The 72,089-nt window shown below is 32.5% G+C and overlaps 2 protein-coding genes and 2 long non-coding RNA genes across 4 annotated transcripts; 2 read left to right on the top strand and 2 right to left on the bottom strand.

Annotated features, from left to right (window-relative positions):
* The first annotated feature begins 2,056 nt into the window (after positions 1-2,056).
* On the top strand, positions 2,057-13,727 carry LOC105322067 (uncharacterized). Its single transcript, XM_034467382.2, has 8 exons — positions 2,057-2,292; positions 2,615-2,729; positions 3,320-3,433; positions 9,652-9,741; positions 10,023-10,565; positions 10,719-10,976; positions 11,987-12,098; positions 12,983-13,727. Exons 2-8 carry the CDS (start codon positions 2,624-2,626, stop codon positions 13,647-13,649), a joined length of 1,890 nt encoding a protein of 629 aa, XP_034323273.2. The 5' UTR covers positions 2,057-2,292; positions 2,615-2,623; the 3' UTR covers positions 13,650-13,727.
* Positions 13,728-23,732: 10,005 nt separating this feature from the next.
* Positions 23,733-67,941, top strand: LOC117688824 (uncharacterized). Its single transcript, XM_034467389.2, has 20 exons — positions 23,733-23,875; positions 30,344-30,492; positions 30,780-30,894; positions 31,277-31,390; positions 31,701-31,790; positions 32,303-32,848; positions 53,163-53,420; positions 53,509-53,620; positions 54,630-55,770; positions 55,886-57,047; positions 57,351-58,732; positions 58,826-59,501; positions 59,590-59,706; positions 59,785-60,104; positions 60,456-60,563; positions 62,181-62,334; positions 62,477-62,654; positions 63,274-66,077; positions 66,228-66,749; positions 66,855-67,941. Exons 1-20 carry the CDS (start codon positions 23,806-23,808, stop codon positions 67,124-67,126), a joined length of 10,290 nt encoding a protein of 3,429 aa, XP_034323280.2. The 5' UTR covers positions 23,733-23,805; the 3' UTR covers positions 67,127-67,941.
* On the bottom strand, positions 43,846-44,659 carry LOC105348181 (uncharacterized). The gene is made up of 3 exons (XR_010714477.1): positions 44,565-44,659; positions 44,293-44,367; positions 43,846-43,905 (listed from the first exon to the last, which is right to left on the bottom strand). It is a non-coding gene; the product is annotated as an uncharacterized lncRNA (long non-coding RNA).
* On the bottom strand, positions 48,961-50,995 carry LOC117688826 (uncharacterized). Its single transcript, XR_004601190.2, has 2 exons — positions 50,004-50,995; positions 48,961-49,689 (listed from the first exon to the last, which is right to left on the bottom strand). It is a non-coding gene; the product is annotated as an uncharacterized lncRNA (long non-coding RNA).
* Positions 67,942-72,089: the final 4,148 nt, after the last annotated feature.

Genomic DNA, 72,089 nt, shown 5'->3' with positions numbered 1-72,089 from the left:
TGAAACGTCGATAAATCAATTAAAATCATTTTCTTTAATTGATCGTGTTAGAATATTCCATTGGTTTCTTTTTGGTAAAGATCAAGATATCCGTTGCGCTAATAGGCAGATTTTTTTGTGAAAATCGAACAAATACCAACGATAATAAAGTGTTGTAAAAACATATTGAGTTTTTTTTTAAACATTACAAGAACAAGTTGAAGGTTGTTGTATCCGGTGGAGACATATACCCGAAAAGTAGAAAGGTTTGACTGGTAGTGACACAGTGTCGGTAAATTTAATTTGACTAACTGTTGTTACAAGTTTCAACTTGTTTTAAGTTGTAATGCGGTTATTGTAAAAGTATTTGTACCAGACCTAAGAAATCGGATTACGACGAAATGATGAATTTTAAGTTGTAGAAAAAAATGTAAAAATTGGTAAGGATCTTAGAAGAACAATTTTTAAGACTAAGCAACAATTTCAAATCACACTTTACGATTGTAAAGGGTCTAGAACTTCGTAAATAATTGCTTAACAAAGGAACCATATAACAAGAATTTATACACATTATCGGATATTAACGGTCCTAAAATATGTGCATAAAGGCTGTAAAAATCTTTTTAGTTTTTTCGTTTATGAGGAAACAATAATGACCAGTTTCTATAAAAAATAATTGGAGAGAACATGTAAATTCGTGCTTTCCAAACGTATACCAAAGACAATAATTGAAGACATTCATGTTTTCCGCTTGTTTTAAAGTAGGTGTTTATTATATAGGAGCGATGTGACGCATTAAGATGATGCCCTGTAAGTCGACAAGTGCGCCGGGTCAGTGAACGAATGCAAGTTTATCAAGTTAGAAGTAATAATCGAATGATGTTATTTTATGAATACTTATTTTTCTAATCAAGACCCTATTTATTTTTCTTGTCACTAGATTTTATCTTTAAGATACGTCATAGAAATAAATACAATGTATAAGTCTTTTTCTTATTATCGTTTAAATTGCCCAATCTTGAAATTGGGTGCATGCTCGTGATTTTCTTATCAGTTGCAATTGATTACATTGTGATTTATGTTACTGATTGAACAATCCGGGAAAGCTTTGCAGAAATTTTAATCCTGCCATAGTATACTTTAACAAAAGGCTGTATTTTGTTAGATTAACAGTAGGTGGTTAAATTAGTTACAACGTTTATCAGTTTTAAATATTTTGTAGAGTGTTCTGATATTTGACAAAGATGAAAACCAGAGGATGTTTGCTATTTCTTCAGTTGCTAATATTTTTGAATATGCACTTGTGTGTCAAAGGTAAGAATAGGGATATGATTTATATAAAAAAAATATGTTTGGTTTTCACGATGTTTTCATTAAACACTACACGATTGAAAAAGAAATAGATTGTATTTCATTATTTTCCTGAAGAGCATTGTAGATTCTTATTTAAATGCGAGAAACTATTATCATCCTCATTAAATCGCGCGAAACTATGATGAAATATCAACTTATGCGATTTAATATTCAAGCGATTGATACAAAACAGTTAAATCGCGAAGTTAAGTGCTGGTGTGTAAAAAGGAATCTACACTAAATGAACTCGAATATAAGGTTTTCTGTTTCCGTACAAAATATGCTAGTCATTTAGGAAGGGTCTATTCTATATAGCGCGCAAATGAATTATAGTACTTAAGCCGTTTATTTCTCTTGAAATTCCAATGATTTTGTCGGTCCTGTTTAATAACAATAAAAGATCAAAGTGTAGGGATTCAAATTTTCATGTTGATGAAATGTAAATTAATTCGTGAAAATATGTAAATTTTATACGTGACTGTTATAGGAGTTATTTAAAAAATTTCGAAAATAATGACACATTTTAAATCATTTTTCATTTTTTAAAAATGTTATTGAAGTATTCAAAAATAGGATAAAATGGAACAAAAGTTTTTGATTCTAACTATTAACATGTAAGTGATGTCATCAAACTATTTCTTTTTATTATTTCTTTTTTATAAAGTTATAAGAATAAATAACACTTTTATGATAAAAAAAATACTTTGGGGTTGAAGATCGGAGAACCTTAAGTAGATTTTTGTACAAACATCCATAAAGCTCTATTTCATAATCAGAAAGGGATTTATATCTAAACATTCCTTTCATTTAGCAGAAAATAATCTCTTTTTGCCGAAAGAAAAGGCAGAATCATTTCTACAAGATCGGTCAGGACGAGTCAAACGGGACATCGATGAAGAATGCAGGGAAACAGACGGTTGTTGGATCGAAGAAATTCTAGAGTACGGAGTCACTGACGTGGTAACTATCCTATTTAAATATGTTTTATTAAGAGTCCTTTCTAATTTCTTGGAGGATTGGATTTCTTGCGTGTGCGACTTGAAAGGTGACGGGAAAACCTAAGGTTTAATTAACGGGAAAATCAACTTTTAAAAATGTATTCAAACTCCAAACCTGAACGATCGAATCTATACCCATTTAGCTAAATAAATAGACATAGAAGTTTCTGGATATAAGTTTCCCATTGCGTTTTAATCGTGTCGTAAGAAATAAAAATTACGTGGATAAAGGACCTGTAACAGGTCAAAATTATTTATTGAGGAAATTTAATTTAATTTTGTAGTGCGGTTGGATGAAAAGAAGGTTGTGCTGGCAGCTTAACTGTGCGGCTGGGTTTGCATGCATCACTACAACTTTGAATTGTGTTAATTTGGACTTTTACAAAGTAGAATGTCAAGGTACAGCTATCTTTTTACATTACTTTTTTGTATTTGAAATGTAAGTTCAACGGATATGTAGGGTGCTGGGTTTTAAAATGACCGTTTTGAAGAAAAATGTCACCTTTTATTAGAAAATCAAATATATTACAACTTATTACTTTACATAAGATATATTATATTCTCATAACAATGTTAATTGAAAGTTAGGATTAAATGTGACCAGTGCAAAATAATACAATATATACTGTAAACGTACTATATTTAGCGTGAGCGATATTTGGCGGAAATAGATTTTTCAGCAAGTTGTGGATTTGATTTAGCGCATTTCTGAAAGTACCTATTTATCTACTTATGTATTTTAAATTTGGCAATGTACTTACATGTAATTTAGCTGACACCGTTTTCCGCAAAAAACGGCAAATAGAATTCACAGCCAAATGTTATACGTTTACATTTTGCATGATGATTTAGCAGTCTTAAAGTTTACATGTGACAATCCGAGTAAAATTGAGCTTGTTAATTTCAGACCGTTACTAATTTATACAGTACTAACTGACATTTATTCACACAGAACTGTTTTTGGCATATATCTATTACGAATCTTACAGATATTGACGAGTGCGCCAGCAATCCGTGTCAAAATGGCGGTACATGTTCGAACCTCGTCAACAGATTTTCCTGTTCCTGCCCTGAACACGTCCATGGAACGGTTTGTGAACTCGGTAACCATAAAAACAAAGATTTAGGACTGTCGTGGTGTCTTATTTTATTTCTTAATTAAGGTTTTCCGCTCTCAGCGGAAAACCTTACTATTATTCTGAAAATTTTTCAAAATTCTTATTATTTTTTTTTTCTTCTAGACGCCAACTTTGATCCTTAATATCTCGCTCGTTTGTTCACCGATTGTTTTGAAATTTTCAGGACTGATAACATGCCGCGTGATGTTGTCGTTGCATATTTTAGTTGAGGAAAATTTCTATCTGGTTTTGAGTTAATCCCCTTTTAGTAAAATTTAACGACTTCTTTTGTCCAGGGGGTTTAGCTTTAACGATGACTGGCAGAGTCTCAAAGATGGGCTGGTTTGGAAGCTAATACATTGAATTTGTGCGAGATATATTTTATTTATTATTTAAATGCAAATAAAAGGGGTGGTATAGATGTTCAAACAAAGGTAAGAAAATCGCGTATTTTCCGTGTTAGTTTTCTACCTGATAAAAATTTGTTATAGCATGTATTTTAAAAGTTCTTGGTCTTACCCAGACCTTTCATTCGGTATACCGAAAAAGGGGCTGGCCCTTATAATTAGGGAGTTAGAGGCGTCCAAAGTTTCTTGTCAATAACTTAAAAAGGAATAAACATTTCTAATGCATTATTGAAGCAAAGTTGTAAAGAAATTTATTTTGAATCTTTCTATAGTATTCAATTTAATGTTTTCGTAATTTATAGTCAGTATTTGCAGAAAGAATTGTTGTCAGTTCGGTCCATTTTTGTGGGGGTGCGCACGTTTATGAGGTTATGAAAGGGCTTCTTGTAATGCACGAACTGATACATGTAGCGCGCAAAAATAATTCCACATAAAATTCCCAAATGTTTTTATACATATGTACATTTTCATTTCATATAGATAAACCTCGTTGATCTTATTTTTGTTGTTTGTTTCATAACTGTGCCCCTGTCTATATTTAGATGCATTACGAGACTCAGGTAACCGATCGAAAGGAGAGTCGCTAGCTGTATTCAGGCCGTAGCCTAGACGACAGTGCATGTGCTTATAGAGCTGGACGTACACGATTAACGCCCCGCTGTGTTACTGTAACAGAGACATTTTGAATTGTTTCAGTACTGGGAGATGTTTTAATAAAATGGTTCCGATGCATGGTAATTAAACTCAACTTTTCTACAATACGTATACACGGCCATCATATAAAGCACAATGTGTATTACTGACATGACAAATGTACGCTGGCAATTTAAACGAACGCGGGATTGCTCCCGATAGAACAATTCTTTTAAAGCAAAAAAAAAATACTGATTTGCGATGGATATAATATAATTATCATCGTAGAGATGATTTTAAAAAGTGAACTTAATATTCGTATACGATAATACTCGAATCCAAAGCCGCTAGTTTTAAGTTACGGTTATTAGGGATATTAATTATGACTTGCCCCACGTTTCAGGTTTTTTTACTTGCAAAACATCTACAAACGAAAATACCAAACAACCTTCAGTAGCAACTTATAAATTATTTATTCCATACACAATTCTAAAGAGGTAATTAAATAAATTTTATAAATGCTTTATACTTGTATTCGCTATCTTCCATGGAAAAAAGTGGCTTGGAAAAAATGTTGTTCAATGTTCATCAAATCGAAAATAATTAACAAACTGTATATTGATAGATTGACATATCGACAAACATTCAGACCCGTAATGTGTTTTCTTACAAGTTCTATAAAACGTAGACTCAATGACTGAATTCTTTACCGTTTTCCGTCTGGGTTATTTTGAATCACGTGTGTACGTTATGTGTAGCCATATAGATGAACACTTTAAGTGTTTAATTTTTAACAGAAATTGTGTACATGCAGAGCAATGCAATGCTAGGACAATAAAATTCCAACAATGTATATGGTGATGCCGGTCAGACTGATACTGGTTCTGCTTGTTCTACAAATAGCGAATGTAAGACGAAGTATTTGGGTGTTATATTTTAAACAAATATAAGTATTGCTTTCTTAAAAGCTTGCATTACTCAACAAAGTATTTTATTGGAATCATTCTTAGTTACCTTAGCTGCATATATGTACCGCTCGGTCTGTATCCCGGAAAAATTGACTACCATCCGAAATTTTTCACACAAGGTCTACAGACTTGCAGCTAACATTACCTTTAAAAATACATTTTAGAATTTGCCGCTGTTTATAAATTCACTAAAAAGACGCGCAGATTCAAGTGGTAATATGTCGTTTGATATGGGATTTATGACGTCTATTTATATTGTTTTCATTAAAATTATTGCATTATTTCAAGCTTGTGGGTGGAATGAAATCAGTTTCACATGTTATATGACATTAAGATGTCCTCTCCCCACTTTTTCTCGAAGCAACTATTTTTATAAAATTTACATTAAAAAATTGAATTATCATGGAGTTGCCCCCCCCCCCCATTTTGGTAGCATGTAAAAAAAATGGTATGAAAATCATGAAATTATGAGTGAAATTTTGAAAATTTTAGAAAAATAAAAAAAAAAAAAATTTTTTTGCTTGTCAAGATTTGTTGGATGAGTTTGCCCCCCCCCCCCCACTTTCAAAAACGATGCTCCGTGCTTGGAAATTACTCATTTCTTTATACCCCTCTTTAATAAACAAAACAAACTAACAAACATAACCGATCCAGATAAATATAATTAAATGTATCAAAAATAAACTTAAAAAACAAACTACACATTCATCCTTCACCCACAATATTGCCTTTTCGATATTTGTCATCGTTGTAGACCCGTGTAACAATCGGTTAAGTAGGTGCTTGCACGACAAAGAACCCCTTGCTGATCTACATTTTCATTAACGCATACAAAGAAAAAATTTATTTTGATTTATTTTTGAATTTCTTTTGATGTAAAAAAAAAGAGAAGAAATTGGTTCTCAGTCTCTCTTTATGCCTGTTTGTTAGCGGTAAATCAAAGTTCATTTTGAATATCCTTTTGTAATTTAAAAAATACGATGTAAATTTTTTTCATGCAATATTTCGGATAAAGCAATGAAGAGTTGTTTTTTGAAATTTTATTAGACCATAAAATTGTAAAATTCTAACATTGAAAATTGTGCCCGATTTCTTTCTTTTTTTTAAGGTAAAACTTTTTTGATTTAAAAAATGATTCTTTGAGACAAACAAATTGACATAATCAATAAGAGTTTGACAATCTCTAACTGCAGGTCTGTAGCTTTTAGTCAGAAACAGAATCGGATGGACGACCTAGGACACAGATCGTCTATCCGAATTTCTTGAAAATTGCCTTTTTTTTTTGACGCGGACGCAATACTCACCGAGACTAAATGGTTCGTATCTTAAGTTTTAAGTTTTAACTGCTTTGAAAGGTAATATTGGTTTTCTGATAATTATGAACATGAATAATTAAATAAAAATGGTTAAAATTACCGGCATCGGTCTTCTCCGTGCGCGGATCTAGAAGGGGAAGTGTTCCAGACCCCCCCCCCCCCCAGCAAAATTTCTTTTAATTACGTGTACATTATAAACTTACCAAATATGCCTCGGACATCCCTTGGCAAACTCAAATAACTTTCTGACTTTTTAACCCCCACCCCGGAAAATTTTTCTGATTCGCGCATGTTCCCCCTCCTCGAAATACAAAATTATTCCTCAAAACCCCTTGTAAAATTTCCAGGATCTCCGCATATATACTAAGAGATTCATTGGCGCTTGCGTTCGATAAAAATGCGTGTAAAACGTTTGCCAATGGTCTTTTTACCTTCGTACCGGGCATAACCACAGTCCCTTTCTGTGAATAAAATGCGGCGAATCAAACTAGAGACAACGTGTTAAGATCCATATTTGCTTATAAACATGTAGTATCATCGTGCAAAATGCACTGTTCAATTATAATTTTTTTTTACTTTACTTGTAAAATTCAACATCTGTTTCGTAAAATTTTCTCAGTTTATTTCTTATATAGTTACTTTTTTTAATTAGTGATTGACACTTTTCAGACTTTATATGTGATTTCAAAGAGACAGAGTGTCATGTCTCAAGGACTGTTAATCTCTTAAAACAACATTGTGCAATTATCAGATTTTCATTTCTTGGACATCATAGACTCATTGAGTTTATTTAATTATTTTATATCTGTGAACCTTTCACTCAGCTAACTTATATCATTACCTTTCAATTGCAATTTATACTCATTGTTAAGATTCTTATAAATAGTTATGTACAATTGTCAATGCGCAGTCTGGAATACAGCGGCCAGCCCCGGCCACGTCCGACTATCCCAGAGTCTTGAGTCCGGAGGCCACTTCTGGCCATATCCGACTTGTTTGTAACATGTCTGTCTGTTAAATTGTTATAATGTTGCCATCGTTGAGTCTCGTCCAATAATGTGGAATCCTGCATCAATTGCCTGTTTATTTCTCTGGAACTGTATACTGGTGGACCTTCGGGAATACGGCAAACATACCCTTCGTTTTAGCTTACGGCCCACAGCGCGCCCCAACCTTTTACCTTATACACTTTACGCCAACATTCCCTCACCCGGTTCGTACTGCACACGACCGATGCAGATCCAGACGAATTCTCTATCACCGTAAAATCTACGCGGTCACAGAAATATAATACTTTGTTTCTCAGTGTTTACACATCTAATATTGTACTATGGCCAGCTATCAATTTTTTGTAATACGTCACAAGTATGACGCAGCTTCGACGGAAAACCTAATCGTTGCTTGCAACGAGCTCGTCTCTAGTTTTTCAAACCGCTATTGTTTTTATTTAATCACCTCTTAGAGTATTTGATCTCTTTATATTTACATTTACTTGCTTTTCTCCTATTGAATTACAGTAATTGATTTGAGTGATAGTCATGCATAACACAGAAGATCCAATAAAACCAGAGGTGTGTCAACATAGCAAGCCCTCGCGAGCGCCCGCCAAAATTCCCTATACCTGCAACACAAAGTTAGGCGAACGCTCGCGAGCGCTCTCTAGATCTTCTGCACACACCTCTGGAACGTCTGAATCGATTTCCTTCAGTATTTTTTCGATGAACTTGTCTCATCGCGACTTCAAACCGGATCATGACCTGATATTATACCTACGCTAAGAAATATCTCATTTATGTTAATATTTGTTTTCAGATAAATAAATTCAACTAAGTAAGTTATATTCCTCGGTTAGATGACTAAAAATTAAAATCGTGTTATCAATAATATAGTCTTTTGCACTGTTTTGCCAGCATACTTTGGCTGTTCAAACGTTTATTGCCTATTACCAGAGACATAAATAATGTTATTTGTGTCTCTGCTATTACTCGTATAATGAGGCAGATATTTTGAAAAATAAATCATAATTGCATAGAGGAAATACATGTAAAAAAGTAAATATGACTACTAGATCATTATTTGTTTTAAAGATGTGTGTGCAAAACAATTTTCATAACGCGTTGGCGCATTGCAGTTATCAGACCATATCTTTCAAAAATAATGATTCAATGCTTAATTAAAAGTAAAAGTATGATTTATCATTAGTGAAATCATTTATAAATTACAGACATAAAACAGACATACAAACTATGTATTTTGTTTGAACCTTACTCCCTAATATAGTAAAAATATCGAATGTTATTTCACTATTAAATCCTTTTATAAATACTTTTTTGTGTTAAGATCAAGTTTCAATAATGATACTGAACTCAATTTGACAACTCATGATCAGACCCTGAGTAAACAAATTTCTAAAGTATCATTGGTTTTGTCGTGTGTAAACCGTATCATTATGAATTGAAAAATTGACTTACATAAAGGTAACCATATGAAGAATTTCTTCACACAGCTAAGTAAAAGTTAGTTTTTGTAAATTATCAATTTTCCTAGGTAAATTTGTTTGAAAATATAGTATCTTAACACCGATTTGACACCAATTCAAAATGTACCCTTTTTTTGATTAAGTTTATAATGTTTTGATTTTGTTAAATTGTTGTACAAGTTGATAATGTATAAAAACCCTCCAAAATATTCAAAATTTAGTTTTTAAACTGAATCCCCCCCCCCCCCCCAAAGAAGAAATCTTAAAAATATTATTTATGATATATTTGTATCTAGTATTATTTCATATAACAATTGCAATAAACCTGATAGAATCGGAACCTTTCTTTGAAGTTTAGAGGAATATGAATTCAGGAACATTAATTCTTCTTTTAATTCAGAAAACTCAAAGCTTACACTATCTCCACTTTTTCCAACCTGTTCATGCAAAGAGGCAAATTGTGTCATAGGCTCAATCCTTGGACAACAGAGTAAGTATAATAAAACATAAATAAATCTGTTTTTGTTTGGAACATTATATATTATATTGTACCACTTCAAAAACTTAAAGTATATCGTAGTTTAGTTTTCAACTTGTGTTTTTTTTAATTGTTCAAAGATTATGTCTGTTTCAAAACTAAATAGATCATGTTATAATTAGCGATGTTGTTAAGGAATTAAGCGAAGTTGTTTGAAGTTTATTATGATTAAAGAAGAAAAACTTTCAAAACACCACTTATCTTATTTCTTGTCATTTATCATCTGTTAACAGTGTGTACGAAGGTTGACATCCTTTTCTTGATTGACGACTCCAGCAGTGTATCAAGTTCGGGATTCACGTACGCTAAAAGTGTTGCAGCCAAATTGGTGGATTGTCTTACGATAGGACATGATGACTTGAGAGTTGGAATGATGACGTTTGGTTCAACTGTTTCGACCATATTTGATTTTAACAAATTAAATGACAAAAACCAGATGAAGTTTAAAATTATTGGAACGCCTTTTCGAGGCGAAATAAGAACTTTTATGCATCTTCCTCTGCTTAAAGCTATACATATATTAAATTCAAACCCATCAGATCGACTCGATATCGTGATCGTTTTATCTGATGGAAAATCATATAGTAATATTATGCATATATCAAATACCCTTCATTCAGCTACTTATACTTTTGCAATGGGAATCGGAACCGATTTAGATATATCAAATCTTCAGACGATTGCTGGAAATCCTCTTAGAGACTACTACGTATCATCAAACGATTACAATGATCTTCATAGGAAAGTTTCTAGACTGATCAATGGACTTTGTACCGGTAAGGATTTATTAGATTGCATTTGTTCAATAAAAGGAACATAAATTTACTTTAAATACATTTAGATATTGCACTTTTTTTAAAATTAGAAATTGCCTACGTTAGCTATTTCTTTGTCATAATTGTTAAATATCTACACACACATGTTCACAGGATACAAATTTCCGGAAATACTTACCTGCGAAACAATTATCAAAAACAGTTTGGGAGAGAATACACACTATCAACGCAACGATTCCTCGCTCTGTCTTAATCATATGGATTTTTACGGAAATATACAGCCAGAATTTATCTTCATTAACATTACCATAGATGGTGCTAATAAAGGATCCAAACCTAACCTGTCCTATACCGATTTTAAATTTGGTATTATAGCCGGTCATATTGAACTACTTAAAAGAATGACATCAGGTACATGGGTTTGTTAGCGTATTGTGATAGAATATTGTATTTTATATATTGTATACTTAAGTATAATACACTTTTCCGCCATTTGCAATGTGAAATGAAAATTCGCCTACCCATATAATATAAACCTTATAGGTGTAATATAACATTTTAGTACACCTCATTCTGGCAATGTTGCCTGCAATATAAAATCCATTTCATTAAACATCGGCTAGTATAACGTAGAGATCGGTATTCTTTGTTTAAATCCAATGCCCGAATGGTCAAATGATTAAATCGATATCAATTTCGTATATTTACATTTGCAAATATGTTCCCCTAGATGAACCTATGGAATAACGAAAACGTTCAATTCTGTGTGAACTTTTTAATGACGTCACAATGATTACTACAGGAGATTATCTTTTGATCTTCGTATTAATGTAAAAAAAAACATGGTTTTGAAGGATGTGTCTTTTTTAAAACGTAAATGTAAAGTTATAAACAGCATTGTCAAAACGTTCACCGGGATATGAACTTGGTTGGTTTCGTGATCAAATCCTGTGAAGCCCAAATAAACAGCAAGTTAAAAGTGTTAGCCGGGATATGAACTTGGTTGGTTTCGTGATCAAATTCTGTGAAGCCCAAATAAACAGAAAATTCAAAGTGTTCACCGGGATGGTCTCTTGATTAAATTCTGTGAAGCCCTAAACACAAACTCCTGGTGCAAATTTACAGGAAAGTTTATAAATTTTCAAAGTAGGCCTAATTGACACCGATCGATTTGTTGACAACAATTACTAATTGTTCTTCAAAAAGATGTTTTGAACTGTTTCTTTGACATTTTCTAGAAGTATATGAGTTGAAAATCATGACAAGGCATTTTTGAATTATACCACATTCAATATTAACCATCGGTCGATGTATAATGGCCCGAGAGACGTTAGACAGAAGGCTAATATAAAACATGCCATGTAATAATGCGTTTACATTACCATATTAAACCATAATTTGCATTATTTCTTAATTGATAGGTGAAGATATACCACTAGGTATACATTCAATAAACAGATCCAGTGATTACCAGCATTTGGTTTCAAAATTTGTCTACCTGACGAATAGTCTCAAGTTTCATAATGGTGAAAGGTAATACCTGAAACACTTAAAGTTCAATGAAAATATTCCATTTAGTAATATTTCGATGAGTAAAGAAGCTGTTATATTGTGTATATAGAACTTTTGGAATTCTCTGTTAACAGATTTTTTAAAGAAAAGTTTAACCATACACGAACATTTGGAATTTACATTATTAAAAAATCTAAGAATCAAATTATTTTTTGATTGATTGAATATTTCCAAACTAGTGTGTTCCTACATGCAGTACGCTCGATAGATGAAAACTGTATTTGTCATGGGGTCATTAATCCTTGTACATAATTAAAAGAAAATAATATTTATTGTGCTTATAATAGCTGTACTCGTAGGAAGGCGACCTTAAGTGAAAAGATTTATAATTTTTTTCAATATACAGTTTTGCAACAGTCACATTGTGATGGCATACTATTTATATTTTAAAATATATGTGCAAAACATTATAAAAAAAGTGTTAAAACTCTTGCGAACTGTCAATCCATACTCAGCTAATCTAGCAATTCTAAACATACATGTAGGCACAATTTAGCACATCATAATGTGTGAAAATAAACACTAAAATACACAATCACGTGACAAAACACATGATCTGTTAATGGTTAACAATAAATGATTAGCTGATAAAATAAATGGATGAATAAATGAGTTAATGCATGATTTACTAAGTTTTAAAATATTACCAGTTATAGTCCTGTGACATATAAAACAATTAAATCATTTTGCTTACCGAATAAATAATGTTTTCAAATTGTCCTTTTTCATTTCAATAATTTTAAATTTTAGACTAGTAAATAGATGGTAACAAGAGAATGATTATTCTTTGTATACCGTGACATTGGTTTTATCCTACTTTAATATGAATTGATTTTCTTTTCTAGGCTTTGTTTGAAATATGAAGCGTATGCTGGTGGATACATAAAACCTGAGACCAAAATATATCATTATGGAACCACAGCAGCCCAAAAAAACCTTTGTTATTTCTATGACGACCAGGCTCCACTTCATTGTTCAGACATAGGGACCTGCAGTTTTGCTCCACTTCAACTTTCTGTCGATATAACAAATACTTCTACTATATTTGTTTCATTTCCAGGTTGGGAAGATGTGGATTTTGCTGGAACAGCTTCAATATTTGCTTCAGGAATAAGTCATTTTAAAATCAATCTTTGTGAAATGGAATATAACAATGGTATCTTAAATATGAAACACACCTGTAAAACATCCAAAACATGTTGCCACACCTGTAGCAGTGTTGTAATAGATCTGCCTCAAACATATGAATCTGTACTATATAGTGTTGTATTAGAGGTGGTTGATGTTGCTTTAAACTCAAAGCAGACTCAACTGTTCGTTTTTTATAATTCGTCATCGAAAAATCAGCAAAATAAAATTTGGTGGGCAACATCAGCATCTGCAAAGACAACTCTTTTTTGGAAATATAATTACATCAAAATCAGTTTTCATTGGGCAAACTCATTTCTTTGTGAAATGTGCACACCTTGGATAATTCATTTCACTTTGTTTCTTATATGTTGCCTTATTTGAATTTCGAGAACATTCCTCAAATCAAAAATGTATGGCTATCTTCATGATGTAATTTCTTGTACATTCAATTGACGACTTTCTCTTCTTAAAATTTCTATTACAAACTTGCTAGGATTGAGTGTGTTTTCTGTTTTTGTAGTTTTTGTTTTATGAATTGAAAGTTAAAGTTTTGGTTTTCACAAATTAAGATCAGAATACAGTTTTATATTGGATGTTTATGTAATTGGTTATTAGAGCTTAACATTAGAACAATTTCATTTAATTAAAATGTTCAGTTGTGCTTTTCAACAGAAATCCAATGTTTTTGGCTTAACTTACGTCTCTAGCAATGAAACAATCATCCGGGTTTTTTGTGGGTTTTTTTGTTTGTTATATTTTACGTTTTTTAAATAATGCATATGTTTTTATAAAAAGATTTTAGGGCACAATGCTGATAAAAGCAATTTGCTAAACGTCAGTTTTCCAAAATTAAATTTGTTATTAATCTTGATTTTAAAGCTTATATTGTGTTTATTGCGTTTATGACTCGTTTGGTTGAAAAGATAGGACATGTGCGCTGAAGAATATGTGCGATGTTTTGTGAAAGAAATTACAATTTATGTCGAATAGAAAAGGATTAAGTTCAGAAGGTAATGTTTCCTTACCAACTGATGGTATCTTGCAATTTAATCCAAATATTATATAAACATTATTAATCATTAGTAATAGACATACATCACAAAATAAGTTTTCTGTGTAATTTTGTTTTAACAAAAAACCTTTAAAAAAGTTGTTCATTACTTTTTCTGGTTTAAAAAAGAGGTAGGTTGTCCGATACACTCTCTTATGATATATCTTCCAAGTCTGGTAGATAAAATTAGAAATCTCAAAATGGCATGAAAATACACAATAATAGAGCAAAAACTATTTTAAACAGTAGCAATGGAAATTCAATACAAAACTATGTCTTTAAATTTCTTTAATTAGTATAAGAAATGTGCAAAAATAATGGTTTCTATATTGGACAGAAAACGGCTTTATTGAATAAAACAAAAAGGGACTGCTTTTATGTAAGTAATACTTATTTTTATTTGAATCACTATTTCATGCTTTAGACCTACCTTGTAAACACCAAACGAAAGTCATTGTCCGTAATACAAATTTTTAAAATCCATCTTAATTTGTTTTAGATAATTGATTTGTTTGTAAACATTTTAATCTAAACCAACCTTTTGGTATATACAGGGTAATCTCCTTGCTTAAACGATTTTCTCCATTGAACTGAAAATAACATACTAAATAACAAGGATGGAGTGTAAGCATCGAGTGGCTAATTCGTTCATATCGAAAGTTTCTATTAGAGCAAGTATTTGAATTTTAAAAATCAAAATAATTCTAACAAAATGGCAAGTATACTGGCACTGTACCAGTTATCGGCTAAAATTTAACTTTTTCTTTTCGTAATTCCTTATTTAATGATATTTTTGGACAAAAATTGACATACTTTAAAAAGTGAACTCCTTATTTATGTATCTGTTAGTTTATATCATTATTTAGAACCCAAAACATCTTGTTTTGTGCTTTTAAGCACGCCCCGAATTTGCCGAATTTTTACGATTTACTGTACCAGTTATCGGCTTCGTAATAATAACTTAGTAAAAATCCGTGTTCATGTTGATTTTATACTCTGCTAAATGTAGTTTGAATTATGCCCCTTGTGAGGTCAGACTAAAGTATTCGGGGTCATGATACTTTAGACACAAAACTCAAAAAAATAATTTGTTTATTATCATACGGTAATACACCAAATCGTATACTATTCAATACATAATTGTGCAATCAGGCGTTCAATTGCGCTACGAATCTCTCGGAAATTCGTGAATTCCTTTTGTTTATACATATTTAAAATGTATTGATTTTATATGTCAAATCAAAGCAGGGATATAATAACGTATCACAAAGAGGTAATATTCTATTTTTAACTTATTACGTCACTCCCCCCACTGCTGAAAGTGCAAAGAAGTAAAATCAGCGGTAAACAATGATCGTTTAAGCTCATGTATAAAACATACTCAAGAAAGTTTTCAAGCAAACTTACTTTTCTTTATTCGAAAAAGACGACTGAATTAAAAAATCTTGGATTGTCGCGTGCTATAAACCCGAACTCTCAGTTTAGCCGATAACTGGTCTTAGCCGATAACTGGTACAGTACCAGTATAATTCCTTAAACACGAAGCAAATAATTCAAATATTTAGAAGCAAAGCTTGATTAAAACTCCATCTTGTATTATAAAAGAGCACTATTTAATAATACATTATGCTAATGATTCCAAAAACAATTTAAAATTTTACATGATTCCAGGTACATCACTACAAATTAGATAAACGAAATAAACTAACGTGACTTTACATAAAATCCGAATGATCCAGAGACGACATAACTTTTTCGGAATATTTTAAGGTAAGAACTCAGATGATATGCAACATCTGTCGATTTGAATGTGGATTAAAGTACATATTAATAGGATACTTTTACAGGTTTAGAAATTTCAATTTTTTTAAATAATTTTACCAAAAACTACGTTAAAATCATTTCTGAAAAAATAAAAATTTTAAAACCTCCAGTGGGATTCGAACTCATTTCTTACAGATCCAGTGAGCCCTCTAACCTCTAACCCATCGCGCTACGCTGTTAGACGGCTGTTATATAGAGAATATCTATATTGTGTGATTTTATATTTGCTTTATCCAACGAGATGAAATGGTGTATATATTCGCGAGGCTTGCCGAGCGAATTTAATCCTTTCAACGAGTTGGATAAAGCAAATATAAAATCACACAATTATAGATGTTCTATTTATCACATACAATTTGATTTATATTATGAAGCTTTTGAGACAGTCCCTTATATGACCCGATTTTTTTTTTTCAAAGATTAAAAACGATGATGCAACGTTGTGTTATCCGGTTATTGTGACCTTGCGCAATGCAATTTAGTACGTCATTTCTGAGACAAATCTAGCTGTTTTAATGTAAAGTATCACTGAAATAAACCTTGAAATGATTTTTTAGCTCTTAATAATTTTTCTTAGAGCTTATTCATTTGATTAAATGGAAATACTGATCAGAAGACTTGAATTATCAAGTTTGTTGACATACACAAAGTTGCGAATGCACGTTAGTTTGAATTGACTCGAACAAGGAACAGGTGTTGATGTTTTATAACACAAACACTAGCCTAATGATTAGGGATTGAAAATAGTGAATAAGGATGCTTACTGGTGGTGGAATCAAAGTCTTATGAAACATTATTTCGGTAAGGTCTTAAACACAATTTGCACAACCAGTACGCTATGTTTCCATCGCGTCGTCAGGATGAACTCGTTGATAGTTAACGTAATTTGCAGTTTTATAAACTACACAAAGCAAATTGAAATTGTGAATGGGGCTAAACTTATCAAAAAATCTTGACAAACAAGAAAAAAAGGTATTTTGGTTACAGTAAAGTATAACTTTGTAAAAAGAGTTGGGTGGGGGGGGGGGGGGGGGGGGGCTCGCCCCCCCCCCCCCAATTTAGCCCGGGTTCCGACGCCTATGCTACGCAGTTATGTGTTTTCCTTCATATTTGTAAGTAATTGAAGTCTTTCACAAAATCCATTTTATATCAGTTTTTATAGTTGATATAGTTATGTTCAAAGTACTAGCAAATCTTCGAAAATAGGTCACTGAAGCGTTGAAGCAAGGGGCTGTGTCAAAAGTAGTTCCAACCGGAAGTATTTAATATAGCATCACCCGTGTGATATAGCAAAGGTTTATCACACGGGTAATATACATCACACGAATGAGATAAATGGCAATATGAAAGAAAATAATCATAAAATACTTATTTTATTGGTTTTTTTTTTATTTCGATCGATATATCGTACGTCATAATGTTGCGTGCCACCTTTAAGAGACAATACAGCTGAAAACACAGGTGTGAATAACTTCAATTTTACTCATTGTATCTTTTGGAATAAGAAATAACGTTCATTGTAATAGTTGAAATACCTAACAAACGTAATTATTTGATTCCGGAAATCTAAGGGTCGTACAAACCAGAATAATCTTATATCGTTTATTTGTACTACGTGGATTTTGATTGAAAGTAATTGACACTGGCTGAAAACTATAGATCTTCGTCCGACTACGGTCATCATGGTATACGAGGTTAAAGGGCCTCTCTAAACGGAACATATCATCACTTTCTCAATAATTTATTGATAGTTTACCAATTTCGGTTCATTTTAAAATGATCAGACATAAATATGTCAAATAACCCCTAAGGGGGCCTCACTTACAAAAATGAATTTAGGTTGTAGCAACTCCTGTGATAAACACGCAAAATACATGCTTACAAAATAATTATAATTGTGGTAATTTTAAAAACTATGATCAATTATTACCTGGAAGAAGTAGAAAAGAGATATATTTATCAACAAACGTGTCCAGGAAAATCTTCAAGAGCACTGATGTGTTTTGTTTACAGTAAACATGCATGCGTAATTGCTAGCGCTCTCGAGCGCTAGCAAATACGTTAGTCTTTTTCACTGGAATACGCATGCTCGACTCCATAAAAGGGGATTCTGGGACTATCATACTACTATAGATAAACTCATTTGAATTTCGTTTTATAATCTTCACATGAAGTTTTGTGTTTGATTGTAAATGTCAAAAAGTAACAGTGGGTTATGTTTTAAATGCAAAGCTATTTTAAATATTATAATAAAAAGCTTGTTTTATCTTAAATTCCTGTAACGTGTAATGTGGGTTCAAACCATGGATAATAATTTTCCCTAAACGTTTCCTACGTTTCTAAATGATTGGAGTAAAATCAACTCTTAAACACTTTTCATCAAATTAAATCAAACACGATGATTCTAACTGATTTATAACGTATAATTTTCATTCAGCTATCCTTGTACAACACTTGGTCTGAAACCACTGTTTCAGACCACCGTTTCAGACCCTGTTCTGAACCTAGTCCGAACTTATTTATTTCTGAGCCTATGCTCCCGGACTATATGATATACTCTTATGTTTCAAATGGTCCACCCGCAGTATTTTGGGGTCCCGCAAATGAAACATAAACCGTACCTGCTATTGTCGCTGTATCTCTGTTCTCTGAATGAGATCTTCTCTCCTCTGCGTCTTCCAGCAGACTGACAACTATGCGCCGACGCGCTTCCTATTTATACCCTTCGTCAATTCTGCTGACTCATCACATGGTCATCAAAACGTTTGAGACATTTACCACACCCAAGGAATAGCTTATGATTGAATATATTTGATTGACCCTGATTGCCCTTTTTACATAATCTATACTACTATATTAGAATAATAGACTCGAGTTTTTGGGCTTTAATACCGAGAAATCGGAAGATAACTGTCTTCTGTTTTATATATTTTAAACATCATTGGTACTTGAAGATTACCAATTTGTTTTTATATCTTCCCAATCAAGCTTCCCTTATTCATAATCAACGAAAATTTCTTTTAAAAATCCGGAAATCATGTGGATTTTTTGGATTTTACAATCTTGCGCATGCGCATTACATTCACGCTAAATCATGGGAAGCTCTTTACTTTATGTTTCCACAATATCACATTTACATGGATAAACTCAAACGATATTAGAAATACGTGTAAATTTTTATTGAAAATTTGTCATATATTCTGTTCATCAAAGGAAATACGGGAGATAACTCTAACTCAGTGCATTTAATATAAAAAATCCCGAGAGTTCCGAATGGCAACATGGTGTGTAGATTCGAAGCGAGTAAAAAACGTTGGTGAAAAAGTGTTGAATTCTTCATTAATATAAATAAAGTTTTAGATGAAAGGTATTTACAGCCTCAAAATGGTTTGTTATGAATAATTTGACTGTTTTTTTTCAATGCAGCTTCATTAATTTCTCAAAAATCGTTTGGGAGCGATTCTGCAATTGTTTGCTACATTACAGGTACGTGGAGGCCTTTTAACTGTGGTGAAGGCCTGTCCCGAGACACATTTAGATTATTTTTACCAAGCAGAGTGTAGTGAAATTAATAGTATTATTGTAGGCTTAAAGCTTGGTTATGTAAATGCCAACAATTACGTTAATGTCCGATATCATATGCAATTCCAACCCGTGCACGCACGGATCAAAGTTTAGTCAAAGGAATAATCATTACATTCCTTCAAGCTCGAAAAACAACCTAGGATATGTTTTCTGAGCTTGCCGGTAAGGCCCGAGAATATATGATTGCTAAAAAAGAGTACCAATGGTTCTTGAAATTTTTCACCTCGGAATTGAAATAACAGTAGATTTATAATTATTAAGGCACAGTCAATAAGCTATGCCATTGCCGATGTGAAGTCCACTCTAGAATCACAATTCTAAATTTTAATCGATTCAGAAATTTAAACCAATGTTTTAGAAATCTGCTTCTGTGTTTTATGATGGCTACAGCGCTAGCTCACCAATCTTTTTAAAAGATAAGCTTGTAGTTTACAAGGCTGAACCCCATAACACGTTGCAATGTATAAATAATATATATGTATAGGTTATACGTAATTATCAATTTTTATGAAACAATTAGATTTATTTCATGGAAAAATACGTAATTATTAATTTTTATGAAATAATTAGATTTATTTCATGGAGAAATTTGTAATTTTCTGAAAGTTAATACATTCCTGAGAGGTATAAAAATACCGAACCCGATCGGAAAAATTTTTCAAGTCGGTTTTTTTGTAAAATGCGCCGTACTGTCTCTTTCAATTAACTCTACATAGTTTAGTATGTTCTAAACAAATACGGCTGAATGAAATTGCAATAAATAGTGGATTTTGTCAGGCGATGTCTTTCCAATGCATTGTCCAATTTTTAAACAGGCTTCAGCTTCGTAATTAGCCTGGTTAAAGCCACTACACAATGTACAAAGAAAACGTGCTCTTAAGCTATAGAGACTGGGCCCTCTTTTAGTGCCGTTTTTATGTAGAAAATATCAACAATTTTTTTCTGTACTAGTTAAGCCCTGATGGATATTTCTGATTTATATGCACGCTTAAATATACCAAAATTAGCATACAATTAAAAAATTAAGGATTTTTTAATGCCTATAAATAATCTAAATCCGGAAAAATCGAACTGAACCTACTTGAATTGTGTCTATTTAAATCAGAGGGAGGAGACATTGAAATCAACATTATTCTGTTGTTTGATCGATTGGCGAGTTTGCTGAATTATAATTAATGCATTATTTTACGTCTGAAAAAAACCTCGAATAAAGCTTTGATGTTGCATATTACCATAGTGATCAAACAAACATTCCTTACCATACAAAGTTGATTTAAACGTGTCAATGTTTTACAGTGGGCACATTTGGCAAACGTCTACCTGGATAGAACCCCCATGATTGTCTGAAATAATTTATTCCATGCGTGGGTTCAAACATGGGTTACACCGGTAATAGCTTTTGCTTGCTATATGAAAAAACTTTTAAATTTTCATACGTTTTCCATTTTCACGGTACCAGCCTAATTTAGTACAACTTTTTATTTTCACAGGAGTTTTCTAAATGCATAATGCATAGTTTGTACTCGGTTAGGCTGACAGTAAACAAAGGCTTTGAATGAATGCCCGTCCTCAATTAAGTATTCAAAACCACTAATGTCGGCTGACCCTTACTATGTTGTAAAGCTTCGTGCTTTTTATATACAGTAAATTCAGCGCCAAAGTTAACTGATTCTTATGGGTTAGATATCAATAGGTGATGGTAAAAAGTAATGCTTAATTTGAATCTTCATTTTTTCAACTTTCACCGGGGCCCATAAGTGCACTCGTCATTTAAAAGATCGACAGTTTGAAAGCTTCGCCAAAAAATATGACGTCATCAGCATATATACATATTTCAAATCGATATCACTATGGAGAAATATAGAATATAGTGAAACAAAATTATGGTATTCTGTTAGAAACGTGGAACCGTTGTTCATAGATAAAAACACACGTGAATTTGATAAGATGATCTAAATCATGGTATTCTGTTAGAAACGTGGAACCGTTGTTCATAGATAAAAACACACGTGAATTTGATAAGATGATCTAAATCATGACGGAAATGGTTTGTCTTTTATTTTAAAAAGAATGTTTCAATCTATCAAATACTTATAACAAAAGGTCCATGGGCCACAACGCTCACCTGAGCAAGAATAGGCATGAAAAAATAAGCTTAATGGAGTTATAATAAAAATATGTGGACAAGGTGGTATATTACATGTAAAGCCTGTATAAATAAACCCCCGGATATTCTTGTGTTTATGATCCAGTCCCAGATGTTTTTATAATCATATCACATGTTGAGCATTGCAGTTCTCAAAAGATCCTAATCAACTGTTTATAAACGGGATATCCCAAATATGGCCCCACCCTTTTGATTTTAACGAATTTAAATCCACACTATCTGAAGTTGCTTTCACTTAAATTACAGCTTTTCTAGGCAAATTTTTTAGAAGATTTTAAGATTTTTCTTTAAATACTCCTATGTAAAAATGTGTTCCCCTTCTTGTTGTGACACCATCCTTTCCCCGGGGATCATGATTTGAATAAACTTGAATCTGCACAATCTGACGATGCTTCAAAACAAGTATCAGCTCTCCTGGTCGATTAGTTTCTGAGAAGAAGATTTTAATAGACTGTTCACTATAAACTACTATGTAAAAATTTGACCCCCAATTGTGGGCCCGCCCTTCCCCGGGAGTCATGATTTTCACAACTTTGAATCTTCACTACCTGAAAATGCTTCCACACAAGTTTCATCATTCCTGTCGCATTCATTCTGGAAAAGAAAAATTATAAATTTGTAATGACGACCACCTCCCTGCCTGAAATCTAACTAAGAAACCTATAATGTTGACGAAAAACTTAAAGATGTGATCTACAAAATAATGAATTCAGTTTTCCTTCAGGTATGTGGGAGTAAAGAAGATAATTTTTAAACATTACATGTATATGCATTCACACCTATACAGCCATTTTGGCCCTGCCCTAGAGTCAAAACCCATCTTCAAGGGAACATGAATTTTTTTTTTGTAGAGGACTTCCTGGTAAACATAATTATGAAGTCAGTTTTTCATACAGATGTGTGAGAATAAAGAAGAAGATTTTAAAACATTATATGCATTAACACTATATTGCCATAATTCCCCCCCCCCCCAATTTCCTGAACCCCTGACCCAGGTAGGTAGAGGAGTAAATGGACATCATAACCATATATTCAGTTTTTTACCCACATGTTTGGAAGTAAAGAGGAAGATTTTTTAAGATTAAATACATTTTTACTAAATGGCCATATTTGCCCCACCCTAGAGCCTGATTCCCTGACCCAGGGGCAATGACTTTCACAATTTTGGTAGAGGGCTTCATGGAAATTATAACCATGCAACCAGTTTTTCTTCACATGTGCGGGAGTAGAGAAGAATATTTTTGAAAATTTGGGGTTTTTTTTTTTTCATATTTGGCCCTCTTGTGGTGCCCTGGGGGTGGTAGAGCCACGAATTTCACAATGTATATTCCTACCATAGAGATACCTCACACCAAAACTGGTAACAATTAGTTTTGTAGTTTTTAAGAAGAAGTTAAAAATGTAAAATTGTTAACGCACGACGTGCGACGCACGACACACAACGACGGACGAAAACGGATAGCAATAGGTCACCTGAGTTTACTCAGGTGACTTAAAAATGCCATGTTATAAACTACATATCACATCTAAAATGTGTTCTAGTATAAACACGTTTACAATTTGTTGTTTTCATAGTAATGATAACGAAATCAGTTTATTGAGGACATGAGTCACATGACAAAAAAAAAGGTTAACAACGATAAAACTAGTTCTTTGTTTTTGTTCATTTTTGACGAAACCGAAAGTACATGTCCAACGAAGCAAATAAATGGTTTATCGTGGTCGGTTAACACTGCAAGGTCGTGTATTCAAGAATGTCCTTTAAATATGCAAAGAGGGTCTTATATATTATATTTAAATTCTTTATCAAGTTTCATTTACAATTCTAATGTATCTGGCTAAGGTGCAGTTTGGAAGAAGTTGTAAATATTTTAAAATATATTTTAGAATGTTGTGATTTTTTTACAGCAATGAAAACTGAAGGATGCCTTGTTCTTCTTTACCTGTTAATGTCTTTAAACACTCACTTATGTGACAAAGGTAAGTTTTAATGTATATGTGGAATGGCTTCTTAACTTTATCTCAACTTTTTCTTTAAACGAAACTGAAAAAAATTTCGAACTGCGAAGTAATGAAACAAAAAAAAAAGAAGAAACAATTATCAATTACAACAAATACAAAATAGGATAATCAAGAACTCCTGTCAATGTAACTAGCTGAAACATTGTAATAAAATACATATGTATATCAGTTCATTGTCTTTAAATTATTGGGAAGTAAAGTACAACTAAACATGTTTAGTCCAAAAATGCAACTAACACCATACGTTTTTGTTGCTTAAGGATTATTATAACGAGATGAAGATATATTGTTTTCGATAATTTCTAAGAATGATTTTATTTGATTTATTGACTTTTCTTATTTATAAAGTAAGATACAAATTGGTGTTGGTATTTTGGGAAAGAATTCTTTTTCTATTTCATTCCTTTCTTTTGCATGCTTGCTGGAATTTTTGCTGAATAAACTAAGTCGGTTTGTAATTTCAAGTCTGCTTGAAATTCATGTTTAATAATTTCAATCTATGAGTAAAATCTAATAATGGGGGGCCAAAAAATATCACCTAACTGACCGAATATATTTATAACTGCCAAAACTTTGGTTGTAACAAGTCTCATACACAAAAATTCAAAAGGAGTGTTATTCTACACTCTTCAGCCTATTTTTTGTAAATTTTCTTTTTACTTCCGTTTTGATATTTACTCAGGTACGCTATCGATGCATGCTCGAATGCATCAGCTTTTTTTCTGAAAATATCATTATGTTAAATACGTCGTACCGTCATTCTAAGTAAGACAAAAGGTTGAATATATTGCTAATTATTATATATAAGTCGCGTTAAAAATCCAGCAGTGTCATTTTACCTGCACCCAGTCAGTTTAAAATCATTCCCAATCTTTTCTCTAAAATCAATTAGGGTCATTTATATCCTTGTTGGTAAAGATTCTGTTTAAATAGTTTGTGATTCACGGCCCTGTAATATTAGCTACTATGCGTCAATTTACAAATACAATATATTTTGCAATTCTCGAAGATATGGAATATGTTAATTTAGAGTAATAAAAAGGTAACTCTTTATATAAGAGTTTTAACTGAATATTGGACATGAATTATACAATATTCATTTCGCTACGCAGTTTTTAAAGTGAAAGTCCCTTTAAGAAAAATGTCCTCATCCAAAATTCAACAATCACCCTTGTCTCCAAATTGACCAAGTATGTTAGCAACTAGTTTATGGAAAATTGCAATTCTGTGTTTAAGTTTGATTTACAATACAAACATTCTTATATTATTTACATTTTTATTTCAAGTCTGCAATAGTACCATAACCAATCAAATACCTGTCAAGGATTCCACATAAACATTTGATTAAAGGGACTTTGACACGATTTTTTAATCAATTTTTTTTAAGTTATAAAATGGTTTACTTGCACATTTGGAATGATTGACCAAAATGTTCATGTTGTATTTTAAGTTATAAGAGAGATGCACAGGATAGAATTCATAGTTATGTAAACAAAGCTCGAGTCTAATATTTGTTTACAAATAATGTAAAGTATGGAATTGCCATTTCTTGGCTAAATAACTCGTAAGATACAAGGTAAACTTGTCCAATTTGTTTATAACACATATTATCAGTAGAAGAAAGCAAAATTTGATTGAAACTTGTAACAATAAAACACATATGTAAACAATAACAAGGCTCGAGCTTTGTTTACAAAACAAAGAATTCCAAATTCTGTATCTTGCTTATAACTCAGAATATGACTTTAAAATTTTGATAAATCATCAAAAATACCCAGATTAACCATTCTATGAATTAAACATAGGAAAATAAAATTTGAAATTTTGAGCTGAAATCAGGTCAAAGTCCCTTTAAATTAAAAATCAAAATCTGATATTAAAAAATGTGTAATGATAATTCCTTCCCAACTTAGAGCGTGCAAAAACTTTAAGTTCAAAATTCCCTTTTCTATAATTATTTACTCATTTAATTCATTTAAATTTATTGAGCAGAATAAAATGATCATATAACGTTATAGTACATATTATCATTTTTTTAAAGTTTGAGATAAGATATATTTGTATTTGTTAATATCATTTTTGATTTGAATAGGAAACAATTTCAAATAAATGAACGAGTCATCGACTATCGTTCGACTAAAGCCTGCGATTATTCGACTAAGCCAACCTAGTAAAATTGACCTTCCTACATTTTATACATATTATCATTTTTTTTAAGTTTGAGATAAGATATATATGTATTTGTTAATATCATTTTTGATTTGAATAGGAAACAATTTCAAATAAATGAACGAGTCATCGACTATCGTTCGACTAAAGCCTGCGATTATTCGACTAAGCCAACCTAGTAAAATTGACCTTCCTACATTTTATACATTATCATTATACATTTATGTCCATTTCGACCACACCATGCAGAATAGGGAAGGGGTGTCGTTTAATTTACAATTATGATAAAGGGCTATACAGTTTATCTTATTATGCAGTTAGTCAAAATTTAGTTTCCAAAGAGGCAAGAAGAGGATTTTTAACATTGTACATTTGTAAGGTATAGAGTATCAAATAACGATAACTTTAGATTTGTTACCTAGATTTGTTTCCAAAATGGAGTTGTTTCTTTACTATCGAGTGGTCTCGGGATACGCTTTTGTACACTGTGGTAATTGCGAAAGTAATTCTATTTTTCCTTAAAATAGATATACATACGAAAGAAATATAGGACCACATATCAATATTTTTATCTCGTAATTATGAGTAAAGATAACATTTTAACGAGTTAATTATCTCGATATTACGAGAAAAGATCTCGTAATAACGAGAAAAGATATTGTAATATCGAGAAAATGTCTCGTTATTGGGAGTTAATTTTCTCATTAATACGAGAAAGATCTCATAATAACGAGAAAAGATCTTGTTATTACGAGTTAATTATCTCGTTATTACGAGAAAAGGTCTATTTATTACCAGTTATTTTCTCGTTATTACGTTATCATATATATATATATATATATATATATATATATATATATATATATATATATATATATATATATATATATATATATATATATTTATGAAATGGTGCATTTCTGAAAAGACGGCTAGTCGACTAGTTCACCCTTTCAGTCTATCTTTTTCTTTCCAGTAATGTTGATTGATTTGAAAAAAGTTGGCCATTTTTCATTTATTCTTATATAAAATGATTGGATCTTATATGAATAAGTGGAAAGAACTTCATGTAATTCTACTTTTTGTCTTATATATTATTATCCCACTCCAAAGTAAATACCAGGTAGTCCTAGTCGTAAAAATATAATTCTATCTGTTACTGATCAATTCAATGTTCATTCAACTGTTATATACTTTCAATCATGAATATAAAGGATTTACCGGAACTGTTTTATATGTTCATACACAACCTATATGTACATGTATATTAAAAATAATTGACTTTGTATATTCAACATTTTGGAGTCTAAAAACAAATTACATGTATCCTACTTATAGATAAATAGTTCAATTAAATTAATCAATCTGCTTTGCTTCTTCTGAAGTTTTTAAATCTGCATGGTCTAATTTTGTATCAAATTTTCTGTATGCTTTTAAACGATGATTATGCTAAGTGTGTGTAAATAAAAGACGTTGCAGTAGTTAATGCACATTACATAAAGATTTCAGTAGATATTTTCTCGTAATAACGAGATAATTTCTCGTAATAACTAGATCTTTTCTCGTAAATCCGAGATAAAAAACTCGTAATAACGAGATCTTTTCTTATCATTGCGAAATAATTAACTCGTAATAACGAGATCTTTTCTATTCTCGAAATAACTAGATCTTGATCTAATTACGAGATAATTATCTCGTAATTATGTGATCTTTTCTCCCAATAACGAGGTAATTAACTCGTTATTACGAGATCTCTTCTCAAATTTCGAGATAATAAACTCGTTATTAAGAATTAATTATCTTGTTATTACGAGATATTTTCTCGTAATAACAAGATAATTCTTCGAGATAATTAACGAGATAATTCTTTTAAAAATTTCAAATGTTTCGTTAAAACATAATTATCGAAAATCCAGTAAATTGTTATTTTTTATGTTATTACAAATGTTTCTTATCGACAATAGTTTAAAAAAAAATTAACAACCGCGTATTAATGAAATACGAGGCAATTGAAAATATCGTATTTCTGTTGTGCGGAGTTATGTGCCCTTTGTTGTGGTTTGGCGAAGCTAACAGTCGACACGTGGACATCGAAGACGGTGTTTACACTTAATTACAGTAAGTTTATTGATATTTTAATTCAAATAAATGAAAAAAACAAATATGAGAAAATTTTAAAGAAAGAAATGAAGTAATCAAAAGACAAAGACTCGATCGGGGCACTAAAGAACAAGCATGAAGATCTAGTAAAAAGGAAAGAGAGATTGAACAAAAAAAGTTAAAGCAAACATCAGACATAATTTTTTGGCAGAAGTACAAAACAATGTAACAGATGTTCCAGTCAATTGCAAAATCCCCAAAAAGGAAAGCTCTTGTTGCATAACTACGTTTGTCAAACAAAGCAATATTTAATGCAACTTCTAAACCTAAACCTTTATCATTTGAACAGTTGACTGTGAATATGCAGAAGCTAATTAACGATGCTGCAATAATGAACAAACAGCCAAAGCATGCTTTCCCTCCCTTTCTAATTGGAAGAAAGTAAAACACACATTTACTGAAGGGATGAGTACTAGTATAGTGATAAGAATTGTCCCCGGATTTCAGGATTTTTAAAATATTATTTGTGACCATGATCTTGGTGACCCTGACAATGTTACAGAGGCAACTGTAATATATACATGTACCTACATGTAAATGAATGACTATAAAGCTAACAAACTTGAAGTATTTTAAGAGGTGGTGAGAAGCAAGCATGAATCATATGATAATATATAAATATGCTTTATCAGTTTCCTTTCCAACTTTATCATAGTACGTGTATTGTAGAATTCAAACATAAACATTTACTTGGTTCATTTTAATAGCAAACTATGTTCTAATTTACAAAAAGTTTTTTTTAAAAGATGTCGTTAAAGCTTTGGGTGAAGAGAGGTGTGGTTGTTTTGCTATAAGTGAGTTCACTTATTGTTTTTGCAGATATCTAGGGCTTTGTGAAAGTGGTTAGTGGGCCAGTAAACTTTGTAAATCGTCTACGTAAGACAAAATTTATGTAAAATAAAATTTTGAAACCAAATTTTATTTGTTTCTGTTTTTTTAATGATAACAGTTTTTCCAAAACAATTTTGAATTTTCTTTATTTTCCTTTTTTGTCAAGCAAACCTGAAAAAAAAATCCGTTTGTTAATAACATAACTAAAACTGTAATATTGTGCAAGCAGTTTGTTTTAGAATTTTTATAGAACGGCAGTAAATGTTTTCTTTAAAATTAAGACATTCAGTATGATAAAAGAAATAGTGCCTAAACAACCATTGTCAACCTCCGCTTCGCTTCGGTTGACAATGGTTTTTCTCGGGATACCATTTCAACTGTTGACCCCCCAAACAGGCATTATCTATATAATGACCTTTATTTATAGTGATGTCAAAGTGGTAATACAATCATATGCGCCTCGACGTCATAGGCGAATTTAATAAGAGGCGAAATAATACGATTACCTTTTGTGTCATTTGTTTTTAAAACAAATTTTGTGCATCATTTTTTCATGAAAATATAGATTGATTGACAGGGTAAACTACTGCATAGTCTTTTATTATTCACATACTTAGCATAACCATTGTTTTAAAGCGGTCACAAGATTTAGATGTAAAAAATGACAAAGTCGCTTGAATATTATAATATATTAGATTGAATAAAATGGCAGATACAACTGAAACACAGTAGTTACATTATAATGTACGGAGAAAATCCATCGATTCTATAAAAACTATACGACTTAATATAGGGTCTACAAAATGCAGATTTGGAAAAATTGAATAAATTTCGCAAAATATGGAAAGTTCTTTACTAGAGCTGTTAATGTGGACGATGTTACTAGAAAGTTACGTGAGATATTTGTTCTGCATTTGTGTTCCAATATGTTTAAAAAGCCACCGACAACGTGATAAAGGGTTTGTTTATACCAGGGAAAGCAAAAATAAATAAATACTTATTGTAGTAGCATTTTAAAACAACATGTAAAAGAGAAAGATTCCAAAGATTTAAAGCAATACATTAATATTTGATAAACTTTTGTTATTTCATACTATAGCATGCACTGAAAATTGACAAAGAAAGTGTTTCAATTAGATATAAAAAATTTTCACTAAAATGAATGAAGTCAAAAAATTGAGTTATGCAACCGTTTTAAAAACGAGGAAATAGTAAAAAAAAAAGAAGATTTCAATAAAGGTTATGAAATTTAATTGGTCATTGCAGATGAACTTAGACCCTTTTTATCAAAAGAAAAAGCGGTATCGTACCTCCAAGGAAGATCTAAACGTGTCAAACGAGGCATCAATGAAGAATGTAGCGAAGTAGGAGGTTGCTCTCGCGAAGAGATAAGGGAAATTGGCGTCAGTGACGTGGTAATGATGCTAATTATAGTGTTTGATCACTGAGTGAAAGAGACCAAGTTAATTGAAAAAAAATTGTGAACTATATACAAATAGCATATTTTTCAATTCAATTTGTTGTCTTTGAGCAGATAAAAACTTTAGTACATATACATACAAATTTGCAATGTGCAGTAGGTGAGTGGATATAGAGAAATAAATGCACAAAAAATAAAATATTAATTGACATATATGAATGCTTACATAGTAGATTAAACTAAATAAAGTACAAGTACAATCACGACATTTCAATGTTGCAGTGTGCGTGGATGAAAAACAGATTATGCTATGAGCTTTACTGTGACCTTGGATATATATGTGTCACCACAAACAGGGACTGTAGCAACTTGAACCGTTACAGAGTAGCTTGTGAAGGTAAGATCTTTTTAATTAATTTAGTACAAGAACTCAAGAGGAATTTATTGATATTGATATTGAAAGGGATTATTAGAAAGAAATAATGAGATTTTGAGTTCTTGGTTTATTTATTTCAAAAGGAATAGTTCAAATATAGAACAAACATATCACATTTTTTAATATTAATTGTACATTGTAATTAAATATTGTGTATGTAATTTAATTCTATAAACACTCTCTAAATTATATGGATGTTCAGTAAAATTTATACGAATGAAATCCTTGCTTGTTTTTGCCGACTAAAACGAATGTAGATTGCAATAATATGTATTGATTAATTTTTTTTTAAAGCTATGCATTTTTAATGAAAATAAAAAATAAGAAATTACATGTTTAACAGACATAAATGAGTGCGCAAGCAATCCTTGTCAAAATGGCGGAACGTGTTCCAATAATATCAACAGCTTTTCCTGTTCCTGTCCTGAGCATGTCCACGGAACAATGTGTGAATATGGTAAATTAAAAAACAATACTAATTGCTATGTTAGTACCATCGATAAACTTATATAAATAAATTTGATATAGAAATCTTTTCTTGGCGATTAGCTAATGATACCTGACGAGCCGTAATTACCCGCAATGAACCTACAATTGTTTTCTATTGTTTTAAAATTCACAAGTATGCCTCTGTTACTATATTTGAATTATTATAAAAAATGATACTTTTTGTCTATATTAATCAAATATTAACATAACCGAAGTCTTATACAAGATGATATTTTTGTGTATAATAAGCAATGATGTTCTATTATGTTACTATTTAGAGTATCCAAAGCTTTCACATTCACCTCTATCGTCGACCTGTTCTTGCTATGGAACAAATTGTGGAATAGGCTCTATTGTCGGACATCAGAGTATGTATGATAGAAGCTTAAAATAATAGATTATCAAAAATATTGTTAAATATAAAGTCTTATTACAGCAATTAATCCTACTATTTAATACTCAATATATATATATATATATATATATATATATATATATATATATATATATATATATATATATATATATATATATATATATATATATATATATATATATATATATATCTACTTTTTGTAGATTACTGTAAAAAAATGACATTTATCAAATTCCTTTACAATTTTTTTGAGATACATATGGGAATCAAAAACAGTATCAGATATTTTGGATTACCCTGTACATAAAAACTTGCTGTTTTCTCTAAAATTCGAACAATAATGACATAACACAAATTTTCAACACTTAAAATCAACGATCAACAAAGAATTATTTTCAAAAACAAGATTGAAATGTTTGCGATATATAGACAATATTATTGACCAGGATATTGAAGATAGCTTTTAAGAAAAAACAATTGCTTAATGGGTCATTATGTTTCCAGTGTGTACTAAGGTTGACATCCTTTTCTTGATCGACGACTCCAGCAGTGTTTCATATTCAGGATTCACGTACGCTAAAAGTGTTGCAGCCAAATTGGTAGATTGTCTTACGATTGGACCCAATGACGTGAGAGTTGGGATGATGACGTTTGGTTCAACTGTTTCGACAATATTTACTTTTAGCCAGTTTTTTGACAAAAATCACATAAAGTCTTCAATCGTTGGATCATCATATCGAGGTGAAATAAGAACAAACACCAATATACCTCTACAGAATGCTTTACCTTTGATGACGTCAAACCAAGCAGACACACTTGATATAGTAATAGTTTTAACTGACGGAAAATCAAATAACGATGTCGTGTATGCATCGCAAGCACTTCATTCGGCTGGTGTATATACGTTTGCAATGGGAATCGGACTAGATTTAAACTCGTACAATCTACAGACGATTGCAAGAAACCCAAATACTGACTACCTTGTATCAACAAACGATTACACTGATCTTCACAGAAAAGTTTCAAAACTAATTAACGGTCTCTGTACAGGTAAAGCTTATCTTTTTAATGAAATATATCATAAAACCTCAGTCATATTTAAAAACGAATCTGGTTAGGGGACGGGTGAGATCAAAACCGGTAGTGACGTTGCGCATGCGCAAAAAATGTAAACATCCCGAATATTCTCTAACACGGTAAACGTGACTTATAAACATGTAATGTTTGTTATCCTTGGTATATAAACTCATTTTATTTATAATACATGTAACAAGTGATAAAATATTTGTATAGACTAGAGATTAGGAAGAGTGGGAAGATATATGCCGCTCCTGAAACTATAGTATATGCTTAATTGCGATGCCCCAACAGCTAAAGTGGATGTATATATGTATCACTATCTGTGTATTCTTCATAAACTATATCGGAGGCAGTTATCAAAGCCACTATGTTCTTAACGAAAGCTAATTAAACAAGTCAGGACAGAATTTTCTCTTATAGATATATCATGTCTGAAATACCCCCCCCCCCCCCAACCCACACACACACACCCCGAATAAGAAGTAAAAGTTTTTATATAAGTAATATTTACAAATACAACAAAAATTATTTTAAAGAAATTATTAGTTCATTTAAATGTATGATTTTAATACTATTACAGACAGAGTTGATTATTGATTAGCTAAATGAATTAATTCATTTAATGCTTTTGATACCTCAAGGAGCATGAGGGAGTGAGAGTTTCAATTTGACATTCCTGAGCTTGTAATTCGCATTGTATTCTCCATCATAATTATTTTTTCTATTAAAGCAACTAATATATTTGCAGCCAAATTATTATATATATATAATATTAATGAAATCAAATTCTTGATATTAAAGTACATTGTATTAGCTAAATACAGACTAAGTCTTATAGATAAACAATATACCCGGTACTAGTATTATCATAAGGTCATGTATCCTTGTACCGTTACATTGAACATATTAAAGAAAAGGAAGTTTTATTTTCCAACTTTATTTTATTTTATTTTTGTTACATAAATGATTTCCAACCTTGATCGCGTCGACAATGACTATAGATGAGAAGGTGACCGAACTCCCCTTTCAATGAACTTTTATGTTTTAAAACAGTGATGATTTCAGAATTCAATGTATAGACTGTTTTACAACAGTCCCAGTCTAAAGACACATAAGTGAGTTCTTAAAACCATTGTACAAACCATAGAAAAACAAGGTACCATACTAAAACTCAGATTTGTACTGTCCTTCCTTACCCTCAAAAAACCTGTTTGACCACTTCCAAATAGATACAATATGCTTATTTATTGTATATACATGTAGTTTACATGTGCCGGTAAATGTAAAGATTTAACTACATCAAAATTCCCCATCCAATGACAGAACACGTCCCTGGTCACTATTGATTCTATATGAGTAAACAATGAGTGAATAATAAAGATATGGGTGAATGAATAAGTGAATGAATAGATTTCCTAATTATTAAATCATATATCATTTCGGTCGAATCTTTAACAGCTTACATTCAGTATGTGAGAAGGCTATATAGCTATTCTTGGACTTGTTAAATACCAAAAGACTTATATTAATAAGATGGTAAAATGCAATAATTAGGATATCAATGATGATTAAACTATTGTTCATCAAGTTGGTGACAAATCATCTTCGCTAGCCAATGGTGACGATCTGCTCTGCTACTGAAACGAAGATGGTGCCAAATTGATTAAGATGCATTTTTTTTTATCAGAGTTTTATATTCTTGTAAATGAACAGTAACATCAAGATCACAACAAAATATTGTTCTGCAGCTTATCTTTAAAAACTAAGCATATAAGATGGAATTGCACCCCCATTTACTTTTGAGAAAGTGTGATATTGTTGACATGACCTTGAAAACTGGTCTTAAATAAGGGTCATGACACACCCAGCCTCATAAGTAACCTCAAATTGTGACAAGTTATGTATGATGTATTTCTTATCATAAAGGCTATGGGTTATTTATTGGAGTCAGACTCCAAAAAAGTGTTGCACTGACATGTAAACACTGACAAAGGGATGAACAGACAAAGAGTCTATACCGGTATTATCCTTTCCTAGGATATAAGCATTTGTCTCTCAATTATAATATGTTACTACAAAATCATTCGGAAATTGTTTACAAGTCCATTGAAGTGAAAAACATAAAATGAAGAAAATATGTCCAATATCAATGAAAAAGTTAGTGGTACATTCTAACAAATTATGAATGTATGCAAATTTAATATGAGTTGCGCATGATGTTTAAAACATTTCTACAGCAAAAGGGACAATTAACATCTTTAAAATTCTAAACAGTTTTGAAATTAAGAAATTTTTCATTTGAAATAGATTCATCATGAATTTTGCAGCAAATTAAACACATTTCGTTGAAAGTTTCTCCCAAACACATTCCTTAAGACCTGCATGGCATGGCTGATAGTTTTTTTGGCTTTTAACAATATTAGTACATTTATATTAATATATCAATTGTTTTTGAATACAAAGAAAATGGCCAAAGTTGAATTTTCCCCCAAAATTTTGTCATGGTTTGCAATCAAATCTATCTATTCTGCCATGCAAGTTTCTGCCCTTACAGTGTAGGAGAAAATTATTTTCAAATACATGTACAAGTGAAACTATGTTTTGTTCTTATATCAGTACATTTGTACCACTTATGGTCATACATATATATATATATATATATATATATATATATATATATATATATATATATATTCATGAAATAGTAAATAGCTCACAGTTACTGTTATAATTGTAAACATGGATATTTTCATAAAAGGATAATTTATAGATGATTACATTATATATTAAGAAATAGATGTATTTGTATTCTTTTCACTCTGGGTTTACTTCATTCATGTAACCAAATATCCATGTCTACAGTACCTAAAATAATATAAAATAGGAATCTTTATAATATTCTTTAACTGTCCGGGCGTCATCAGTTAAGAAACAGTTAAAGAATTATCTGTAAAGTTTCTCTCATTATTGTCACCTACAGAAGTCAAAACTAAAGTAAAGTTAATCTGAAATACAATTGATAAAGCATATACATGTATGATAAAAATCTAGGTAAAGAATTTGTGCATACAGTGCTCATCTGATGTATTCATTTGTTTTCTAAGGTCTAATGAATGTAATCATTTTTATCAAGTTCATTATTGTTCAAAAGGTGCAGTAGAAAATACTTATATTTGTCTTCTAAATTTAAGTTAACCAAGTTTTAAAGCAAATTTTGAATACCGTACACAATTTAGTAGCACAACTTTTCTTAGCTAGATCTTTACCTATACATAGAGAGAAGTTGTAAGCATAAAAGATAAAGCAACATACTGGTGGGCAATAATATCAATGAAACCAAGCACTGGCCATGTATGCCATTGCCAGTCTACTCCTGGACTGACATGATGCATTGGTATCAGAGTATTATGTAGGACCGGTAGTGGATCACAAAGCTGTCTTTTTCTCTCGATGCATTGATGCACTGGCCTATACACCATTGCCAGTCTACTACTGGACTGACATGATGCACCAATGACAAAGAAAGTCTCAGGGCTGGCAAGGCTGGTTCAAAGGCTTGACTTGCTGTTTTGACTTTGGTGCACTGGCCATTACGCCATTGCCAGTCTACTACTGGACTGACATGATGCACCATTGTCAAAAATGATCCAATTAGGGTCTTTTGTCCAGTAGTTAGCTCACTTTATGCATTTAAACAGCTGTATAAAGTTGGAATAAATTTTGATGCTTTCTTTGTTGTAGATGTCAGTTTCAATCAAGCAGGAGGATCATTTTTATTACTGTTGTCATCAGCTACTCCATTGGAAAACATCAACACTTGCTTTTTCCCATCCTTTGTTGTGATCGTTATTCTCCTTCCAATTAATGGTGGTGGAACTCTCATCCATGATTGTAATCCAATCCTGCCATCAACTCTGCAAAACACAATAAGATTTGTTTATATCATTAACTACACATTTTCAATCACAATTACAAATGTGTATTAGAAAATTGAGAAATAAGATTTTGTACATGTACTTACTCGAACAGCGATTGTTCTGGCTCTCTAGACAGTGGATCAGTGGAGGATGAGCTTGGCACTAATCGCAAAGGAGGGTATGGGGCAACTGTTGGGGCATTCTGCATATCTCTTCTCTCCGGTATTACTTCGGGCAAATTCTGATCCTTCAGAAGTTGTTCCTTTTCCTCTTTAGATGGTTTTCTGAGTGGAACCTTTTTTGGCCTCCCTTTCTTCTTATTTGTCCCATGAAATCTTGGTTGCAAGATATTATTTGCATTACCTGAAATTTTCTCTGTCTCTTTGAGCCCACCTAAATCATCTGCAAGGTTGATACAAGCCTCATTGCCAGCTTTGATGGTCTGAAGTGATTGAATTATGTTTGGGAGCCTAATGCCTCTGACTTTAGGATGACTGAGCTGTTCTTCAATCTGCTTTATTAAAGTTTTGATTGTATTGAGCTGAGTTTCCTGTCCTGGTGAGGTGTCCTGAGACTGAGAAGAGTCTTGACTAGGATTGACAAAAACTGCCTTGTCCTCACAGTCATCCTCATTGTTTTTAAGTGTAAACATGCTATGGACTTTATGAACATGTTTACATAAAAACCCATTTATGTAATCTGGACAGTTGCAGTGATACATGTGATAGCATAAGTCTATACAAGGTATTTCTCTGCATCTAAGGTAACAATGCTCCTCCATACAATATAGATGGCAAATTTCTATCAAATATTGATTATCCTGGGATTCTACAATAAAAAACCTGTCCGATAATTGCTTTATATGTCCATCGGGAATTTGAAGACTACTTTTATGCCTGTTTTGTGTATCACTGTCCTCTTTAGAAGGCATATTGTATGCCACCCTCTTAAAATGGTTGATGAATAGATTATTTTCCAATTTCAAAAGAGTTTCCAATAAAACATCAATTCTCCTATTCCTTTTCCCTTCAAAATAAATAGTTTTTAGTTGATTGTGGAAACTTTCTACAAACATGTTTGTATCAACCTTGCAATAGTCCCCTTTCCTGAAGCACTTTGCCCATTTTTCTGCTCTGCTAAAATAATGATCCTCCATGTATTTTAAAAATGCTTGATTAATTACCTGCAATTTGGCAACAAAGGCAGACTTGTACTGTAAAAATTCATCTTCAGTTTTGGCCTCCAACATAGCACACAGAAAACTAAACACAGAACTTTTGTGCTCGTCATTCTTAAAATACTGTTGGACATTGCGAGTCCATGACCTGTATATGTGCCATATGCACAAATAATGTTGCAAATCATTTCCAAAAATAGACCTTGCAGCATTCCAACCAGCATTATCATCATCTGTCATTATGACATTCAATTTTGTGTCTGGAGACCTTGACTTGACAGACTTCAAGAATAAGGCAATAGCTGTTTCATCCTCCCTGTTAGAAATGCAAAATGCGACAGGGTAACCTCTGCGAAACTGGTCAGGAACCAAAAGGGTAATCAACTTAAAGGAATAGCTGTTAGTTTTATGAGTTGAATCCATGCATACTATTCTGTTGGCAAACTTTCTATAAATCTCTAATTGTTGCTTGGTCATCAATACTAGCAAAAAATCCTCCCTGGTTAATCCTGGTGTTAAAGAGGGATCATTTTCAACATCCTGTTGCTTGAATAATAAAACTGGATTAAACTTCTCCCTTTTGAGCATTTCAACCTTTAAGAAAGTAGAAATAGCATCATTGCTGTGCTGAATAACTGATGGATCTGCTAATTTTTTCTTTAAGTTATGAATTGTTCTACGATCAATCAAATTGTAATACTTGATGTCCTCCAAGTTATCACGGTGATCCCTATCTGAAAAGCGCTCCCGTATCTTGTCAATGATGTTATTTATTGGTATTTTCAAGGACAACATTCCTAAAATTTCTGTTTTTATTCCCTCAGGTATCGGTAAAAATTTGCTGTTCTCAAATGATAGGGAATGGGTATGAGATTTGATATATTTAACACATATTTTTCCATCTTCCTTTTCCCGCACAGAAAATCTTGCTGGACAGATACTATTCAGTTGGCAACTACCCTTGATGTTTTTTCGTGAAAACTTCATTTGATATCCCCTGTTTCTATGCGATCTTATGCAACCATTCCTATGGCATTCCAAGGAGTAAACCTTCTCTTTCTTTTTATTCTCTTGAACCTTATTCCTCATGACAAACCTTGTGTTTGTATTCATTTCTTCCTGTTCTTTAAACTTGCAGAAGTCATCCTTATTTTGAAAAGAGAGCTCTTCTATCTCAATATTTGCCCCATGTGCTACAATTTCATGTTCAACAAGCTGCTCCAATGTTCTAAAATATAGGGGACATGATGATGCCATGCACTGGTATGACTTTCCTTTATTCTGCTTTTTGTTGTGGTTGTTAGCCTGGTGCTTTTTTAGAGTAATGAAGGAAGAAAATGTAAGTTTGCATTGAGAGCATGTGTGTTTCTGCTTAGGGGAACTTGGCCCACTGCACTCTGCCTTAATAGAGTAACTATGCAGCTCTGACAAATGACTTTGCAAATCTTCTAAATCTCTGATGCTATTGGAGCTAGTGTCATAACTTTTGTGGCTGTTGCTTGGGATTTCAACTTTCTTTAAAAATGGTGTACTTGTATTCCATGGCTTTGTGTGGAGATTATCCTGACTGCTAACAAAAGGATACACTGGTGGATCAGAAACCTGGTCTCTTCCTACATCTGACACTGCCTCATAATGACCTCCACCAAAACGCCTCCAAATGATATGTATGTGGTTCTGGTTTGCAGTACTTGTGAAAGAGTTTTCCATTGTAATAACTTCAGATGAGGAATCATCTCCACCAAATGTAACCAAAATATTAATGTTGAGAGCCTTTTGCCAGTGCATATATACATTCCTGTCCTGCATAAGTATTTGGTTGACCCAATCTGTTAATTTGTTCCAATGCAGTTCCTCTATCTGATAAAAAGTAATCTGAAAATTCTGCAATATTAGCCCTTAAAGTATCTACTGCTAAATTTCTTAAGTATGCATGATTATTCTGGTGACCGTAAAGTGAGAAACTTACAGCACGAAACAAACAATTTCCATCGCCCATGATGGAAACGCGCTGGAGACCGAATGTTCTTAAATACCTGTCTTGACGCTCTACTTCCGAGTCCATTTGCTGGTAGTTTCTTATCACCTCCATGAAATTAAATCCCTGTTATTATAATAAATATGTACAAATATTGCATTTTCATGGGTATCAGTTATAAATAATGTATTCAGTTGAAGATCAACATATAGTAATAGCAGCATGCAGCTTCATAAAATTGGGGGTTTGTTTTGTCTGATTGCCCAAAAGTATCGAGAGAGAGGAGGAGAGAAAGAGAAAGAGAGAATACTAGTTGTTGAACATGAAGGGTCAATAGTTAATGTCCGTTCACCCTTGATTGGAGCTGGATAATGAATTTATTTCCTATGTAAACCAAAAAATACTATTCCCCATGTCCAATCAAAGCTGTATTACACTTTTAAGATATGCTATTTATTATTATTGTGATGTCACATTTAATCAATTGTGACGTCAGGTTCTTTACCTCCAGCTCAAGTCGGGTGCACGGATATGGTTTATTAGCCAATCAAATCTTGTGTTACGAGCTATATAGCATCGTCGGAAACCAGAGGTGTCTATCCATTACACTGAGTGTAACGGATAGAAAACCTGTGAGATCTGACGATGGCTATATAGGAAATAAAGAGCTTTATATTCTGGTACTCAAGAATCTGCAATTACTGGTAAAATTTGTTCAGTCATTGAGTCTATTAAAAAGAAACGCCAAGTTTCCTATTTCTTATAGAAATTATCAATTCTGCTATTTATTAAAGGTTGATATATGTGTTTAAACATTTATAAGTATTTTTCATGTAATCTTTTCCTAAATATTTACATTCTACTGTGTTTTTCCATTGAATGCTGTGATCTTTAAATGTATTTAAATGCAACAACTAATCACTGGGTACTCAAAAGTTAAAATGACAAATTTTATTACGTCACAAACGTTGAACGCTGTAAACTGCACCGTCACGAGTGAATTAAAAATCAAAGTTCTCGCTTGTGGCTGTTAATGTGGCTTTTCCATTAATATTAACTTAGGATAAGATAGCAATTTTAAGGTATAAATCACATTTGCAGACAAGGCAAGAAGTTAAAAAAAGTGTAAATATAAGCATTAAATCATGATTTTTTAAAGTATTCAGTCTCATTACTGCAGCGATGTGTGCATACAAATTTTCATAACGCGCTAATGAGACTGTATACTTCAAAAAATCATGATTTAATGGTATAGTTCATGTAGTTTTCCTTTGTAAATCTAACAACATAAAATATAATCCTGATTTCGCTTCACTGTGATTTCAGGTTTAGAGTATTACCAGGTATTCATAATATTAGAGCTTTTTGTAGGGCAAAACAAAAAAGTGAAAAGATATACATGTATAAAGGGTCCTGGGTTATCATCTTCTTTTAGAATTCCAAGATAATATAAACTATATAGCTTTATATGTACATGTAAGAGTTTTTGTAGACCAAATAATTGTAAGGAGATCAAAATAAGGTCCGACATCAAATTAATTACTCTGAATGTCTTGTAAATTTAAGAAATGATCCATTTTTATCAAGCAAATCATTGATACATATACTATTACATGTACAATTTTCTTATTATACCATTCAGTAAAGAGAAGTGAATTTTTACAGTATATGCATCATAATCTGTTTTTAATATACCATGACTGATGATGTTCAGAAATTCAAAAAATCTATACATTTGTGAATAAATTTCCATGAAAATCATTAATTATCAGTTTCCTCAATCTATTATCATTGACAATAAATCAACTTGGCATGAAGCCTGTTTGACTAGGATTATAATAAAATCAAACATATTTTTTTATTTTCTAAGCATACATGGCCCCTGGGTCAGGGATTCTGGTGTTAAGACAGGGCTCTAATAATTATATAGGATAGGGTGGTGTAGTTTTGTCCAATTATTTTTTGGTACTTAAGATTTGTTCAATTATGTCACTGTATATTATGCTACAATTTTTAATTTTTTTTTTTTTTTAGAATTTAGAAAGTGAAATTAATTAGATTAAGCACTCCCGGAATATTAAAAATGATTTCATTAGCCCTGTAGTCATAATATATAATATAAATATATACAAGTGTTCTCTAATTCAAAATTTGTTTGGTTTTTTTTTCTCCTTCATCTGTGTAAAATAGATTTCTCTTAATTGCATGTAGGTCTATGATTTCTTAATTTTTTCTACACCCCCCCCCCCCTCCCAAATTTATTAAGGAACGAGGGACAATTCACCAGTTAGATTAAGCATAACGTGCCACTTTGTTTTAAAATAAATAGGCCAATAACATCTAGAGTTTTCTTTTCTTTATAGTCTATATATACAAGAGCCATTAAAATGTCACCTCTCCCGACATTTCTTAAAGATTTTATGGCTTATAATTAGGTATATTTTATAATAATTTACAAGGACTTATATTTATATGGCCTTTCACAAAATGGTAGGACATTAAGATCAATTAGATCAGAAATGTTTAAACCTTAATGTTTTCTTCATAAAATTATTTATTATTATGTAAACATATTATATATAAATAGCATGGCTTTGAATTATTGTGACATTGACTACATGTTGTACTACATGTAATTACATGCAACATAATTATCTTACATTATCCAAATCCTCAGGGGCTATTTCCTCAAGTAATACATCTTCCATCTATAAAGAACAATGAAAAACAACACAAAAATATAAAAGTGCAGAGCTAGATATTAGAGTTGCTAATTAAGTCTACATGTATGATACTTGTTAGGATGTACCAGTCAGTAGATGTAGTATTTTACATTACAGTACACTTAGTATGATCTTGCAATATAACTAATTACAGGGTCTTAGTATGAAAGGAAACTGCATATTTGATATATTCCTTCAAAACTTATGATACATGTACATGTACTAGTACGTGTACATGTATATCAAATATCTTAAAGTATATTTAAATCTACTGAGTATTTTCTTTCCTATTTCTTAAGAAATCTAATTGTGTTTAAACAATTACTGACAAAACTGAACACTTTATTTCCAGTGACGATATGTGCGTACCTAGTATATGGTGGTATTCAACATATATACAGATTAATCCATTCACTGTGTCATTTCAGTACATATACTGGCAGACAGACAGACAGACATAAGGGTGATATCCCCCTGTACTTTGTTTGCAGGTGTATAAAAATGCTTTATTTGGTGATTCATACAGTATAAGAAGCAATTAATGCAGAAAAAAGTTGGTTTCTGTATTTATGCTTGCCTTCTTTATAGCTTGAATGAAACACCAAAGAAATAATTTTGATGTTTTAATCAAGATTTTCATCAAATTTGCACTGTTTGCACATTTCATTATAAATGTCAATATCTGAATAGAATAAAGTACCTCAATATCTGGAATACTGGGTGGATCTGCCATCAATCTGCTGCTGTCATCTTGCATTGGCTGTTAAATTCAAGTGAATTGTGAACATCAAGCAGTTGGAGAAAAAAGCATTATTATAAGCACTGACATGTAACAGTATAATTAACATCCATTGTTGTTACTGAATCTGTACACAGTACAGAATCAGTAACAACAATCAAAACAGTGTAGCATAAAAGTAAAACTGATTTAATTTAAAACATTAACTTATTTTGCACAATTTGGCAGACAGACAGTTGATATCCCCCTGTACTTTGTTTGCAGGTGTATAAAAATGCTTTGTTTGGTGATGCATACAGTATAAGAAAGTAGCAATTATCGCAGAAAGAAGTTGGTTTCTGTATTAATGCTTGCCTCCTTCATAGCTTGCATGAATCACCAAAGGAATGATTTTGAACATTTCATTATAAATGCCAATATCTGCATAAAGTACCTCAATATCTGGAATACTGGGTGGATCTGCCCTCAATCTTCTCCTGTCATCTTGCATTGGCTGTTGAATTCAAGTAAATTGTGAACATCAAGCAGATAGAGAGAAAAGTATTAATGTAAGCATTGACATGTAACAATAGAAACATCCATTGATGTAAACAAATTTATACACAGTGTAGCATGAAGGTTAAAACTGATTTAAGTTAGCACATAAACATATCTTGCACAATTTGATTGAAAGGATAGATAGACTGTAAAAAGCTTAGTATTATTTTACATGGTAATCATACATTGAACTTAACATGTTGATTGTGTTTAATATTAAATGCAATATTTCTATACTATAGTAGTATCCAAATTATGTGCTTGTAAGGAGGTATTAGAATTTATACATATACTGTTTATTACAGTACATGTATTTTGAAATATAATTCCAATTGAAATAAACCTGATAGTTGTCTTCTGTTTCATTTCTTCTCTGGGTATTATTGGGGGAACAAGAGCAAGGGGGTTCAGCATTATTCTGTAAAATATAATAATACCATCTGAGAATGTATGAAAACATTATCATTATTGTAAACATACAATGATGTTTCTGTATATTCATTGTGCCTTTGCAAATTATTGTAATTGTGTTTGTGTCAATAAAATATTTGTATAATTGATTGGCAAAGAAGATGTCAGTTAAGACTTTATATGTAACAGTTATTGGTGACTTACTGGTAAGGAGAGATAATCATGGTCTTCATATAGACCTGACCTTATTGGGATACCACCAACTGTTGTTTGGATTACCAGAAGAACCTATTAATGAAATGAATCACATAAGTTACAACATGAAAAAATATATCCAATTATTTCTTCCAATTCTTATCAATACCACTATTTTTTTTATATCATTACAGTACATTTCAAGTCACTAGGGGGTTTGGAGGGTTTATAAAATGAAGTAATTGTAGTACTTGTCTACTTGATGCTACACATATTTATCGACAGTTTGTTCAGTATTTTGTATATGCCTGATTGTACAATTGGCATTGGTCATGAATGAATTAAAATTTATATACATGAAAATAAATATTCTCATTCACATTGCCTATAAAGAAAGTCAAGTTTGTATTAAAGTAGCCCCCCCCCCCCCCCCCATTTGGCAGATTATGATTTGATGAAAAAATATTAATTACTATTACAAAAGCAGTATGATGTAATATAAATATCATATCTTGTGTGGACAATTCACTTCTAATGAAACGAACCGAGTTCAAATCATAAACAGACACAGTTATAACATTTGTAAACACAGCTTATATATCAGTGTGCAGAGAGAATTGTTTGTATTTGGATTGTGTATGTTTCTTGCGTATTATGTATGGTTTTGTGGCTAATTATGTAAGAAAATTATAAATCATAACATGTTAAACTTCCCCTTGTAAATTACAGTTATAAACACGTGCTGCAACGCTTACATTTAGAAGAACATAAAGTGAGGCATTTGAAAGCGCCGCCATCTTCAACTTCTAAGTTTTTTAGCGCATGCGCGAAATCTGTTCCATGTTTACAATTTTTGCGCATGCGCAACGTCACTACCGGTTTTGATCTCACCCGTCCCCTAACCGCATTCTTTAAAAACGCGAACAATGACCAACTTTTTTTTAGGCGAAAATGGATCATTCGGGCGACAGTCGGCAGTTCATCAACTGTTGTCTTGGTTGATGTCGACCTTTTTTTTCGTTGGTCGACCAATTTTGTATCGATAGGGCCATATTATATTTTTCTGACGGTTGACATTCTAGCATTTAGTTTTTTCTTAAATGTCTAATACCGATCGACGACTAAAAATCGACCGAGGGGCGACTTGTCTGTCGAACAATTTTGACACATCGGCTGACGGACGACTGACCGTATACGGTTTACATTAAACTTTTACCGTCTATCGCTTGGTAATCGGCTGCCAGGCGGAATACAACACCTTGCTGCAAATATTTTTATTTTTAAATTGATGCGATGCCCTCGTTATTACTGGTGAATATTCGGCAATCCCGGACTTGTTTTTGTAATCTACCGACCGAAAAGAATAAGTATGCCCTTAACGTTCGAGGATCGAGCGACGATTTATCGAATAATATATAGTCAAACTGTTGAATATTGATGTTCTAGAAATTAATGTGACTGCCCCGCGTCGTAAGATAATATCATCGGGCGATCATGTTGGTAAAGTCGACGATACCAAAAAAAAGATCATCGGCTTAAATGTGACCTAACCTATCTACTTTAGAGCAGCAAAAAGTAGGGAAACATCTATACCGTCATGGCATCATGCAATCCATAGGCGTCGGAACCGGGGGGGGGGGGGGGAGGGCTAGGCCCTCCTCCACTTTTTTTTGCAAAGTTAGTTTCAAAGCAAACAAAATTTGTGTGCTACCCCCCACCCCCCCCCATCCGTACGGATTAGGAATTGTATGATTTGGGGGGGGGGGGGGAAATTTGGCAGGTAGATTAGAGTTATAGGTAACCCCCCCCCCCCCCCCCCCCCCGAATTAGGATTTTAATGATTTTGTGAATTCGTTTTTATTGGGGTCTTTTGGTCAAGATTTCTGATGATTAGTCTAGCCCCCCCCCCCCTTTCAATTTGCCTCCGACGCCACTGCAATCAAATCGGTAATGAAGTCATAATAGAGTAAATACATCAAATCACCATTGCATTGATAGTCACGTGGTCAGTGTCATATATCTCCTCAACGACTTAGTTTCATAACTGTTGTCTGGTTTTTCACATAAAATAAAATTAATACAGTGTATACCTTAAAATTAGTAAAATACTGGCACATTCTTATTAAAGACAGAGACTATAACGATTTTATCTTAGTTGCCGATTGTGTCATAAGGTAGCAAGGGACAGTTTCGAATATAGTACTCGTCAATATTTTTGTAAAATTGAGAGTTGCTGTACTTGAAGGCTTATGAGTGTTGCTAAAATTCATGAAATGATTTTTAATGATTATCATTAGTTAGAGGGGTGTCTTTTGTTGAAATTGATATGCAATATGTAGACCCCTTATGTAAGGTACAATAAATGTAAAATGCGAAACCTGCGGCTATGACTGTTGTGCTGACTTTACACAGTGAAATTGCAAGTTACAGACGGGAGGTAAAATAACACGCAAAGTAGGTGGATGGGACATTGTAAACTATACACCGGTAAGTTTCTGACATGTGAAAGTGCAGCATGCACGCGGTACGGAAGGTCAACCCTCTGCAGGGAATTCGCTGGGGGAGGTCTAAAAAGCTGAAAAATCATGAAAAATTAGCAAAATATGAAAGGGTCAAAATCTCATAAAAACCAGTATGTAGAGGATTTTACAGGTTTTGATTAGTAATTTTCTTCAGAAATTGGTGATTGACCTTATAAAGAGTGAATTAAAGGTATTTGTGCTGAATGGGAACTGAGGAAATTCTAGTAACAGAGTCCCGAAGACATGCATCCCTTGGCTACAATGAATTGTATCAAAAAAAAACTGTCCCCTGCCACTCCAAGACTACATGGTATTTTCATATTTCTCCTTTAAGTGTAATTTTGAGTGGATTTTGTACTATAAGTAATACATTTTGTGAAAATGGATGATTTTCTTGGCTATAGATGTCATGACATGATTTATTACCTAAAATATTCAAGGGGAGTAACTCCCTCTTAAATGTGTAGAATGACCACCACTAGAGTAAATTGGCATAGAGAGTAGGCATTAAATCATTAAATTTATGAATTTGCAGCCATTTTGCTGTCTGATTTTATGAAATAACATTAATCCACCTGACTTATATCACCCAATTTTATTAAAACAGCATATTTTTATTTCAAATGAACTTTACATGTAGACAAATGCAGTTGTCAAAGTATACAATATGTCAAGTTTTTGCTCTTCCTATCAAAAAATAGTATTTTAGATGTATTTACAGAATTAAAAAAGCCTTCCAATGGACTCCATTACCATTACATGTAGGATATGTAAATGTACATTTGACCTTGAAATAACATCTGCTATGATAATTACTCTTGAAATGAACAAAAACCAACATATTTTTACCCTTTCATTGTATATATACATCAAAAATGTAGAAAAACATGTACAATTTGAACATTTTTCATGGAATTCTCATCCGTCCACAGGTATCCGGGTGTGTTTGAATTTCATCTTAATTAAACGCACACATCACACGTGTAGGTCTTACTAATTTAGCAAAGTTAAAAGGAGACTAGAAACCAGAATATATAAGATATCCACTAAATATGATTATAGGCTTAGTTTTTCATGAAAAAAAGAAATCACATGTAGGGCGACATGACTTTTTGTGAATAAAAATGCTACAAATCATCCATTTACCAAAAAGATCAATTTTAAATATCAGTGATGGTTGTTTTGAAATATGTGTAAGAAATGACTCAAGGAAACTGCCACAAGTTTCATAATATTAGGTTAAAGGGTTCAAACTAATGCTTCTTGTGAAAATCAAAAGATAGGGGGAGGGTATACATGTAAAGGGATTTCTAAGTGATGTGATGCTTTTATCATGATAATATCAAGCAGATGTATGTAGTATTGAATAAGGTTTCTTATTTAAGGAGGTTGAACAACAGTTGAGCTCAAAAAGATTAGGTAAAGATGCTTTCCCTTACCAAAATATAAGGCCTCTGGCAAACAGTTGCCGCAAATTTGCAGAGAGGTTGCTGCAAATTTGCGACAAACAGTTGCAGCAAATTTGCGGCAAGTTCAGAATTCGTATGCAAATTAGCTTCTGGCAAACTGTTTGCTGCAAAGTTGCGGCAAGTTCAGAATTCGTATGCAAATTAGCTTCTGGCAAACTGTTTGCTGCAAAGTTGCGGCAAGTTCAGAATTCGTATGCAAATTAGCTTCTGGGAAACTGTTTGCGGCAAAGTTGCGGCAAGTTCAGAATTCGTATGCAAATTAGCTTCTGGCAAACTGTTTGCGGCAAATTTGCAGCAAGTTCAGAATTCGTATGCAAATTAGCTTCCGGCAAACTGTTTGCGGCAAATTTGCCGCAAGCTTACAGATAGACATAGCAACTTTAAGATATTACAACATAAGAAAAACAATTAATAAACACTAATAATCATTTAATAATGAGTTACTAATACATGTACTATGCTTTTCAATCAATTAACAAATAACTTCTACTGGTGATTGACAAAGATGTTGTTTAACTTAAACAGTTGCAGCAAAATTAGAGATAAAGGACACAAGTAATTAACTTAAAATTTTACACATTTTATAAATTTCAAAAATAAACACAAAACTGATGAACAAACCATATTGAAATTTGACAAATGGTACTCAACCGATAGGTGATGATGTGTTGCTGCAGATCGATAAACTTGAATGCAGTTTGATCACAACATGCATGCACAGATGGACTTGTCAAAAGTTCACAATGAGCGAAGTTCAAACCATATACCATATTTTTCGGAAATTAGGTCGATACTTTTACCGGTAGTTCACAATTAAGCCCTGCACGGTCACTGGTCATGTTACAATTAATCACGGATTCTTTAAGGCATTCTCGATGTCTTTTTTATGACGGTCTCCTGTACGTGCTCTCCGATTTAATTTCACACATAAACAATATCACACAAATAGCCGAATATCACAATAATGCCCACAATGGAATGGTCAGACTTAAGCACTGTTGTTTATATGCTTTTCTACGTAAGTCTTACACAAATTCTGTCTTCACTCTTTTTTGGTTGCATCATTTGATCATAAAATCAGTGGGGGGTTTTTTTGGCATGGTTTTCTTTAGGTCTGTGTAACCCAGTCACCAGGGCAGACACCTATTGGGAAGATAAATGGATTTCATATAAGCACAATTGTTTTCAGATTAAAACAAGTTAGCCTACCATATACTTACTCAATCTATAAATCTATATAAAGCTACAAATTTGCACTAGGCCTACTCTAACTCTGACTATGCGAGTAGAACATGAATTCTTTTATTTAAGTAATAAAAATGTAAATCATATAAAATATGTCATAGGGACGGCCTTATACTGTTAAACTTATTATAAAAGATCACAGTCTTTCGTTTTAAATTCCAATAACTGTTTAAACTGCCATTCAACGAATATGTTTTCATTACTTCACTTACTTTTTCAAAAACGTGCTCATGATCATGCAGATGGTGCATGCAGTAGCCATGGGTGTTGAGACTCGATTCATTCACTTATATTCGTCCTCCGTTTAGCCGTGGATTTTCCAAAAGTAAACACTCCATTGACAATGTTTCTTTTACCTTGTGCACAGCCTTATTCCCTTATTTTCATTCACTTTACCATCTCGGTGATGGCAGACAACATGGCAGCATCGAATGTGAAAATTGGCGGCTAGCTATTGATCGACCAATCAGCGCGCGCGTAGCTTAACATTGAAACAAAAGTAAAAGTAGAAACAAACACTGAACAGCATAACGTTACGGAAAACTCTTCAATCTACATGATTCAACATCAAGCGGTTTATATACTCAAATCCAAGTTGACTGATATTTGAACGTAGGAAAAAAGAATATAGCATAACAAAAGAACAGACAGGTTGGTGTTCACGTAATACGTGGGGTCTGGGGGGGGGGGGGGGGGGTTCATTATGAAGCATCATGCGATTAAAGTTGATCTTATTTTCGTAATAATATTTTTATCGAGACTATCTTAGAATAAAACTTAAATCCAAAAATATTAATTAGATTTATTTTTTCTCTATACACAAATTATAAAAGCAATTCATTATAATTGACAGTCTTAAATTTGTGCTGAATGTGTATATGAAATTGTATAAGTCTTATTTCTGGTAAAGCTTTGGCAAGCTCACGAAGTAAAACAAACAGAGAAAAAAGAAGAAATGTTTGTGATAAACTTCTGGCAAATTTTTAGGTGTGTGTCAAAAGTTTGCCACTTCTGGTGAAGAAGCTGCAAACATAATTGGGTGTCTGGTAAACTTTTGGCAAAATATAAGAGGTTTACCAGAAGTTTGCTACTACTGGCAAAGATCGGCAAACAAGTTCTAAAGTTTTCTGGTAAACTAATCAGTTTGCTGAAAATTTGCGGCAAGTTTGCTGCAAGTTTGCCGCAAACAATTCATTTTGGTAAGGGTTATTTATGGAGAGCCCTGTGAATCTGTGTTAAATAGAGGAAAGTGGAAATGGTGGGTTTACTTAAATGGCCATATTTTTCTTAAACCTCAATGGAATTGGCAAAATGTGGTGTACTTTTTTTCAGAATAGCATAAGCTTTCTGATTTTAAAACAAGATGACTTTTCAGAGAATGTTAGTGTATGTCAAAGGTAGCAAGGGACAGTTTCGAATAAAGTACCCGTTAATATTTTTGTAAAATTGAGAGTTGCTGTACTTGAAGGCTTATGAGTGTTGCTAAAATTCATGAAATGATTTTCAATGATTATCATTAGTTAGAGGGGTGTCTCTTGTTGAAATTGATATGCAATATGTAGGCCACTTATGTAAGGTACATGAGAATCATAAGTAAAATGCGAAACCTGCGGCTATGACTGTTGTGCTGACTTTACACAGTGAAATTGCAAGTTACAGACGGGAGGTAAAATAACACGAAAAGTAGGTGGATGGGACATTGTAAACTATATACACAGGTTAGTTTCTGACATGTGATAGTGCAGCATGCACGCGGTACGGAAGGTCAACCCTCTGCAGGGAATTAGCTGGGGGAGGTCTAAAAAGCTGAAAAATCATGAAAAATTAGCAAAATATGAAAGGGTCAAAATCTCATAAAAACCAGTTTGTAGAGGATTTTACAGGTTTTGATTAGTAATTTTCTTCAGAAATTGGTGATTGACCTTATAAAGAGTGAGTTAAAGGTATTTGTGCAGAATGGGAACTGAGGAAATTCTAGTTACAGAGTTCCGAAGACATGCATCCCTTGGCTACAATGAATTGTATAAAAAAAATTGTCCCCTGCCACCTAAGGCGCAAAGAATTAGGATTACATGCTCACTTCCTCGCTAAATAAATATTCTGTTCAACAGATGTGCAAAAAGACTTCAGATAATGTTAAATGTACAAATTAATAATAATTCGTAAATAAAAAAAGAAGCTAAAATCTTATTTCTAGCTTCACAGTGCCAAAACTCTAAATAATTGACGAGTCATGTGGTTGTAAGCTGCATGGCATATTAATATTAACAAAATTTACGTAATTGTTTTAAAAGAAAAAATATACATTTTCCGACCTTATATGATATGATTTTGTTCTTTCTTTTTTAATCTTTAAAGGTAAAACAAACAGGTAATTTATATTAGGTACGATAAAGAGATAATCTGAGAATGCAGTCTCATATAAAATAATTTTTGGGAGTTGATTTTAATCAACTCTCCTATGCAGTTACTCTGACAAACCGAAAGTGAAACAGTGTTTGGACCAAAGCACAAATCATCGCCGCTGACAAGAATTAGTTCTTTAGAATAATTAATAAATTTGAAATAATGTATGCTAAAGCATTGTTTTTCAAGGAAACATATTTATAAATACCTTGAAAATAGTCAGATTCTAAATGGTACGAACAATTTAGATATTTTTTGTAGTTTAATGTATTCTTACGCCAGAGTTCAATATAGTCTCGGTCAACTTGACGCTCGGCTGTCTCCGTAAATCTCCGACAAGCAGAGAGTCTCTCTTGCTTTTCGGGGATTAACGGCGACAGCCGAGCGTTTGGTTGAACGAGACGAGAGTTCAATATTGCTTGGATCCCTAAATTTTCCAGAAATATGTCTATCACTGATACATAGTTTGATTGAATTTATTCTATCTTTAAATATTACTTAGCATGATATTCATATGGGGTTTTATCAACATTCTTGTGTCGAAAAAGTCCGAAAATTCATATTATAAAAATGTGCGTAATTCAAATACAGACTAGAAACTATCTGTACTTGTCATGCAAAATAACATATCATTGATTTTTAAAAAAATAAACATCGATAAAATCAACTCCCGTCAGTTCTTCGGTACTTTGATTGGGATTTGTAACTAAAACCGCTGTGGTATGTAGAACAGTTAGTTCGTATGTATTAATTTTATTTACCTGTAAATAATGATAGAAGCTTGGTTTTTAAGGCGCTCAAATGTTTTTTAAGGGAGCTGTTTTTGTCAAGAAAGTGATGTCTTTTCTAACTTTGTTCTAAAGTTATTTGGTTCTTTTTTTTTGTTAGGCCTATATTATTATCATTATAGGAAATAACCACCATTAAAACTACTGTTCTTTGTCTTATTTACAAACTGCTCACAGGTTACTCTCTGCCGGAAATACTCACGTGCGAAATGGAAATCCAAGACAGTTTTGGTGAAAAAGTTCATTCTCCTACCATTGGTTCATCGCACTGCCTTAACCAACAGCATTTTTACGGAAAATATCAACCCGAATTTATATTTACTGACGTGATGATAGACGGTGAAAATAAAGGATTTCGACCAACGCTAGCCTATTCAGATTTTCATTTTGGTGTTGCTACCGCTCACGTTGAGTTACTTAAAAAATTAAAATCAGGTACACCCATTTACTAGCAAATTGCAATTGTGATAATAAGTTTGTATTATATTTGAGCCATCCTTATGAAAGGTATTTTGTTTCATAGGTACAGAAATAGCTATAAGCAGGCATGCTATAAAGATTTCCAATGATTATCAACGCATTTTCTCTAGATTGGTCAACCTGACAAATTCTGTCAAGTTTTCTGATAGTGAAAGGTAGTGTATGATAAATATATAATAGCTATATTTTCTTATGCCTAAAACACACAATTATCACCACCAATATTAATCACTTAAGTAATAATGAACATAAGGGAGTAAAAATGTCTTACGATGAAAAATCATATTTTTAAATGCTTTGTTTCCGTGATAAGAAGTTATACAACGCATACAACTGGAAACAAACCGACAAATTATAACCTGTATTAGTTTTTGGTGATTTTCATGAGTTACATATATTTTAACTACATAAGAAGTACTAGTAATTGTTTGACAAGCTGATGATATATGTTATAACATATCTGAAAGACAATGATTTCACATTTCTCACCCGCATTTAGAAAATACGTTAAAATCTTAACAAATTCTGCATTTATTTATAAATTGATGCAAAGCTGTTTTGTTTACTTTTGGAAAGTAACAAGAGGTCAACAACAGACCTTGATGGTCACCTAAGTATCATAGTTCTTAGATAAACATATAATCTAGATAATCTAGGTGACTCAGGTGACCTAATTATTCGAATTTGTTGCCGAAATATTTGAAACGTAATCTCGTAAATAGTTACATTTTTAATCGATTTATGTTTTTCATGACATTAAAAGTGAATGTCAAAGTTCACTAATATCAACAAAAAATTGATATATTATCCGTAGAATATGTGACTAAAAGTCAGTATTTAACATTAAATGATTGTCAAAAAACAAAAGCATAATTGACACATTATTTTAACCATCATTTATAAATGAAGTCATACAAAGTGGTGCGCAAATTATTAATTTTTTTTTAATTTTTAGAAAAATGTTCAATGGGCATTAACTCAGAAAATAGGTCAATGACATACTTTTTGAAAGAGAAAAATAACACTACACCCAAAGGTCCTTAACAAACAATGAATGGTTTTACATTATCCTCAGTGGGGTTTTTTAATTCTGAGTAAAGATTATCCTTAATATGATAGTCATTTTTTAATCTATTTTATCCAAGCAAATGTAATTCAAAATAGGTTGTGTTTGAAGTATGATGCAGAAGTTGGCGGAAATGTAATGTTCGAGTCAAAGACCTATCACTATGGAAGATCATCAGCCCAGAGGACCCTTTGTTACTTCTATGACGACCAAGCTCCGCGTCATTGTTCAGACTTGGGGACATGCACCTATTCTCCACTTCAACTTTCTGTTGATATAACCAATGCTTCAACTTTATCAGTGTCATTTACTGGTTGGTCAGATGTAGATATTGATGGAACATCTTCAATATTTGCTTCAGGAATAAGTCATTTGGAAATAACTCTTCATGAAATGGAATATAGCAATGGTATCCTTAAAATGAAACAGAACTCGAACATCCCTAAGACTGTTTGCCACAATTGCAGTCATTTTGTTATAAACATTACACATACAGATGACCCTATTCTCTATGGCGTTGTAGTAGAAGTAGTGGACGTCGCTCTTAACCCAAGACAGGCTCGAAGATTTGTTCTATATGACGCATCATCTCAAATGAAAATACACAAACATTTTGACTTGCGTGTAACATCAGCATCTGAAAAAACAAATTTTCGCTGGCAAACTGACCACGGCAGCTTATGCTATAACTGGACCAACAGATATTATAATGATAAATTTGTGCATTACAATCCTCTCAGTCCCATTGATGCTGGCGTACACAACCATTTTACTAGGGTGTATGAACAGACAACAGGAAAATTCCCAGTGACGGGAACAGCAAATATTCACGGCATTACCAGCTTTCGTTATACGATACAAAAAGATCTGGTAGATATGGTTAGTGACCAGTTAACACCAAATTTTCCCGAGGAAAATATTTGTGTCCCAGTTTCTGGTGTAAATGATGGGAACACGATCACTTTTAGAATTAGCGCCAATGACATTATTGGTCATGAAATTAAGGAAAGTGTTGTTCATCACATTGATTCCTCCCCACCAGAAATTAGCAATGCGTGGTTAATACGTGACGGTACTAGAGAAATATTTGTTCATAATATGAAAGACCTATCTGCTATGACATTACAATTCAAGGCATTTGATGTTCACAGTGGGTTAGTCAGGGTGCATTGGTCCATACGAAATGAAGAGGACAGTACTGTTTTTGGAAATGGGGCTCTTGGCGTATATTCCATTGCAGTAAGTATTTAGAACCAGTTCTCGTTTTATAGTGATTTCTTTTACTGTAAGTAATTATTTGAAAAAAGATACATCACGTTTTATCCGTAATAATGCGATTCCCATTTTTTCATAGAATTGTGCCATCAGTAAACACTGCTATTGTCCCTCAATAGGGGAGTGCCAATTAATGAATTACACTCTTGTCATGAATTCCCTGGTTGTAAATGACACGCATATTGGAGAACATCATAGAAAATACATGATCGAGTTAGAGGTAGTAAATCATGCTGCACTACGAACTACAGAAAGTGTTACCATTCTTGTTGACGAGTCGGCCCCAGAAACAGGTGTTGTTCGAGAAGGGAGTCAAGGTTCCTCTGATATCGATTATATTTCCGAACCAAACATTACAATTTATTGGAGAGGATTTATAGACCATGAGAGTGGTATAAAATTTTATCGACTAGGACTTTCAAATTCTTGTCTGAGCTTAGAGGAGTTATGGCACCCCAATAGTTCAAACTTTGAGTACTATGACACAGAGGAATTGAGTATGCATGTGTTAATATCATCAGAGGAAAAAATGTATTCGTCAGTAATTGCTTTCAATAACGCTATGGAACCCTCCAAAGTAGGATGTAGCGACGGTATACTTGTGGACAGAACTCCACCAATTATTTCAAATGTTTCGATTAAAAATCTAAGAATAAACCCGTCCATTGGTTGTGCAGATGGTTCATTTTGGTATGTGAACGAGGATTTAATAAAGACAAAAGTAGCATGCAATAGTACATGCAGTTCAAACGACCTACTGATAAATGTCCTACCAGAAAACCCAATTAAAAGTAAAACTACTAAAGACGTCTGTTTGTTGCCTGCCTTCACAAATGAGTATCTTTATATTGGAAACGATTTGTTGGATATTTCATGGAATATAAGTGATATTGAAAGTCAAATTCAAGAAGTTTTTATTGGAATTGGTTCTTCACAATCTTCTATTTTATCGCCTGATATTTCCGGATATTCCAAAACTCACCACAATACGTTCTATCGTCTTCGACATTCTGGATTAGGTGGAAATGGCATTGTATTTGTTTTCATCAAAGCCGTTAATAAAGCTAAAAAAGAGACGGCTGTAGCAATTGGGCCAATTATTGTTGACGAAACTCCGCCATTATGTCTCAATAAACCAACAACAGATTTAACAAAAGACTTGGTAATCGTATCTTGGTCTACTGACGACTTTGAAGATAATCAACAAATTGGAAACCTAAAGACAATCTACTACAGGCTTGGTAAATTTTACATACAATTTGTACCAGTCAGGTCCTTATTATGCTATTTTATGATTTTTTCTTCTTAGTCACCATCCGTTAACATTAAAACAAAATAAAAAAATATATGAATAGTATCGTTTTGTATTCTATATTTCGAATAACCTTTTTCAGTTATCAAAATCCACCCCAAACTGATATGATATATTTTAAAAATATGACAAATTTATACTCTTTACCAAAGATGGACTCAAAAAACTTTAATTGACTAATGCTAAAATTGTGAAAATTAAATGATTTTTTAATTGAAATATACTCTTTCAGTTTCCAAAGGTTCAATGGTGAGGACCGACTTTGCAAAATGGACAAACCATAGTTTATGCTCTAATGGACGTAATTGCGTCACGTTCTTCTTATCTGAGATCCAGCATATCGATATGGGAAGTGGGCGGGTTTATCAAGTTGAGTTTCACGCCTACAACGATGCAGGACATTTCTGCGAGATCCTCTCTCAGAATATTATTCTTCCTTCTCCTTTTCTTCCAACTCGAGGAATGGTATATGATGTTGATGTTGTTACAAGTGAGGAAGATGCTTATGTAGAGGATATTGATGCTTCTTTTACTTTGGATTCCTTCTGTGTATACTTGAAAGGCATACATCACTTGGAATCTCTTATTTATGAGCTAGGAGTTGGACTTAGTAAAGCATCTGATGATGTAATATCATTGCATCATGTAAATGGGTCATTCTTCAACAATGGTGCATATTTTTGTGAAAACACTTCAAAGTTAAAACCATATCAGAAATATTTTGTCTTATTAAAAGCGTCTAGTTCCGGAGGAAGTATTACTTTATCAAGTGATGGCTTTGTAAAAATAAACAAAAAAGATTTCGACAATTTCCTCAAAATTAATGATGGTCCAGGGTGTACATCAACAAATCTGGTCTTGCAAGAAAATCTTGTTCTAAGTGGCACAAATTTTATCCTAAACACATCATTGCCTCTCGTTATTGGATCTGTCTATACGGCATTTGTAAATGCATCAGCTGATATAATTTCAATAAAAGGAGAGGAGGCTTCCATCATTTCAAAATCGTACAATTCATTCGCTTTTATGCCACTTAGTCATTTGCCAGTGTTTACTATTTCTGTCAGTTTAACAGACTTAAAATCTAACGTTGTTGACTTATTCAGATGTGAGGAAGACGTGGATATACAAGATCAGTTTACAGATATTGGTGCCAATATATTTATAAATTCAACTTTGGACCATCATATAAGCCATTACGAACTATCGTTAATGTCATGTGGAAGTTCAATGAACGGAGTATGTAATTCGGTTATTTCAAAACGCGTTGGAAAACAAAAACATTATATGTTCACGGAAGTGCATAATATTCTTACAGAGGGATATTACAAAATTTTGCTTCGTGTATGCTTCCGGAGCAAATGTATTCCTGGTGGATATTCAGACGGGTTTTATCTTGAATCGAATGACCCAGAGTTTGGAAGCTTTTCAGCTGAGCTCGATTCAGATAGCGAAGAATGTGTTGATATTCAATTGCACTTCCAAGAATTTCGTTGTTCATATCCTTTGGATACCTTTGCAAAGTTTTATAGATGGGAGATATTTACCGATGGCGACACAGATGGATCGATACAATTGACTGACTACAAAATACATGTCAACAACACAGGAGAAGTATTAAATGTTAATTATGTTGATACTTAATTTTATTTTCCACTTTTATCAATTTTTAGAAATATTTTCTGTTGATTTTCTTTGCAATTTTAGATAAGAACATGTATAATCATGCCTGGTCATCCACATCGAGCCTTGCGTGCCTGTTTGGAAGGTTACTGTAGGTCAGGAAAAGTATCTAAGACGTGTACTTTTATCAACGTTATACAGGATCCGAACTATTATAACAAAGGGGTTGTATATGACCTGGATGCCCGGTCGGAATTTTTTTCTGCCTTGGATGCTTATAAATATACCAGAAATATCGGAAACAAGCTAAAAGAATTGCACACCAACGAAATAAATTATAGAGCACAGTTTTTCCGACCAGGTGCCTTTATTATCGGTGTAGGGAAAACGATAAATGTTTGGTGTATCTCCAAATCTGCCCGTGTTCCTATGCGATGTGAGGAGGACGACTCGTGTTTAGAATTAAAGAGAGAAACAGGTGGCCTAGTGAAATTTTCGTCCAAATTACCCATGGAATATAATACTATGTATTACATTTGTGTCAACATTACATCTAATGTAAGTAGCAGTCAGTGCAGCAATGGCTTCATAATTGATCGGGATCCACCCTCAAAGGGAGAAGTATATATTAAAACAAAAAAGAACGGATACATAACAGATGATTCTCGACTTGATATACACTGGCATGGGTTTACCGACGATAACAAATTCAGAAATCTGGGATATCCATCAAGCATTCAATTCTACGAAATTGCAATTGGTAAATATTTTGTTTTTGGTAAGCAAAAGTGATATCAAAGAGTTTGTTTATTCAACTTAAATGTTAATGTGTTTTTAATTTCTTAAAGGTACCAAGAAGGAAACTGGTGACGTATTAACAATTCAGAACGTTGGATTGTTATCGGCAATATCAATTTCAAACACATCTTTGGTTGGAGGGACCTCTTATTACTTTTCCGTTAAAGGTAAGTTTACGATAAATTAAATAGATCTGTAATGTAAACACTAGCCAAACAACTTTTTAATGACTTCTCCCATTTTAGCTCACGACCATGCTGGCAATTTCATGACTGGATCGTCAAAACCATATATTTTTGATAAAACGCCACCGACCCATGGAGATGTTTACGTTGGTTATTACCTTAATCATAAATCCTATGTAAAACCAAGTAGACTTTTAGTTCAATGTATTGGTTTTCTTGATCATGAAAGTGGCATTGAAAAGTTTGAGATCGGAGTAGGAAGCACAAAAGAGTCGGCTGACGTATTTCCGTTGTTTGACCATCACTACACGAATACACCAATTGAAGTACCAGCACATAATATTTTATTTGACGGTCATGTATATTACATCATAGTTGTGGTAAGAATTCATTTTTTATCCAGTCGTTTCAAAAGCAGCATAGTTTTTTAAATTAAATTAATTTTATACAATGATATAGATATTGCTAAACATTAAAGTATTTTTTTTTAAATTTCTTACTTTACGCGATTACTTAATTCCGCGATTCTACCGTTTTTCATCAAATCGCATAAACATATAATCGCGAATGCCGAATTTTTATCATAATTTCATGTAGTTTACATATATAAAAAAAAAAGCGAGATATTAAAATTCGTGGATGTGGTTTTTGCGATTTTACGCGGATATTATTCCTCGCGTTTAATTAGGAATTTACAGTAATCATTGAATTCATGCTACGCTTTTTTGCAGGTGTGGAATTATGCTGGTTTATCTACGTCTGGGTTTTCTAACCCATTTATTTTCGATAGTTCACCACCAGAAAAAGGCGTCGTAAGAGAGGGGCATGCTCACAATCAGGTAATTTCATTTCAAACAAATTGTTTATAAATCACATATCAGGATATATTTTTTAAGCTTGATCGTAAGAAATTAAGAGCTAATAGTTTTTATCAGATTTAACGCTAATTTCTTAAAATTTTGATAATCAGTCGAAAAACTTGTGCATTTCCTCGCAGCAGAACGGTCTACAAAATAGTCTGTATGTAATGAATGGCTTATAGCGTCGGATTCCAAATAATATGCTACAGCTATATGAGGCTTGAAACTGTACAGACATACAGATAGCTTTACATACGAACAAACAGATCTGCTTGGTGTTTAAGTAACAATAATAGCAGTACCTTTTGAGAATTTTTATTTCTGATGCTTCAAAAATATTCCTCGTCATTTCAGTATTTCTACCATATAAAAAAATTATGCCAACATATAAACACAGAAGCGCATTTCAAAGCTTAATTTGAAGACTTCATGCATATGGTTAAAATTTGAGCAATCATACTAATGGACTGTTAATAACATACAAGAAAAATTACATATTTTTTCTTATGCCAACGTTTCAATATTTTATGAATGGCCCTTGTATGACCACTAATTATCAAAAGATTTTTAAATACGATACCCGCAAAGTTATTTTACAATCCTATCCAAAAGTGTAATAATAGTGTTTAATTGAGCATGAACATCTTTCATCGTGCATTAATCCTATCGGTTTTCCGTTTATCCCAACGTGTCAATCGTATCATGCCTTATTAAGAGCTATCTCTATCCAGCATTCTATCAATTTAAAAAAAATTATGTTATACGTATTCCATTTCCTAAGACTAAATACATTTAAAAAAACAAAATTAATCAAATCTGTAAGAAATAAACGATTATTAAATGTACAATCGAAATTCTTAGGAACAAAGTAACAGATTGAATTGTCTGTATAAAATATCAATAAATAATGCTTGCCTTTTGTTTATCAATCCTATCGTATCGTGCGTGTATTCTGTAAATCCTATCCTATCGTTTAGAAACATTATAACAGGAGCTTGGACTTTGGGTAGTTGTGTCAAACAGCAATGTGACGTATGCCTGTCTATTTCATTGCTGCCCACTCAGTGAAAGCTCATTGAAATCAACACGATTTGTCTGGCTTTTGAGCTAAGACTACGCAATCGGTGCATATTTCACTTGAATCCAGCGTAATTTTTAACATGTGTTGACGCAAGAAATGGTAGCTACGTCCTACGGAAAGTCCAAGGCCTTGTTAAAAAGGTTCTATTTTGTACAAAATAACGATGCAGGTATTGTATAATTTGGCCGGAAAAAAATAAAATTGTTACGAAGCTTTATCAAAACAAATCAAACAGAATTTTGTTTACTGGATGATATCATAAAATTATTATGATGAATTCATAAAACTAATTTTATTTAAACATATAATGACAATTTATCAAACCTGCTAGTACTTTTACATTTTATTAAGTATTCACTGAAGGTGTCTTATCTAAAGACAAATTATTATGTTTTAAAACAAAGATTTATGAAGAACTTTTATGTATACATTTACTACTGAAAGATAACAAATTATTTGATACATAACTGGAAAATTAGTCTCCTTATATTTAGTTTTTGAATTTCATGAAACAGAGAGACGAAGATTACACAACCGATTCAACAGTACATATTCATTGGACGGAATTTGTAGACAAGCATTCACCAATAGACTACTACAGAATCGGTCTTGGCTCCGGAGTTGGTCTATTAGATATACATAATTTTATCTATATCGGTAAAAAACAAGGTAAACGAATTTAACATAGATGAAAAACTGTCAAAATGACAAATGGTCCTTTATATAATAGAATAGCAAGGTTGATACACCATTTTATACTCCTTTTTGTTTAACTAAAAATGTTTACATCCGTTCAAATCGCGATTTTTAGAGTGGACATGGACATTGTCTTTTATCCCGGGAAAACGATATTTCTCGACAGTGGAAGGTTGTAACATGGCTGGATTGTGTAGCCAGACTTCTTCCAATGGAATTGTTATTGACTCTTCTCCCCCTGTTCCGGGCTTCGTTTCTATTGGAGCCGAAAATGTCAAATACATCCCACAAAGGTGAGATTCGATTTTAGAAATGGAGAAAACAAAAGAAAACAATGAAAGATTGGTAGCTAGTTAAAAATGATAAGCAATAACTAGTTTATTATCATACCACTCAAGGCCTGAAGTTTATGTTAGGGGTTGTCTTTGTTACTATGACGTTATACAATACATTACATTGTGTGTAACGTGTTTGAATAAACTATTAGAAGTAACGGAAATCGTAAAGATTGATAAAGCTGATATTACATTTCATTAATTAGCTTATGTAAAAAACAGCATCTGCAATTTCCTAGTACAGTGCTTTGCGTAATCGCAATTTTTATAGAATAACCCATATTTCTAAATTAAATAATAACTCGAAATAATTTTTTAGTTTGTTTAAAAAAAAAGTTCTCTCATTAGTTACCGTTAAATTACAATTTTTGAAAATTTTAAAAAACATACTCTTTTTAAAAAGTTCCTAAAACAATAATTTAAAATGAAACGCTTTATCGTAACTCACGCTTTTCATTTTGAATTTACATATCATTTATTTTTAATAAATTTCAAAACGTATTTCCCTCATAAACATATTAAAAAAATTGTTTATCAACATGAATGTTTGAATATTCTATTGTCATAATTTACATAGATCATCCTTGTCTCTGGAATGGGGAAATTTTGCCGACATTCAATCTGGAATAGTGCATTATGAGATTTGTGTTGGGACTAGTAAACTTAATTGCAACATACTGCGGTGGAAAAATGTCCGACTAGAACAGACTGCTTTGTTGTTGAACTTAGCTTTACCAACTAACCAAGACTTATACGCCGCCGTAAAAGCCACGAATAGGGTTGGCCTTTCAACGCGACAAACTTCTCACAGTTTTAGAGTGGATGATACTCCACCTACAGTTACTAAATTACCGAGATTCATCAGCAGTGAAGATGCTTCATCAATATATGATTCATCTGTTGTACGAGTTGAGTGGGGATTTGATGATAAAGAAAGTCCGATTAAGATGACTCTGCTTTCCCTAAGGCTTCAAGACGGAGCTCATTCTGAAATCGATAACATAGTTGTAAACAGTAAGGACATGTTTGTAAGGTCCCTTAGTTCGAAGGAGTGGTTAAAGGACGGGGACAGTTATTATGTTGTTGTAACTTCCTGTAACATGGCCGGATTGTGCGAGTCGATCAAAAGTGAAACCGTTGTGTTTGATGGAACACCGCCAATACATGGACATGTGCTTGATGGAGGAACGTGGTCAAATGCAAACTCTACAATAATATTAAAGTGGAAAAGTTATGATGATCCCGAATCTGGAATCAGTTCGTATTTCATAACTATTGGGAAAACCCACAATGGCATGGATATCAGTAGGGGTATAGTCAATGTAGTACACAATGGCGATGAAAAGTCAATACAGACTGGTGTCTTCAACATTTCGGAATTGATTAAATCTGGAGACAAAATTGTTTTTTCTATATGGGCAAGAAATAAGGCGAGTTTGAACGGAACAATAAGGAGACTAACTTTTATCGCAGTTTCCAATGATCAAAACAACACTGGCGGTAACCTTATAGTTGAAAGACATTCGTGTAGTGTATCTTATTGTACGAATGAATGCACATGCACAATACTTGGTGGAAAATGCAATCATATTCAAAATACACACGAATGCACAAAATCAAACAATTCACAGATGTCGGTCAACTCTAAAATAGCATTACGTATCTTGGGATCACCTTCTGATGACTGGACATCTTCAACTCGCTGTTTGGGTGTTGAATGGCATTCGCAAAATATAACTGTATTAAGGTACGAATGGAGCATTGGTTTAAATCATATGCCTTATGGTTATGGAATATTTGATACCACAATCGAGCAAATTTGGCGTGATATCAGCTTACAAACTCGCGTTGTCCACTGCTTACCAAAAAAGAGACAACTTCTAAACGGACGACAGTATGTTGCATACCTAAGGACTTGGGTTACGGAAAATGAATATATTTTAACACAATCAAAACCAATTATAATCGACACAACACGGCCAAGCATTCGTAGGGGAAGGTTTATAATTGATTCAGACGCAGCGTGTATACGTGACAAGGAATTTGCAAATAATAAAGCCTTAAAAACATGTTGGAAAGGCGTTTTTGCTGATGAACAGTCAGGAATAAAAGAATTCATAATGATGATTGGTGTGTCTCCCGGAGGACATGAAATCTCTGGAATTCAAAGTGTAGGACTGGCAACAAATTTTTCTTGGAATTTTCCTGATCTAGAGCCAGGAGTAAAATATTATTCTTCGGTTGAAGCTGTTAATTTTGTTGGTCAGTCCACTAAACTTACTTCAGACGGTATCACTATTGACTCTACCCCTCCGGACTCTGGAATTGTGTTTACAACTAAATTTTTTCATAATGAAAGGTGGCTTAAGGAAACGTCAGCGATAAGTGCCTCCTGGGAAGGGTTTACTGATTTTGAATCATCTATAGATCATTACATTCTTTCAGTTATAGATGCTGACCAAAATGATATTGTACAAGACCTCAATGTAGGGTTTTTAAACAAATACACTATAACGGATCTTTTACTCATTCATGGGATGAGCTACTTCATAAATGTGAAAGCAGTTGATATGGCAGGACACATCAGTAATATTTCTAGATCTGAAGCCATGACTGTTGATAAGACCATGCCGGAAGGAATATTCTGCAAAACGTTTTTGGAACACTCAAACGTAACGACAAAAATTTTAACAAATCAAAAACAAGTGATAAAAGATGTTTTTCGATTGAATCACTCTACACTGTATAAAGTTGTAATTGATGGAGAATTAGATATAGATATACACGATATGGTAATAGATATTGACGGAAATCTATATGAGGTGGCTTTAAACGAACAATCCTCTGAAATATCATTTATGTCGAAAACATCAACATCAGGCATAGGTGTCTACGTTAATTCTCCACAAAACCAGAGCTTATCATTAAGAATTACTATGTTGGAATGTAAAGTTTCAGAGATTAGTGATATTGAAGCATTGGTTGTTCGACAAATCTCTCCAAACTTTTTGACGATTGCCGCAAATGTTATGGATAAAGAAAGTGACATACGACATGTAGAGATGTATTTTGGAACTCACACGAGGGGACGACAGCTCAAAACAATAAAAGCAACCTCTCCATTTACAATTCACAAAGTGTTTATGCCAATTTCACACGGAACAACTTTGCATATATCCGCCATGGCCGAAAATAATGCAGGCTTTAAAAAGTATTTTTATTCCAATGCAATTGTATGGGATCACACACCACCAAATTTACATATTAAGAATGTTTCTGTCAGTTATGTTGACGAAAATGGCGATACTTTGACTTTGATAACCGTTGACTGGAAATTAGATGAAACCGAAAGTGAAGTTGCATACTGCCAATGTGCCTTTGGTAAATAATAAATAAAAAGCAAATTATATATGAAAGACATCTAATTTATCCCAATTTACGAAACGAATGAACAATTTTAAAATGCACGATTAATTCTCATCATTTTTCAAATGTTTTAATATTTTGTAATTCAATCTTTTTACCTTTTAGGGAATGAGGTAGCCTCACAAAATCTCAAAAATTGGGAAATGTCTAGGGATTTATTTTCTTGTCAATCGAGGTTAAGTATTCCACATGGGTCAATCGTATTTCCTTCGGTGCAATGTTTTAACAGAGTTGGTTTGCAAACAGTAGTGAACAGGAATTTACCCGTGGTTGTCTCATTTGATTCTCCTCTACCACTTTCTAAAGATGTACATTTTGTTGTAAACAGTGTCAAAGTTCAAAACTCAGTGAACGTTCAACAGATTTCTACGACACTTTATTTCCACTGGCCTGTATTTAGTGACATTTCAGGAATATCAAAATATAGTGTCTGTATAAAGTCCGACAACTTAGTGGTTTATGATTGGCAAAGCATAGGTAGACACAATTACTTCTCAGCCGACGAAATATTGCTCGCCACGACCAGGAACTATACGGTTCTTGTATCAGGGACTAACGTTGGAGGGAGAACTAGTGACCCCATAAATGGTTCAATATCTGTTATAAACGTTGTTCCTGTACAAACCGGTAAGTTTCAGTATCAATTACATGTAGTCCTTGAGATATTCATGAAGCAATTTAAGTACATGTTTTTATACTCCATTTTAAAGTTTTACATTTATTTATTTTTAGGAAACTCTTGTTTCGCTAATGAAACAATCAATGGAAACGTTTTAGTAACGTGGACAGATGTATTCAGCTTGACCACTGAAATGGAACCTTATTACATTGTTTACCTTGGATCTGATTTTGGATTCTCAGATCTTCTTCAAAATTTTAAAACAAGTAACACTGAGTATTTGTTATCGACTAAACCAAAACAAGTGTATGCCGTAATAACTGCGAAATATGCAACTGGTTCTGAATCAACTTACCGTGAGTTGATCAATATAAACAACTTCTAACTAAGAAAGCATCTAATGTATACTGTATGGAGACTTTGTCATAAGGTACCAAAAAAGAAAATCCCCACGTACAACTTTTAACATTAATTTTTTTTTTAATTTCGACACATCTTATTAAATAAAGGTGAATAAAGTAATATAATGAATTTATCTTATAATCAAGAGATATATTTTCACAAACCAACAATTCCAATAAAAAGATTGCATTAATTCATTTTTTTAAGTAAGTTATAATTGCGAATAATAAAGTAACTATATGCTACATTTTATTATAATAGCTTACATTTTAAATCATGTAACCATTTCCAAGTGCATGTATAGTTTCGATCTAATTATCTGAGCGTGAATGATTAATGAATTTATTTTTTTACAACGAGACATATTTTCTTAAAACAGCGAATTTCGAAAAATATTGCATGAATTTTTTTAAAATTGCAAATTACATCGTTGAAAAGTTACATTCTCGAAAAGTATATATTTAGATATTTATAAAGAAATTAGTGAAGCTCATGGTAATCTCTCTTCCGTCCCATATATGGTAATACTTTTTTGAATATGCATTCAATTAATTTATTACCCAGTATGTTTTTTTACATACCATAGGTACTTATATAAAATTTCATCTGGTACCCAGAATTTTTTGTGTGTGCATATGTTCGTTATATACATAAATCCATTAATTACTCAGTATTATTTTGTACATATCATTTCCCTTTTTAGTGTTTATCTCAAAGTCAGTAAAACAATGTTGTTATAGCCTTTGTTTAACCTTTAAGTTAGCCTGTTTTATATGATTAAATATAGTTTAAAGCTATATTGTTGCTTCCGTTTTATTGTTTCTTAATTTGTCTTCTATATCATCAATTTTGCTAAATGTTTTATAAAAGCAACATTCATCCGATTTTAAAAATTATTTATCGCCTAGATTCAATTCCCAATGACTTATGCATAGTCAACCTTCAACTGTAATACCGTTTTATTTCGAATCGCAATATTATGAATTAGTGCGCTTTGATTTAAAGTAACAGCGGTCATAGAATTTGATATCAGTTCTATGTAAAAATCAAAAATTTAGATAATGGTTCGGCCAGAATATATAGTAGATGAGGGTACTTTTTCAACAATGTAATTAGATGTCACGAAATGTCACAAATCAACTTAATTTTATATCCGTGAAATCTTTCACCTTCATCGTAATTAAGACACGTTAATTTTATCTATCGTCGGAAATACATGACCAACATACTTATCGTTTTTAAATTTTACGAATATTTTAAAAATATATTATGCTATCAGTAAAATTGTTTTCCTCGGTACTTTGATTAAAATATTATGATAAAATAAATATGATTAGTGATGTTTATGTATTTACTTTACAGATAAAACTAGAGAAAAAGCCAATATGAATTGCCACTGATTATTTATAAACACGATTATAGATCAGTGAAAAGGCACATTGTCACTGAATACATTTTAGCTATTTTTGATGTTGTGTATTCAGTGACAATGTGCCTTTTCACTGATCTATAATCGTGTTTATAAATAATCAGTGGCAATTCATGTTGGCTATATATATATATATATATATATATATATATATATATATATATATATATATATATATATATATATATATATATAAAATAACAATGAGGTTGAGCATTTGTCCGTTTACGTGTACGCGTACGTGTGGAGCGAGAAGTAAGATTACAAGTACACGTATCCAATGTTGCGTCCCGTTTAACAAACTGAGCGTGTAATCGTAAGTGTAGAGAAAAATGTCACGAAATATTTGATTTGATTAAAAATTAATAAACTAATTACAATTAGTGTTTTATAAGTTCAATTGTAAATAACAATGGCGAAAACTTTGATGTTGCTTGCATCGCTAGAAGGTGATAATGATAACTTACTTCTTTCATGCATGAATCATCAATTTATCATAAGTTAGAGATAGATGAACTCAAAGATGAGCAACTCCGTACTTTATTTGTATTTATAAAAGAAGTTATGTGTGCTTTGTGCGACGCTTTAGGTATATAAATCAAAATTGTTCGCAAAAATATAACTGTATGCTCGGGAATAGAGGCTTTATGTATACCTATATGTAGATTAACACCCATGAATGGATTGCAAGATCTTAAACACGTGCTTGGAAGTTGAACTTCTGGAATATCATAAATTGTATAATTTAACAAGTTTTGGACCTTATCAATTTAATGCACAAACACAGACTAGAATACTTGACTGTCTCATACGAAACCAATCTAATTTAAATTAGATCTTTGATCCGCTCCTAATAGATCACTACACGCTACTTTGTGGAGCGATCTATTAGGAGCGGATCAAAGATCTTATTTTAATTAGATAGATACGAAACTTGGGGAGATAGAGTCAGCCGCCAACAACAGTGGAGCACCTCTTGTGAACTGCTGGAGTCTGTAAGGCCGACATGCAGACCACAATTCCATCAACAATTAGAATTCAAGGGTCATAAAAGATTACATGGTCTTATATTCCAATGTATTACAACACCTGACGGAATGACAGCTCGTATGTTTGGTCCAACTGGGGGCCGCCGTCATGCTGCAGGTAATATAAGATAGTATTATTATTAGAGAGAGAGTGAGAGAGACAGAGAGAGAGAGAGAGAGAGAGAGAGAGAGAGACAGAACGGACGGACGATCGAACAGACAGACGCCATCATCGTTTTTAATCCTTATTTTTCCTGTCGATTCTCAAATTCGAATCTTATCTAATAATAAAACAAGGAATACCATTTTATATTGAAATCAAAAATAAAGAATTATCTACAATAAGAACAAACATAAAATAATTAAACAGATAATTGCAAAAAAGGATGCAAGCACCCCCTCGCCGCTTCCCGACTTTGCCTCCGCTGTATTGTACATATACAATTAAATATGAGGTAGCTTCGATTCAGCAGAGAAGGTGCTAGTGAGCGCTCAATAAATCTGTGTTATAAGATAGAGGGGAATTATCAAGCTCTTCCACTGCTGAATATGCAAGTATATAAAAGTTGTAATCTTATTAAAAACATTTAATTCAAGGTATAGCAAATCATTCATACATGAAATATTAACTAATGAATAAGGAATCATTCTTTGAGTATTATGAGGTGATAATTATGGTCGGGGCGTGATCATATATAAATAGTACCTGTTTGGGGCCGAAACCGTACGCGCAAGTAACAATTCGTTGTGTGACCTCGTTGCTAAAGTGTTATGCTAACGCTGAGGATAATATAACAGAATATAAACTGTGTTTAAACTAATCAGATTTCAGTATTTAAAATGAAAGTATGATCAAATCCAATATGCCCCAACCAAAATTATCAACTCTTAAAATTTAAAGAATGAATCTTTAGTACTAATATTTATATAATTTTCAGCAATTGTACGATTAAATATTAAAATATAGATAAGCAAACACCGATTGTGTCCTATTTATACGTCTTGAATTTATTGAACGATACAGAAAAAATGGACACGTAGTGTTATCACAGGTAAAGACAATGAAAATATAAATATTACATGTAATATATAGGAGAGTTGAGTCTGTTTATTAGGCCGACGGCACCATGTACATATACGTGCACCCCCACCCACCCTCGTCTTTATTTAATGATGATATTAATCACAATTGCAATTGATATATATGTGGTCTTGAATGTATATTGATAATATGTTGTGTATATCTCTATTGCTTCAAATATGAAACTGAAGCCTTTTGAAATATAAACTTCCTATGCAGATGACCGTCTTTTAACAATGTAATTTTACATTTATATTTTAACTAATAGTTCTCTCATTTTAATCTAAGTAGAGAGACAATCATATGTTTGTTCTCTTCTTTAAAAACAAATAATTTTTTCATACAAAAAGATCCTAATACTTTTGAAATACCAACGTGTAGTTTTGAAAAACAAGACCTTGACAACTTGTAGAATAACGCGGTAATGAAAATTAATGACGTAAAACGCAGTAAATTAGGGGATTTTCTTAGTAGCAAGTACACGGTCAAATGCTTACCCTACGTAAAAATACATAATTAATTGTAAAAAGAAATACTTTGAAAGTGATAATCATCTTTATTATAACAGATGAAATTAAAATATTAGGTGTAATGGTAACAAACAAAACGCCATTTCTGGAGATTATTTCATAGGCGATGATGACAATGCCTTCTTTTTATTTTACGGTCGCTGTAGCAAACGTAAGGATGCTTTCTCATGACGCTTTAATGTTATTAATTTTCCAATACAATTTCAGTTTCATTTAAAAAAGCACATTAAATGTTAATTATCACAAAAATTTAGCGGTTTATTTTTTTTTTGTGATTATATAACACAAATGTTTACAGGTTAATAGAGAGCTTGGCATGGACTTCTTGATAATTCCGATCTCTCATTTTCCTGACCTGTGTTATTTGTAGACCAAAAGTGTTAATATACTTTTCATTTTAATAATGAAATTTTAAAAAATTAAAAAAACCCAGAAATTGACATCAACTAATAAATAAAGTTTAATATACTATATAAACATACAAAAAAATAACAATCCAATTTAAAACAGAATGATTCATATAGGGCACGACAAAAAAGGCAATCGTTTCAATTAATTAAAAATCAATACTTAATACTTCCATTTGTTAAATGTCGGATGGAATCGGTTCATACTTGAACCAGAATATGCATTAATGTTTTTGTTTGCTGAGAAATGTATATTTCTAGGCACACCATTTCTATCACAATCTTCTTTTGCAGAATGTCCAGAATGTTTATGCAACTGTCCGTATGCATTTGATCTATAGTGTCTGTTTGAGTTCGATATCTGATAAGGTACATTAAATCTCGATAATTTTGGAGAATATTTCTTTCTGTAAAGCCTGTTGAAATAACCAGTTCTCTCGTTATTTTTGTATCCGTAGCCAGTCCTTGTTT

Source organism: Magallana gigas, chromosome 6 (assembly GCF_963853765.1).
Source record: "Magallana gigas chromosome 6, xbMagGiga1.1, whole genome shotgun sequence".
NCBI lineage: Eukaryota > Metazoa > Mollusca > Bivalvia > Ostreida > Ostreidae > Magallana > Magallana gigas.
Note: the sequence above shows the minus strand (reverse complement) of the source record. Positions and strands in the feature narration are given on the sequence as shown.

What these genes read in the sequence shown, in the direction of transcription:
- LOC105322067 (XM_034467382.2), top strand. Translation starts at nt 2,624, where the DNA reads ATGAAAAGAAGGTTGTGCTGGCAGCTTAACTGTGCGGCTGGGTTTGCA. An exon ending in TGGAACGGTTTGTGAACTCG is followed by an intron (nt 3,434 to 9,651) that starts GTAACCATAAAA and finishes CTTTTAATTCAG; the next exon opens with AAAACTCAAAGCTTACACTA. An exon ending in GATCAATGGACTTTGTACCG is followed by an intron (nt 10,566 to 10,718) that starts GTAAGGATTTAT and finishes ACATGTTCACAG; the next exon opens with GATACAAATTTCCGGAAATA.
- LOC117688824 (XM_034467389.2), top strand. Translation starts at nt 23,806, where the DNA reads ATGAAAACTGAAGGATGCCTTGTTCTTCTTTACCTGTTAATGTCTTTA. An exon ending in CACTCACTTATGTGACAAAG is followed by an intron (nt 23,876 to 30,343) that starts GTAAGTTTTAAT and finishes TGGTCATTGCAG; the next exon opens with ATGAACTTAGACCCTTTTTA. An exon ending in TTGGCGTATATTCCATTGCA is followed by an intron (nt 55,771 to 55,885) that starts GTAAGTATTTAG and finishes ATTTTTTCATAG; the next exon opens with AATTGTGCCATCAGTAAACA.